Source organism: Haemaphysalis longicornis, unplaced genomic scaffold (genome assembly GCF_048455015.1).
Source record: "Haemaphysalis longicornis isolate Haplotype H1 unplaced genomic scaffold, Haemaphysalis longicornis Haplotype H1 scaffold_1, whole genome shotgun sequence".
NCBI classification, from domain to species: domain Eukaryota; kingdom Metazoa; phylum Arthropoda; class Arachnida; order Ixodida; family Ixodidae; genus Haemaphysalis; species Haemaphysalis longicornis.
Genome location: NW_027526203.1, coordinates 247,062,145 through 247,134,233, shown reverse-complemented (window position 1 = coordinate 247,134,233; position 72,089 = coordinate 247,062,145). Strand labels below are relative to the sequence as shown.

At 47.1% G+C, this 72,089-nt stretch overlaps 1 long non-coding RNA gene across 1 annotated transcript; it reads left to right on the top strand.

Moving 5' to 3' along the window:
* The first annotated feature begins 26,937 nt into the window (after window positions 1–26,937).
* LOC144169106 (uncharacterized) lies at window positions 26,938–38,359 on the top strand. The gene is made up of 3 exons (XR_013322363.1): window positions 26,938–27,329; window positions 27,741–27,883; window positions 37,116–38,359. It is a non-coding gene; the product is annotated as an uncharacterized LOC144169106 (long non-coding RNA).
* Window positions 38,360–72,089: the final 33,730 nt, after the last annotated feature.

The following is a 72,089-nucleotide window of genomic DNA, read 5'->3' as shown; positions in this document are numbered from 1 at the left end:
GACGACAGAAAAGGAGTGGTTGGTGGTAATATGGGCGATTACAAAGTTCAGACCCTACTTATACGGCCGGCCATTTCGCGTTGTTAGTGACCATCACTGCTTGTGCTGGCTGGCAAGTCTCAAGGACCCGTCGGGACGCCTTGCGCGGTGGAGCCTTACGCTTCACGAGTTCGATGTCACTATTGTGTATAAATCCGGGAAGCGGCACACCGACGCCGACTGCTTGTCGCGAGCTCCCCTTGAGTGTAATCCTGGCGACTCGGAAGAGGACAGTGCGTTCCTCGCAGCCTTGGAAGCTACAGATCTTGCCCAGCAACAGAGAGACGACTCGGAGCTCCAGTCACTCATTGAGTACATCGAGGGACGTAGCGCTCTTATCCTACGACTTTTTAGGCGCTCACTTTCATCTTTCGTTCTCCGGGATGGCGTGCTCTTTAAAAAAGGGTTTCAGTATACAGGATCCGAATACCTTCTGGTTGTACCAGCGCGGCGACGTTCTACACGCTTGCCACGACGAGCCCTCGTCGGGGCACTTAGGCTTCGCTCGCACAATGGCGCGCATCCGCCAGAAGTACTACTGGCCAAAGTTAGCCGCGACAATCAAACGCTAAGTTCGATGCGTGGCAGTTCGATGTGCGTGGCAGCTTGGTGCGGGACTTGAGCTGAGGGCTGTTTTGGGTCCGTGGTCGGGTCCCAGTCAGGCTGCGCGCGCAATCAAAGTTCTTTTGGAGTTTCTTCGGAGCACAGAACTGAACAGAGTTTTGTGATTGAAAATTTTGGCAGCATCAAATGACATCTTTTTGCTTTCACATTTTTTGTCTTTTTTTCTTTTTGTTTTTCTTTCCCATCTAGCGCAGCAAGCCAGCCCGACTGCTCGGCTAACATCGCTGGTTTTCATTAAAGTTGTTCTCTTTCTATATTTCTTACTTAATTTCGCCCCAGGATTATCCGACACTATATTTTAATTTAAAAACCTAATTGTAACGTTAATGTAACGACACGTTCCAATTTTCGAAGTGGAACTGGAACGCATTTCTTTCGCAATAAAGGAACTTGTAACGGGAACTCGTTTCAAAATTGGGAAGGAAGGTGGAACTATCTTTCGTTCCTATTTTAGAGGAACACTGCACTCAACCAGGGGTTCCAGAATTCCAGAAGCCTACCAGAATTACCAGTCAGGTTTGGTGTCCCGACCTGCATGCATGTGCTAAAAAACCACTCCCCAAATGGTTCCATTTAGCTCGTCTGGACACCCGCTGACGCTTCCATGGAGGGCAACGAATACGCCCACCAAGCCTGCTCTTTTGCCCCCGCGCTATGGAGCTGCACGGGGACAGTCACCCGTTTGTCTCGTTCAGGGACATAACGCGGCATTATCGCCTTCTGCGACAGACCCTACCTTCTCCTTACCCTGACCTTTGCATAGAACAACAAACTACCCTACGGCTCATACAATCCGGCTACTTCCCACAGCCTACGCGTCTTCACTCAATGCACCCGAATCGCTCCGACGCTGAATGTAAATTTTACCCGCCGCGGTGGCTCAGTGGCTAAGGCGTTGCGCTGCTGAGCACGAGGTCGCGGGTTCGATTCCCGGCCGCGGCGGCCGCTTTTCTGATGGAGGCGAAAAGCAAAAACGCCCGTGTGTACGAGATTTCGGCGCACGTTAAAGATCCCCAGGTGGTCCAAATTAATCCGGAGCCCTCCACTACGGCGCACCTCATCGCCTGCGTTGCGTCGGCGCGTTAAACCCTATAATCAATCAATGAATGAGTAAATTTTGCTCAGAAGTAGGAACACCCTGCCACATAATCGGGGTGCGCGACTTTAGCCCCGGGCACCCTTCTCTCTTTCCGTCAACTGCCGCACAAGAGCAATGGTAGATGCTGCTGTCCAGCCCCTCTCTGCCTACTCAGTTTCAGCTGGTGGAGAGAGCACAGGCGGCACGGACTGAGTATGGGCTACAGTGAAGAAGAAACCACTCCCCTGGGCCGCACTCAGGTCCTTCAGGAATGTGAATAGAAGTATAGTAAAGGAGATAGGCGACGCCTGGGTAGCCGGTTAGAGAGGTGTTTATTCACGGTCGAGACGTTGGTTGGTTGGTTGGTTGGATCGGGAACAAGAATGGCGCGTACCCACTCTGGGGGATTGGCCAAGTCTAATTGTGATTTCACTGTTGAAGAAGCTTAGTAATTAGTTTCAAACGAAGGAAAAATAGGGAACAGTGATGCTAACAATTTTGGATAAAAAAAGTTCAATACTACTGTACCAACAGGTATTTCAATAAACGATTAAAAACTGGTTGATGCGATTGATTAACAAGGCAAGTTACCTGTTTCGGCAATAAATGAGTGAAGAGCGCGAAAAACATCCCCGTTGCACCAACCAAGCCCCCCAACTGCCCCAAATGATAATAAATTGCACACGCAAGAGCCGAGAGCAGGGTTCCGCGAGACCAGACGCCGAGCGTTCTTCTGCTTCTTTGTCTTCCCGTGGCCTCCGCGATTTGCTGCCGGCGCCGCGCGTCTTCCTACACCGATGCTCCGCATACCCGCATAGGCGGATGGCGCTGTATTAGGTCGACTTGCTCTGAGGCGTCCGCTCATACTCTTCGCTAGAGTATTTACTCCTTCTCCTCCTCCTTCTCCTCCTTCACCTCTTCCGTCTCTGCGACGGATCTCATCGCCTTCGTCCGCGGAGGCAGAGACGGAGAAGTGAGATAGTCTAACACCGGGTTTGAGCTTCAATTTTATAAAAAAAAAGTTTCCACTCATGTGCTACCCCAATACAACTCAACCAACCACCGTTCATGCATCATGCATTAATTTAACCATACCAAGAATATCTCTTAGAAGTAATATGGGGTGTGATTAAGTGCATTTCACTTCTCTCTGGTGTCAAGTGCGACGTGAGTGAATTTGGGTGTCGTCGCATGGGTAATCGTTGTGGGTGCCGTTTACAGCTTTGCTTTCCAACCACATTCACGGGGTGGATTGGCGCTAATGTGAGCCGCGGTGGCTCTCTCCTTCGCACACAGTTTGCACACATCACTTTCATAAACACTGGGGCACACGTACGGGGGTAAGTAAGGACCCCATGGAGCTACTTATCAAAAACTTCGTTACTGCAATATCGTGTTTGCGTCTCTTCCTTGACTTTCGTTCCTTCGTGTTTTGGCGCGAATAACTACAACAGACAACTGCAACACTTCCAGCCCCACCGTCCGCATTGCAACGTGTTAATTGAAAGTTTATTTCCAGTGCCCATTTACCGTCAACCATATCTGATGTTTTTAGATGACAGTGTGTTGAAGCGCGTCAAGAAAATGTGCATCCAAGTGGCTGCAAAACTTTCTTTTTTAAATGCGAATGCATTTCTTAGTCGAGCCATGTCAGGCGCCATGCGGCGTCCACGCGCCCGCAGGTGTTATCTCTCCGCTCTCACCCCCTCTCCCCTAGCAACCGGAGCAGGTGGTGCGGGCGGATCAGCGGCGAGTGAGTGCAGAGGAGGAGTGCGCTCGGGCGTGTGAGGGCGCTCGCATCGCGGGAGCTCGCCGGAGCTCCCGCGTGTGTGGGAGAGTGTAGGCGAGGGTAGGCGCGGTGCTTCGGTGCTTCTCCTCTCGACGCTCGCCCCACTCTCCCGTTCGCTCGGTCGCAAGTATATATTTTTTTATTTATTTATTTACAAATACTGCAGGCCCTATTCGGGCCCAAGCAGGAGTGGGTACATACATAGTACAGATACATTAATTGCAACTACCGCTAACATATATTTCATTAGAAAAAAAAGTGCTTCGCAATTCGGAACACGACAGTAATACAGCAGTAATGAAATGTGCACACACATCAATGCAACACAATACACAAGAGTAATGTAACAGTAATAAACATGTACACACAGCGATGTAATACACAAAGAAATTACGTACTACACATAAAATGAAAAACGAATGCAGGAAGCAGCTGCCTTCATTGTGGCAAAAAAAAATTATTGGTCAAAGGAAAGGTTGTTTGCAAGCTGAATGAACGATTCTGTTGTATTAGCGTTAACTTCTTCTTCGGGTAATTTATTCCATAGTGAAATTGCATGCGGAAAAAGAGAATATTGATGTACGTTAATGTTACTAAATGGTTGCCTAACTGTTTTGCTGTGGTTTGTACGATCAGACCGCATGGGGGGCTCAGTTAAGTAACTTCAACGAGGTATTTTGTAGTGACCGTGGTACAACTGGTATAAAAACTTAATAAGAGACACAGTTCTGCGATGAGCTAGTTTTTTTAATTTTGCCCTGTCGCGAAGAACGGACACGCTGGAAAAACGCGAGTATGTGGAGTATATAAACCACAAGGCTAAATTTTGCACTCTTTCTATTTTCTTGATTAAGTATTTTTGGTGCGGGCTCCATATCAGATCCACATATTCTAATTTTGGTCTAACAAGAGCTTTGTACGCTGTTAACTTAACGGCCGATGATGTACGACGCAATTTTCGTTTCAAAAATGCCAGCTTTTTTAGCGCATTGCTGCAAACGTTTTCTATATGGGGTTCCCAACTTAAATTGCTTGCGAGTGTAACACCTAAATATTTCACTCGCTGGGTTTTACTTATATAAGCATTATTAATAGTATAAGAAAATTCCAAAGGTTCTTTTTTGTTGGTAAATGTAATATCCGCCGTCTTAGAAGTATTAAGCTTCAAGCCCCATGTTTCACACCATACACTAATTGAGTGCAACGCATCAGTGAGTCTTATTTGATCGGAGTGTTGAGTTACATTGGCATAAACAACACAATCGTCCGCAAACAGCCGGATCTTCACAGGCGATTGAACAGATAAGTAGATATCATTTATATAGACTAAGAACATTAAAGGACCGAGCACTGATCCTTGTGGCACTCCTGAGTGCACATCCAATGTATCGGAAACGCAGTCATTCACAGCCACGTATTGTTTTCGTGAGGACAAGTAACATGCTCTCCAACGGACAATATTGCGCTCAATGCCCATAGAGAACAGTTTGGTTATTAAGTCAGCATGCGGAACTACATCAAACGCCTTGGAAGAGTCCAAAAACACTGCGTCAATTTCACCCCTCATATTCAGTGCATTTACAAAATCATCCGTTATCTCAGCTAACTGTGTTGTGGTGGATAAACCAGCACTAAAGCCATGTTGATGCGCATGAAGTAAATGATTATTCTCTAGATGTGTCATAATTGCCTTAAATAAAATATGCTCGAGCAGTTTACAAGTTGTGGATGTCAAGGACACTGGCCTGTAATTATTTAATTCTAAAGGGGACCCAGACTTGTGAATCGGAACTATCCTTGCAGCGCGCCAGTCATCGGGTATCACACAGGTTTCTAATGATGTTTTATATATGACATATAATTACTTCGCCACCCAGGTTGCGTATGTGTTGAGAAAAACATTACATATTTTGTCCGGACCTGATGACTTTTTTGATGTCTAGATTACGCAAAAGACTAAGAATACCGTTTTTGCTTAAATTTACTTTGGGAATCGGGTTACGAAGCGTGTAAGGATTCAAGTGTGCGTGCGATGCGTTCATAGTAAAAACTGACTGAAAGAACGCGTTGAATTCATTGACAATGGTAAAAGGATCGTCAATGCTTACGCCAGATGTTCTGATCTCTGTGATGCCACTTTAGATAAATATTGCCAGAATTTCTTTGGTTGTTCCGACATGAAAGAAGTCAATGTACAAGAAAAAAACTGGTCTCTTGCAGCACGGACTTTATCTTTAAAATTGCGTACCATACTTTGAAGTTGTTTCATGTCGCCACGTTTTCGAGAGCGTTTTATCTTGCGTTTCAGGTGTATCAGATCACGATTCATCCACGGGTACTCCCTGTTGATGCGCTTTTTCTTTAAAGGCACGTAGGTGCTTTCACAATGAATGACCATGTCCTTAAACCTTGACCACAGCTCATTAACGTCATTTCTGTCATTAAAAGAAGGGAATTAAGATTCCATATAGCTAATAACTGCATCGTCATCCGCATGCGTGTAGTCTCTTACAAATGTCTCAGAAGGTTTAACATACCATCGCAAACCCGAAATAGGACACTCAAGAAGAAGTAACTGATGATCAGATATCCCATCCTTAACGCTGACGGAGCAATCTGGAAGCGAGCTACTAGCAAACACAAGGTCAAGTAGAGCAGAGCTAGAAATTCTTGTGGCATCGGAAACCAATTGGGTTAATGAAAACGTAAATGCAGTTAGTAGTAATGATTCACTATTTTTGATATCTTTGCCGTCATGAGAAAGGCTGCACCAGTTAATTCCGGGAAGGTTAAAATCGCCTGTTATAAAGATGTTTGAACGCGAATTTGTATTTTGCAACAGATAATCATATAATGAATCTAAGTATTCCGCGGGAGCATTTGGAGGCCGATAGACACCTCCTAATATTATAGTTTTCCCAAAAAACTTTAATTTGCACCAAATGCTTTCGTGATCATCGATGCCATTTAAGCGTGTAAATTTAATGTTATTCTTAATTGCGATTGCAACTCCGCCGCCCCTTGATCCCCTGTCCCTACGAATAAGCGTATACGAAGGGGGAATTATTTCTGAATTTTGCACATCGGAATGCAGCCAGGTTTCAGTGATCACTAGGACATGTGGTTGATAAGTCAGAATTATATCTTCAAGGTTCTGTATCTTATTCAGCACACTGCGTGCGTTTAACGAAACAAGTCGGAGCATCTTGACGGATTCTCGTCATTTCTTATCGCGTTTACGCGTGTTTGCACGTGTGGACCGCTGAGACGACAGTTCGGGTTGCGCCGGCGCAGTGGATTTCGACAACTCCACTCTGCAATTGCGCGTCGCGTCCCATACGTACACCCTGTCATCAACTTTGAGCTTATCGTAACGAAGCGAAACCTTAGAACCACTGCTCTTTTCTTCAGCCGCGGAACGCCATAATTTTGCACGAATATCCCGAACGTTTTTTGAAAAGTCCTCCGATATTGCTATTTTTGTGCCCTTTAGTTTGAAGCAGGAAGACATAACCTTTGTTTTGTCTACGTACTTGAAAAATCTTAAAATGATGGGACGATGTCGCTCTGCGTGTTTTAGGCCGATTCGGTGAATACGCTCTATTGGGTTTACTTCGACACCTAGAATCTTTTTAAAAATTTCTTCGTTAACTTTCCGCTCAAGTTCTTCTGAGACCTCGTCTCGGTCTTCTTTTACGCCATATACTACAATGTTGTTGCGACGACTTCTATTTTCGAGGTCATCTACCTTTGCGACTAACTCAAGAACTAGTTTGCTCGTGTTATTGCAAGCTTCGTCCACTTTCTCCAACCTTTGCTCACATTTCTCAATTCGACACAGTTCTTGCTCAATATTAGTAATCCTTGTTTGAATATCTCCGACTGCCGATTCAACCTCTTTCAAATTATTTGTCAGCAAAGCCAGAGTCTTGTTTGTCTTTGTTTGCTCTTTCAAAATTTTCTTAAGTATTTGACTGTTTAACTGCGTCTCAGACTCTGAATCAGAAGAAGAGGAGGGACCAGGATTCAGCTCTATGTCTCCAGATGTCAGTAGCAATAACCTGATCACATGCAAACAGTCACACAATAGACCGAGCAAACACTGTGGGCTTGGCAACACCGTCAATGTGACTGAGTCGTCTCTAATAGAGGAAGTTGAATATTTGTCACCAACCTGGACAAAAAGAATCGGGATCAGCATCCGTCTGCAAGCGGTGTCACCAAGCCCACTGAAACAGTCTCAAGGTAAATATAACTGGTAGCGAAGCTTCCATAGAAGCCCATACGTTCAGAAAATGGCGGCTCTTAAGCTGCTCATGGGACTTAGCGCCATCTGTGTGAGGAGGGAACACTTCCGGCGGAACAAAAAATAAACAGGATGTGACGCAATATCCGGTCCAAAAGTGACGTCATTTTGGTGGCATTAGCGGGAAAATTTGACTTCAAAATAGCCTTAGCTGGACTCTGATCGCTGAGGGCTCATGTCATTGCCATTTGACGCAAGTTGGCGAGCCCTTGGCGTGTGTGCTTCAAGTCAACGCCAGCTTATACTCGTGACTAAAGAAACGCACTTTAGCATACTGTCGTATGATTCGCCTCGGTTGTTTATAAAAGCATCTTGCATCTTCTCTGAACCTTTATTCTGTATTCATGCCTTCCATTGCTGTATAAAAGCAATCAGTTGTTTATTTTGATTGCAGCGGGTGGCAAACATACACCCCCCCGCCCCCTCCCCCCCCCCCCCCGACCGGAATTTTTTTCTGCCTTGGGATACAGAGCCCAAAATGACACTTGACCACTCTCCCCGGCCCCCCTTTTATATAAGAAACGTGCCCACTCCTTACCCCGATACCAATTTCTACCAACGCCACTGCTGGGTTTAATTGCGTAGCACATACGCAGGTTGCGTGCGTGCCTTAAGTATAGATCAAGGTTATATAATGCTTGCTCAGTTTGGGTACTTCTAAGAGAAGAAATAACGCATATTCATGCTATATAATCAAGACATTTGCATTTTATTCCAGGATAAACATAAAACAATAAGTACAAACGTATACAATAAGTATAAACGTATACGTATACGATAAACGTATACAATAAGTACAAAATGTTTGTAGGCACTACATGCATTATGATTTTCCTTACGCGCCGAAAACTGGACTTTACCCGTAAAACATAGCATTATGAGCAATGAAAGCGTCAACAGCAGAACTACTTCGAAACAAGAGAAAAGAACTAGGCACTGCATCTTGACGTAGAAAACCGGGCCGCAGGAATGCCGATTCACGAAAGTGCAGCGAGCACACTGCAGCTGTCCCGGCGTCTTATCAAGTAGAAAAGGGTTTCTACAGAAGTTCACTCAGCATTCACGCCTGCAATTTCCTGGTTGCATTATTAGGCAAGTGTCTCAACAGATAAGTAAAAAGAGGAAAAATGGATCAATGCAAACGAAAGCGACGGCAGTATGTAAAAGCACATAGCAGGAAAGATCTGGCAGCAGCGCAGCACGGAGCAGCACAACACAGTACTGCGATGGAAATAATGCTTGCGCATACAATTGCGGGAAGCAACGAGCACTACAAGCGTTGTAATGCAATAGAGAAGACGCTGAGATAGACAATTAAAACGACTCGTTTAAATTCGAGTGTTACTACGCCGAGAAGTCCTAGAGTAATTGACACAACTTGCTCCGAGCCAGCCTGAGGTGAAATCAAGAGATAACTGTGACATAACAAAGCTTTAGACCCATTTTTTTCGAAGCACCACCACGTCCCCTTACACAACCCCCGTGCACATATTAACAGTACAATAGTTTCGCGTTACCTGTGGAAATGAGAGGAAAATGGTGCAGTAAAACGCCAGGTGTACGGGAGCTGCTGTTGCAACTTGTACAGCACATCGTTTCTGTAGGTACCGACGAAAGCGCTCCGCTCCAACCGTTGGCAGCATCGTCCCGTAGTTCACCGTGCCTGCCGGGCATGGTACTACACGTGTTCACCGACGATACAACGCACCTCGCAACTCCACGCACAGCAAAAATTAAGTGCACACCAAATTAACAAGGAAAAACGAATGCAAATGCGCACCACCAAAACAGGCGAGGGGCGTTTCCTAGCAGACGAACTTTAGGAGCGCCTTTCCGATCACTACAAGGACTGCATCACAAATCAATGACATGTGCCATTCTTCAGAGGGCGCTACAAAAAAGGTTTTTGAGAATGAACGGCATTTTCATAAATGATTTATACACTGTGCCTAAATAAATGTGATTCAGAAAAAAAATATAGTTCGTAAAATATAATTGTTGTTTTATTGTTGAACAAAACTTGTTTTTTTTGTTACTAGTGTTTGTTCCCTCCTCACCTAGTCGCGCTTCAATCGCCACTCCCATAAGCCCCCATGCTGATGTCGCTGGCAATAGGTTCTGAACCGCTTTTTGCCCGAACCTTCGCTTCCATTTATATTTACCTTGACAGTCTTGCCAGGGCGTCCAGTATTTATGCCCGAATTGGTCGCTATCCGGTGATGTCACCGAGCTGATACGCTGATACGCTTGATGCACGTGGGGCCCAGTTTCTTGAAGCAGCCGTGGTGGTGGCGTGATGATCAAGTCAGCCGGCTCATGCTCACCAGAAACCCTTTCGAACGTTGGGTCAGTTGATCCCACGACGAAATGCGCCCGCCAGGCGATCTGGACAAAAAGAATCGGGATCAGCATCCGTCTGCAAGCGGTGTCACCAAGCCCACATAAATGGAATGCAAATATAAATATAAATGGGAGCTAAAAGCGGCCATAATGGAAGCGGCCATATATAAATGGAATGTCTGCCGGCAACGGTACCTCGAGCAAGAAGTGTAATACAATCCAGTTTGAGCATTACACCTCTCGCTGGAGGTGACGTCACTGAAGTGGCTTCAACGTCATCTTCAACCGGAGGAGAAGAAGAAGCGGAAGACAAGGCTGCGAAGCGAAGAGCGCGTGATGCCGAACGCAAGCGCTTGAAGCGAGCTGCCGACGCCGAACTCCGTGCTCGGGAAGCCGCTGCGAAACGCTAACGCCAAGCCGAAGACCCCGAAATACGTGTTCGACATGTGCATTCGCATTTCCTCACGATTCCCTTCGGCGAGGTGGGGTGAATTTTTTTAAGTTGCACACATCAACGTTGCCTGTTAAAACATGGCTCAATAGTAAAGGTGTATATGTGCCTTGGTCTGTTAACTTTCGCTTGCGCAACCAGCCGGAGACAATTGATCACTGCTTTGTTTTATGTCGGGATGCTGTGTTTTTTTGGGATGTTCTGCAGCGGACTCTTAAAAAGGACATAGACATCACCCGCTACAGCTTACGATTTCTGCCAGGGATCAAGAACTGTTCCGTGCCATATGACCTTTTCGTGCTGATAGGATTGTTTAGCCTATGGAAGTGTCGCATGATTGACCGCCATGCCGAGGAACCTCGTGGAACTAAGTCAATTTTTCGCGAACATTGTGCGCTTGTGTACAGTGTCTATGCGGCGCAATCGAAGCCGCCGGACTGGTTGCACCTTCTTGAAGCGTGTGTGTGCCTGCCTGACATTTAAAATGTATTAGTGAATGTACAGTTATTGTAGTTAGGATGGGACTTCAAGCTATTCGGGCTAGTTTCCCACGCAATAAAGAAAAAAAAAGTATTGTGGTTGCGCGGTGGTACCGCACTCGGCTCATATTCCAAAGACCCAGGTTCGATTCCCAATCGCTCTGAAATGTTTTTTATTTACTTTTTCAGCCGCGTCCGTTTTCTGTGCAGGATGATAACTTAACCAACAACAACGCCGGTTGATCGCACAATGGGGCACTTCAGGCTTTCGCCTTTAAAAATCGCTAGTTAGAATGAGAGCTACAGAGCATTTGTGGGGAAGTTGGCTTTGCCGTAAAGCGTATTCTGCGTGCTTTCATCTGTGGGCGCCGTAGACGATTGAGTTATTTGTGCTGGAGAGGGGTGTTGGTATACAGTTTCACTCAAAGACTAAAACGATTCTTTCAGAAATTCTTGGAGGTAATTTCATGTCTTCGAGGTAATGTCTTCGAGGTAATTTAAGACTTTGTTCTAATTTATACCTACTGAGGCGAATATAGATTTGGGGGAAAATAACGCTTTTAACGGTGTACTCAGTGGGTGTTATACCCATTGTTATGTGTACTGACACACCCGGGCATGGCCGCGAACTACGGCTAGTTTATCATAAACTGCTGTGAGCGCATAGCAGTATCTGAGAATCTTGTGCTCGTACCTTTTCTTGTTACTGCCTGTTTGTTTCTTTTAAGGGATCATGAAAATCGCCACCGGTTGTTTCGTTCAGCACCCAAAAAGCAGCGGCGATGAAGATAAAAAAAACTTATTAGCCATCCCACTCTGTGAAGGTAGATGACCAGCGAAGCTTTGCGCGCAATCTGTTGTCTTCCCAATTTTCTTTCATTTATATTAGTAGTATTTATTTACGTATTTATACTCCTTTCCAATTTGTTTTTTTTATTTTCATTTATTCTATACTATGCCTTATTTATTTACACTCATCTTTTATTCCTTTTCATTATTTCATGCTTGTATTTTCCTTATTTTGATATATTTTATTCATTTATTTATTGATTGTATTAGGTTTCTTTTTGTTTTAGCTTTCATTTTATTATATATTATTTATTCTTTATTACTTACTAATTTACTTTTGTTCGTTGATTTATGATTTTATTACTTAAGCTTCGCCTTTAAGAGTGGTCGCCTTTAAGAACGCGTCGCAGTCAATGGCCACGCTACATTTCTTTGTATTTCATTTCGTATGCGCGCCAGCTCGCTCTCATTTTCGTTGAAGTATTACGGCGTCCAGCGTCACGGCGCACGCGCAAGGCGAACCGCTGCCTCGTGCGTCCAGAAAGGAGAGACATCGCGATAATCATTTTCCGATGGCATGCGCCATACGACGAACGCGCCGGAGTATTTTGCTTGTCACACGGAAGAACAATTGGTTGGCAGAGGTATACAACTTCGTTATAATATAAAGTTGGCCGCGGCTTGCCAGGGATAGCTATTAACAGATGTATAGCGCAAAAAAAGACGAAGGACAAAGAATGCACTAGGACGAAGCGCTAACTTTGTGGGGGCCAAGCCCCTCATATCGGGGCGAGGAGGTGCTAGCGATGTCCTCCTCCTTGGTGGGGCGAGGGCGATTCTCGCGCGCTTCCCTCCTCTCCCTACGAGGCGACGGGGGATGCGCGCAGGAGACTCCCCGGGAGACCGCCCTTGGGATGCGCAGATTGATTGATTGTAGGGTTTAACGCGCCGACGCAACGCTGGCGATGAGGCGCGCCGTAGTGGAGGGCTCCGGATTAATTTTGACCACCTGGGGATCTTTATCGTGCGCCGAAATCTCGTACACACGGGCGTTTTTGCTTTTCGCCTCCATCAGAAAAGCGGCCGCCGCGGCCGGGAATCGAACCCGCGACCTGGGATGCGCAGCGATCGCACGGTACGTAAATGCCCTTCGGCCACTTCTGGCCGTTTCTTGCATTGGCCGTTGTTTCCCACTTCCGTGGGTCACGGCACCCACCGTGTCGATTAGCGCATGCCTCGATTTGCGTCAGTGCGTTTATCTAGGATGCCCGGCGAGTCTCTGCGGGCATATTCCACTTCTTGGTGGGTTGCCCCCGCGTCCGCGATGTGACGGCTTGCGCCGTCTAAGGTCAGCGGACGAGCGCCGATGCCGCCCGGTCGAGTCCAGTGGCTTGGAAATGGGTAGCGGCCACAGAGAGCCCCCTTCCCCTACGTTAGCGAGCGTTGCGGCCGGCCAACGCCGACGGACGCTAACTGCTGCCCGACTACGGGCTGGGCACACGCTGACGGCTGTATGCCCCAGGGGCTAGGTGCGTAGTGCAGTGTAGCGTTTGTATCGTGGTTTCCCGCGTAATAAACCCCTGTACTATGAAAGGTATCGCTTCCCGGTGAAGTGATTGACAACGTACACACGCGGCGAGAGTCGTGGCTCGCTCTCGAACCCGTTGTGGGCAGAGTCTCTCGGCAGGGCAGTTCGGTGCTGCGCGAGAGCAGTGAGAATAACGACGGCGCGTTATTCTATTATTTTACTATTCTGATCTATTGTTCCTTAATGACAAGGATTAAGTAAGGATGGTAGGATGATGCCCACAACTTGCAACTACTGGTTTATTGAAAGAAGCACACATTTATAACAACAGCGAACATGATAACAGACAACCTACGTGAACATATCAGAAACAAGAAAAAATAAATTTGATACCCCACTACACAATCTTATCGCCCCCTTCCCGAGTCACGGGCTTCCAAATAAGCAATCTCTTTTGCCGATAAAGCAATTGATGCTCGACTAATGCATCGGTCTCTGGCTTTGTGGATTTTTAGCGCTTCCACTATTTCCCTGGTGGTTTGATTCTTGCTTTTGAACAAAATCTTGCACTCCGAAAACAAAGGCACGCATCCACAATCGCGACAGTGCTGCCCAATGTGGCCCTGTTTCTGCCGCACGTTATACACCATTTTCCATAAGCATCCGGGAAAGGGGGAAAATACTCTCAAACCAGTTCTCTCGGCGGCCGACCAGCGTTGCCTGAGCGCGCTGGGCTGCTAACATCGCTCGGCGCGTTGTGCTCCGCTGCGTAGGTCAGGAGTATTTCGCACCGTGTGCTTAGTTTTTGCGGAACTTTCAACTGTTTTAGCCAATGCTGCGATGCCGTTCAAGGCGCAAACGTCGCTTGGTCAGCACTGAGCGGTGGTGGGTTATAGAACAACCAGAGAAAGCGAGAAACAGTCGCTGACAGCACGCATGCGCACGACACTGCATGGAGAAAATGCAGTGCAGTTGCGGCGTGTTTTTGCGGCACCGCTTCCCAACGCACACCGAGTTGACATATCGGTGGATTCCGTTGATAAATCGCAACGACTTTGTACCAACGACCAACTCCAGGGTTTGTTGGGTGCACTTGGTCGGCAAGCAGACGGAGCAAAATCCATTTATCACACGCAAAGCTGCGACAGGGAACGGAACCCCCTGAAATGTTAGAAGCAACTTTATCCTTTACAATACAGCATTGATTGGTTGGTTGATTGATTGATTCATTCATTATGGTGTTTAACGCCCCGACGCTTCATGGGTGATTAGGCGCGCCGTAGTAGGGCTGCGGGTTAATTTGGACCACTTGGGGATCTTTCACGAGCGCCGATACAATACAACACTACAATAACTTCTGGTTCCTTGTAGTCAATTTAAAATACCATATATTGTTTGGTCATTACAGCCGATTGGCATTAAACAATTCCCTTTTCATCTAATCTAACCTTAAAAATCACTGCGTTTTGTTTACTTTTTTTCAGGCCAACGCATTACACTGCCAAACGATATGAAAGGATAACTTTCTCCATCGCACACTGCTGGTCGATAGCAGGATAAGCAGGCAGCCAAATGTGGAAACGCAGTTCGAGATACGCGTGAACGCTGCATTTGGAAAATAGCTCAACCTGTTCACAACGCGGTCAAAGGAAAAGCTTCTAATCCTTTTGCGTTGCCACGGAATCTAAAGTATTACAATTACAAAACAGTTACTGCTGGTCGCGTAAAGCATTTTGGTGCAAGCAGCGGTTTCACAAAGGTGGGCTCCGAGCGACAGGCCACATGCGCTGCGCAGAGTTAGGTCAATCATGATCACGATCATGATCAACCAATATTAACTCGCTCGAACGTCAACCCTTTTGCTCAACCTTCGAATAGTAATTTGAATGGTTGTGCGGTCGTGTTATTTTCCCGCCCGGGTAATTTCGTTTCGTCAGTAACCATCATAAGTCTAGTTAAGAAAGATTGTATTGCATTGTAATGTCAACAGCGTAGCAATCGCCTCGTCGAAAGTCCATCGCGAGCACGGATCACCGTGACCCACATATGCTGTGCGCGCTCCGCATTCGACGTCCGCGCTTCCGTAAACATGATTATTCGGTGAACATAACAAGCACGGTGGCATTGAAAACACGTATTTACGCCCCGATATCGATTTCTATGTCAGTCGGTGCCATACCGGTACGTTTGCATCGCGGAACTGCGGAGCACCACCGGCACCATCACCACACTGCTACTGCTGCTCGCAACAGCCGGGGTCGGAATTTCCCGCTCTGGCAGCAAATTAGGACCTAAAATCCGTCCGCAGATGATGAAAACAAAACAGAACACACACACACACAAGCACTGCAACCGCTAACTTAACTCCAAACCACTTCGGTTCACTCGGTAATGCACGGATACCGAGCAGACGCACGCAAAGAACGGCGCACTTAACAGCCCAGCGCGGAGGTTTCGGCGGTCGCTTCATAGACGGCGCTAGCGTCTGGTCAGAAAAAGCAAATGGCGGCGCCCACCTCTAGCAAGGAAAATGGTGTATAGTTGTGCTCCCTCAACCTGCAGTTTAGGCAGCGACCGGTTTGGCTTATGTATTGCTTGCCACACCGAGTCGGAAAGGAGTACACCACGCCTTCTGTGCATGGTACAGTTCGAACTGGTTTTCGTGCTTTATCGAGCACCCTTTGGGTTTTTAACCAACTGGATTCGTCTGTTTGCAGAGCCGCGATAGCTTATTTGGCGCGGTAAACAAAACGTCGACCTTGGCGCGCTTCCTAATCTTTCTAATGTTATGGGATATCCTATGCAAATATGGTATTGCCACTCTCTTATTACGTGGTTCTTCAGCGTTTTGTGCGTGTCCTTGGTTTTTAGCGTCATGTTTAAGTTTTGCGGCGAACCCTTCACCCACTGATATAAGTAAAGGTTTTGGATACCCCGAGGCTGAGAGACGTTCCACTTGCTTAGTAAAACTTTATTTTATCGTGTGAGCGCATGATTTTTCTAGAGCGTTGCTGACGCACAGCCGCACAATAACTCTCTGAACAAGCTTCGAATGCGCAGAGTTCAATGGTAAAAGGGCCTTCTTGGCACGCTGTTCGTACAGCCAGCAAACATGGTCTTTGTAAAAACGGATCCTCAGGTCTAGAAATTTTATACTGTTTTCCTCGGGAAACTCGTGTGTTAAAGTAAGAGGACTAAGATATTGACTAAAAACTGATAAAATGGCATTAAAAAATCTTTCAACTTGCCGGTCGGCTGCGTCAATCAGTACTAAAAAATCGTCGACATATCTGAAAACATTAACAAATCAAGGATCATCCAAGTCTTTGGACATAGCGTTGCCACATGATGCACACACTAAACTTTTCTACACCCCCTTTTTGGCCGAAAAGGGTGTAAAAACCTTGTCCCATGGCTAACACCCTTAAAAGGTGTTTCCGCAAAAAAGGGTGTACGGACGAAAAAAGGGTGTAAGAACAAAAAAAGGGTGTTGAGCTCAACACCTTAAAAAAAAATCGCGCCAATCCACCCCGTGAATGTGGTTGGAAAGCAAAGCTGTAAACGGCACCCATAACGATTACTCATGCGACGTCACTTAAAATCCCTCACATCGCTCTACAAATAGTAAAACCAGAGAGAAGTGAAAGGCACTTAACCACACCATTTATTACTTCAAAGAGATATTCTTGGTAAAGTTAAATCAATGCATGATGCATGAACGGTGTTTGGTTGAGTTGTATTGGTGTAGCAAGAGTGCAAACTTTTTTTTATAAAATCAAAGTAAGCTCCAACCTGGTGTTAGATGATCTGACTTCTCCGTCTCTGCGCCGCGGACGGAGGCGACGAGACTTGCGGCTGAGAAGGAGGAGGAAGAAATACTTCTGTTCAGATTTCTGAACGGCCCAGAGTGCAGCCTTGGGGAGTGATTCCTTCTTCTGTGGGGCCCATATGCAGTCCGCGCGGCCTGTGTTCTGTCCACCCGCTGAAGCTGGGTAGGTAGAGAGGGCCTGGACAGCAGCATCCCCCATTGCTCTTGTTGGGTAGTTGATGGAAAGAGAGGAGGGTGCTCAGGGCTAAAGTCGCACACCCCGATTACGGGGCGGAGTATTCCTACTGCTGAGAAAAATTTACATTCAGCGTCGTAGCGATTCGGATGCATTACGTGAAGACGCGTAGGCTGTGGGAAGGAGCCCGGATTGTATGAGCCGTAGGGTAGTTTGTTGTTCTCTGGAAAGGTCAGGGTAAGGCGAAGGTACGGTCTGTCTCAGAAGGCGATAATGCTGGATTATCTCCCTGGACGTGACAAGCGGGTGACTGTCCTCGTGCAGCTCCATAGCACGGGAGGTAAAAGCGCAGGCTTGTTTGGTGGGCGTATTCCAGATGAGCTGAGGCGGTGTCCAGATGAGCTGAATGGAACCGTTTGGGGAGTGGTTTTTTAGCACGCACAGTGCAGGTCAGGACACCCAACCCGACTGGTAATTCCAGTAGGCTTGCTGGGAATCGGTGACTACCCTCCGAACTCCTGGTTGAGTGAGAGCCAAGGTGATGGCTGCCTCTTCTGCTGCCGTCATTTGTTGGGTCCTAAGCGAGGTACACGCAAGGAGGTTGGTTCTGGAGGTAGCCACGATGATGGCGTGTTGCTGCCCTCGATGTTAGAAGTCTGTGTAGATAACTGCATGAGCCCCACCGAGGGTGGTGTTTAGCGCTTGAGCCCGTACTTTTCGTTGACCCTCGTCATGTGAGGGGTTCCTATTTCTAAGCAAAGGGAGCATCTTTAGTTTTAGTCGCCAAGAGTCTGGGAGTACGTCAAGCGGATTGACATTCTGGGCTGCCCAGCCAATCTGGTAAAGCATGTGGTTACCCAGTGTAGTTCTGAGTCGGACCTTCTGGTTAGAAAGATGACCTTCTATCAGCTCTTCCACCGTGTTGTGAAGCCCGTGCTAAGCAGCCTCAGTGTGGACGCACTCATGAGAAGACCAATAGCCTGCTCAACCGCCTTTCTAATCATTATATAAAGCATCTCTATTTCTTCCTCGTCGAGAACAAGATGGGGGTTTGTCGTAAGTAACTCTCGAGAGGACAAAAGCTTCAATAATAGAAAGGTAGCGGATTCTTTTAGGCCTCGCTTCTTGGTGGAAACTCGCCTGATCATGTGTATGATTAGATTAATGCTGTTTTTGAGGCGCTGCAAGGAGACGTCACTCTTGGTGTTGGCCTGGAAATGTAGGCCCAGGATCTTGATGCTGGGGTTTGGAGTGATGGCCTGGTCATCAAAGAGTATTTTAATGTATTCCTTGATTTGGCGTGAGGGCGGACGACAAGGAGCTGTGATTTTTTACGTGAACACTGGAGGCCACAGGCTTTAGCACAGTGGCCTACTAAAAGTGAGATTCCATGGATTGGTGTGAGCTTCCTTTAATTTTTTTAACTCTTAGCACATGAGCAAGGTGCGCACAGGGCCGCTAGACGGGCGTGAGTGGTCGTGTGACGCTTTCACGTGGCATTCAGCGAGAAGGCAGGGGGTAAACCGTAGATGTGCTTGGTGAGTACACCATTTGACTTCCCGTGTTCGCGTGGGCTCGTAGCTGAATCGGTAAGACAGCGGGCTCTCGCTTTGTTAGTCTATTAGTTCCAGGTTCGATTCCCGGCGGTGCCACTAAATTCTTTTATTTCTTCGCTGGAGTTTTCTGGTGACACCAACGGTCGCGAAAGAACCCTTGAGGGGTAGAGGTAGAAAGCTTTGCTTTAAAAAGGTGTTGAGCATCCTGACACCGTTTTTTAAAGGTGATGGCATGCGCAGTACCATGGTGCTGCGCGTGTCATCACCAGGGCCTTGGAGGCTTGCGACCTATCACCATGGTGTCCTAATGGAATTCATGGCGACAGGTGTATGTCTGGAGGCTCTGTAAGTAAATGAAATGCAACAATTTATGACTAATGGCACAATTTTATGTTATATATACAGTGATCCCTCGTGGCGTCAAACTCGGATATCTTGAAATATCGGGTAACTTGACATGACACATAAAAAAACGTAGTAGTCTGAACCAAAAATTTCTCTCGCACTTCCCCGAGGGTGAGAGTGTGTAAGTGCGAATGCACGGTTGTTGATTGCGCGATTACGGTGGATATCGTGATCTTGGAGTGAAGAGGAGGCGCCCAACACCCGCAGTCACTGAGCGGAGAGAGGAGGAGGAAAGTAGCGCGTGCCCATCTCCCCCCGTTGCTAGGGAAGACGAGGAGCGCGCGCACCCGCAGCTGTTGCTATGCGGACGACGGCGGCGGACGATTCAGGCTCGCTTAAGAAGTGCATTCGCACTTAAAAGAAGAACTAATAGAACTTCACAATTTCATGCACGTGACGATCACAACATTGGTGCACTAGAGGGACCACTGAAAACCGTTATCAGTGTGCTCACTACACATTAGCATTCAAGTGATACAACTAGACAGAACTGGACCCCCCCCTACAATTGCAATCATGTTTTCTGGTGGTAGCTTCCAAAAACAATATCCCATGTGATGTGCACCCTGTCGCGAAGCCCCTGTTCCGTTTGTTCTTTTTTTCAATTTTTAGCATCCCTCTTCGGCCACCGAGGCCCAGCTTTTCTAAGAAACGCAGGCCGGGTGTGTGTTGGCCCGTCGGCCGACCCGGGAGACGCGGCTCTCGAGAAGGACCCTCCGCGAATCTTGTATTACCTCACGCACTGGCGTCTCCGACCCCCGTTGCGCGCCTACGCGGGCCGCTGTGTTCTTACGACGACCTTCCTGTTTCTTCTCCTGTTTACTTTAGTGTGTTTTGTCTAACTACTTGCTCTACGCCCGTAATTCTCCAAGCGCGCGTTTTCGAGTCGAAACCTTGTGTCTGTGTTTTTGGTACTTTTCACTTTGGCGGGGACATGTCTGATTGGAGCTAAGAAGCGTCTTCCTGATTGGCTGCGGGTGTGCCTTAGCCTTTTTCTACCCGGTCCGCACACGCTAGGATGCGCTTTTTCCCCCAATGCGTCCCCCCAAAGCAAATATAACGCGGCCCCTCTGGCGATTGAGGGCGAGAGGGCGACCTGCACCAGCTCACGTCAGACACTCTGCCGCCCGTCGTCGTGCCCTCCCGCCGGGAGCCCTTCACCCGCCAGCTATGTCCCGCTAAGTACCCTTAATCTTTTGACTGTCTTTTTCATCTATGTACTAAGTGTAATTGTGTCAAGTTCGTATGTGCTAAATATCATCAATGTTTACCCGTAAATTAAATCAGTTAAAGTTTGAACGTCTGAAACCTTCATCTGAGTGCTTCATCCTTCAACCGTAGCGGTGCTGGACAAAAGTTGCCGTTACAACCCGTAGAGAACTTGTATTGGTATTTGTCGTCGCAACTTTTTTAAAAGGCAGACAACCACATTTATAAGTTCTATTGACCATAAATTGCACAATTTCTTTTGTGTCAAAAATCTTGAGACTCAAGCCGAGTGAAACCACGTTTTCCGGACAAACTTTTACAATGGGCAGTAAATGTTGCAACACAAAAAAAGAAACAAGAATGTTTGCAAAATTCTGTGCATGAATCTTGAGACTAAAACTAATTCACAACCATAAACTATGATTGAGGTGTCTATTAATAAACATTTTGGCAACTTCCCTTAAAACTTTACAGCCAAGCACATACCAAATATCAAGATAGAAGCAATTATGAACTTCCTTCCCTCCGAATGCAATGAGGTGGACACAGCAGTCTGAACTATAAAGAACATTTATCTTTGACCCATCCTATAGCCGGTATTCATTGAAAAGTTTAGCTGTCAATTTCTTCGTTTGGCAACACTGAAATAGCCACGAACATGGCTGATCGCGCCACGGACATGGCGCGGCTCGTGCCACTGCGGCCGCACGCCGAAGAAAAATATAACACCGACGTGCGTCGCCTGCTCCGTTTCAACCGATTCTCAACAGTGGTGTCATCAAAGTTGTTATTAAAAGCACTCGCATTGGAGTCAAGGCATTACTTTGCGTTCGGCGGGCTAGAGCTTGGAATGTCCAAGCCATATCATGCGCTTAGCACGGACAAGTACCGCCATCTTGCTGAGCTCGACGTAACCACACACTAAACATTTTTACTCCCAACAGGGTGCGTTCAGCTTGTGGCCGCAGGAACACCCTCATAACACAATATTTTACACCCTTAGGGTGCTTGGATTCTGTCGCCGCAGGAGCACCCTTTTCTGCCCAAAATATCATAGGGTGCTTACTTAGCACCCCAATCTGTAGGAGCTTTTCCTGCAAAAGCACCCACCTAAAGGGGTACAAAAAGGGTGCACCATCCTCGGTTCACAAATGGCGCTGCAGGTGTGCAGCCACATATGGTACAGTATGACACACGATTATGGTATGAAACATTCGTGCTTTCCAAGCTCCGTTCTACGAGACATTCCATTGAAGCTCAATGTCAGCTGATAATTTACTTGAACTTTTTGTACCACCGATTTTTAAAACATCTATTTATAAAGTCTAATATTACAGCCAAATCGCAGTACAGAAGTTGTATCATTAGAGGTTGTTGATTATTCAAAACGGTGTTAAAAATTCAATTTTATGTTCATTTTGCTGAACTGCAGCGCACATCCTTCGAGCTTCACTGCACAGCATAAACGTGTTATGCAGTGAAAGCAAGTAGGCGTGCAACACATCAACTGCAGAAAAGTTCTTTGAACCTTAAAACCCTCGGCTTCTCAGCATTGCATCAAACTTCCAATCACGGTAGCTACCCGCAATGTTTAGTGCCTTATTCTTGAGCTGAGCAGAAAAGCTCAATATTAAGGCAGACCAAATGCAATATGTATACTTCCCTCCATACTGTGGCTTTATTCTACCCATAAAAGTTGGGTCCCCACTGCCACTTATTTTATTTTACATTATTCTTTTTGCTTCATAAAAAATGACCCCACATAGCAATACCAAGAACTGTAAACATCACACAACAATGCATATGAGTTCCCTGGTGAAGCCCATGGTTGAAATGTGATGACATTGTTTCTATAGCAGTATTTTATCATGAGTCTAGCTTGTGCATGGTGCCTTGCATTATGTCCCTGCTGGTAGATTTGGGGTCATTTTTCAATGTTGCAAATGAAAAGCCAACAGCCAGTGCCCATTAGTTTCGTCTAGGATTACGCGGTGCTTCATGGGAAGCATCAAACCCGTCTATAGCCCTTTTTAGAGTTGACTAGAAGTAAAATCAGCAAAATATTATCGATAAAACGTTCAGCATCTTTTTATTAGCAGCTTTAGTGTTGCTACTTTCCATATTTAGGTTTTTTCTGCTTTTCTTAATGACATTTTTGTTTCGCTGAGAAGGTGCATAACCAATGAAAGCTTTTCTGTAAACCTTTGGTAGCTATGCAATTGTTAGAAAATATTCTACTAAATAAGGCAGCTTAAACTGAGAATACTTGCATTTAGAAACATTAAAATCAATTTAAATCGATCTTACATTTCTGGCTGTTTTTACACAAAGCTGCACATGGGATATTAAGTGCACCGCAGAGGAGGGCTCTGGATTAGCTTTGGCAACTTTGGGATATTTATTGTGGACTTAAATCTCCACACATGGGCATTTTCACTTTCTGCCTCCACCAGGAAAATGGCCACCAATTTAGAGAGCTATTCTTACTAGTATTTGACGTACATTTTAAAATAATCTCAAGTATTATAGCCACAAAAGTATTCTCTACAACAGCACCCAGCCGGTGCTGTTATAGAGAGATTGTGCACTACACCAGACACTGTACTACACTGTCGAGAGCTTTGACATCTACAATGACCTCTACAAAGCAAGCTAATACTGGTAAAATGTTTCATACCATAAGTACTGCGTGTTCAAAGCTCACGTGTGAAGTACAGATACTGGTGCTTCAGCAAGAACCGAGGATGAGCATCCTTCCTGGTTCTGAAAAAAAATAAACATAGAAAAATGCTTTAATCAGGATTAAGAAACAGGGTTGAAAGAAAGTGAGCAAGCAATTCGTTCGAAATATGTAAAGCAATGCAAATAAATATTTATTTCAACTTCATGTCTACAAAAGACAATCTCATTAAGGCTGGTAATGGGGTCTTGGGTAAAAAAAGAGCAGAGAGCACTTATATCAATGCTACAGGGAACCTTCAAGCCAAAAATTGATTGAGCAGTTAAACTAATCACTGTTCAACAAATTCATGAAAATTGAAGATGAAAAACCAGCGGTACACACAGGACACAGTTAAAAGAGAACAACGGGACAAGCTTATCCCGTCGTTCTATTCCGTACCCTTTGTTTTCTGCTGGTTTTTCATCCATTCAAACATGTACCACTAGCACAGTCCGACGCCTTGGTATCATAAAAATACGAATTGTCACTCCTTACAGACAGTTGGAAAAAAAGAAAGTATAAAGAAGGTGACAAAATTAAAATGACAGCAGATTGGTTAACTTTTAATTTTAAGTGATAATATAAAAAATAATGGCATGAATGAAAGTGAGCAGCAACGAAAGAACCATGATGCTAGGCCGACATTCCACTTTGAAGCAAGATATCCGCTTTCAATGCTACATAGGCCAAACATGCAATGAGGCAACCCTTTAGGCCCACAGAAGCATACCATAATCTTTAAAAAAAGCTACAATTTAGTTGAGAAAAACTGACCACAACAAATTGGAATTGACAACTAGATACAGTTGTCACACCCAAGCAAGCCGGCGAAAGATGAACAGATATCTAGCTTTCCTACCCCTATTTGTGCCCTCGCCTCTGATCCGCTGCAGCAAATAAAAAAAAGTGTTTATGTTGTTACGAACAAGTGGACAATTCCCAATGTCCCTCCATCGACGACGACGAGGAGGTGCCTGACGCGCAGCCGGTGCGAGCTCGGCGATACCCGCCATGTAAATAGTTCAGAATACATAGTCCGCATTACATTGTTCATGTCCTGCGCCACGTAACAATATGTAGAACTATTGCTCTTGGTCAAACAGACAGTTCTAATGAAGGAGCCAAGTAGGTTCCGAAACGTTGGGAACGCCTCGGATAAAGTCCTTGGTTAGAGTATTATATTTGTTTCCATCAAACACAAAAAAATGCATGGTAAAGCGCTGACATTAACTTTGTCTACTGCGGGTGACATCACTACAGGAACCAAAAATACAATACAGTGCATTAAAGGGGCCATTCGGACAACATAGAAGTTCGTTTCGTTCGAAATATGTCCTGTTTTATAGTGCCCCCACCACTTGACCGGCAGCAAATGATGCTGCATTCACTGAGAAATTAATTTAGGTTTAAAGTCTGATTCTCCCACCATATCGTGTGTTTTTGGGATGTCAGCAATGAAGCCATAAGTGCGTGTAATCAAACAAACTACTGCGTCACTCGGGTCTGCAGCCTTGCTAGCCATCAGTCCTCCCAGGTGGAGCAACCATACTCATCCACGAACCGTCGTTTGCCGTTGCCTTGTTTTTGACCGCGTCTGCACCTGGCTTGTTTTCGTTACTGTAGAAAGTAATGGTTTTGTGAAACATAGGGTATCCTCGACAAACAGGGTCACGTAAGACCACATCGCCTATGCCAATCGGCCAGTGCCGTGCAAGCCAACTCCAAAGCGGCGGAGTGCTGTCCAGCTAAAACAAGCATAGTGCACGCCGTACCAACAGCAGTGCGTATTGGTACTTGTATGTTTACGCGTATTTTCGTAACTTTCATTGTTTACTGCACCATTTTTACTGCTGTAAAATGAATATGCATTACATTTAAGCGCAAATAGCTCGTTCGGCATGCTTATAAGGCCTGCCCCATTTGCGTTTGCTTTTGCCAGCCTCAGCCAATCGCACAGCTGGGGACATATGACATAGGTACTGCTGTGGGAAATGAGCTAGTGGGTCGCATGACCATTCCCTTTTTCCTAATTATATAGCTTATTCGAGTGAAGTGTGCGTTAAAAATGGTGTCAGTATGATTCTAACGAGGCAATCTGTCGAATGAACCAAACTTGTGTGTTGTCTGCATGGCCCCTCTAAGCAAAGGCAAGGCAGCCATTTTTTTTATTTAGGCTGCCTTCATGCACACAGTAGTGCTCTATTACTGCCAGAAACTTATTACGGGACTCCTCACATAGTTACAGTTGCAATAAAAATCAGAAATAGAACAAAAAATTATTGGACACTCCACAATGTCCAAAAAACGAAGCAATAATGTGCGAGTGAGCTACCTAAAGCACTGCCACAGAAGATCATATTCATCAAGGTAACTAATAAAAACCATGGCTAGTGCATAGCCACTACGCAGCTCATTTGTTAAGAGCTTATGTGCGTCCCCACAAGTTGGCTGTGTAAATCCACTGACACCTAACAGAGTCCAAGGTTCGACGAAAACTCGTCAGGGGAGGGTGATTCATTGATGAAATACAAGCAGGCACTCGCCTGGTCAAAAACAAAAAAACAAATAAAGACGCCTTGGGGCCCCTACGGGCCCCTTGTTCACAATGAAGAGGGGGTGAAAGGTCGCGACTATCTATAGGTTTGGTGGCGCAGAGTACGCATGTATATCTCGGGGAGATTAACCCGCAACCGGTTAATCGTGTTTTTAGTTGGTTGAATATGCACTGATTTTCAAAGTAGTCGTGTCGACAGGCGCTTCTCTGATGCGATTATGCTTGCGGAATCCCAATCGATGACGTGGTCAGTAGCCAGGTGATGATCCGCCAAGGCATTTCAGCTTGCATTGCCTTTTTTGACATCGTTCTGGTGCTATTGAATTCTTTTAAAAATTTCCAGTTTCACCTATGTAGGATTAGGAACGAAAAAGAGACGCCGACCAGTCCAAACAAAACGTACTGACGTTTCAGCTTCCAGCACGGAAGCCTTGTTCACAATAAATGCATCACCAGAAGTGGGTCGTTTAAGTGGGCTTGAATAATCGCTGCAAAGAGCGTGCGTAGATCGGGTTTAGATTTCCGTCGTTACGATTGACTGTGTTAGATGTGGTCTGAATGATTAGTGATTCCAGATGTAGCCGTGATGCTGTCACTTTTTCTGTAGCGACGAATCTTGCATTGTCCCAATCAATATTGCGGTCATTCACGACGGCGTGTTCGGCTAAAGCATTGTTGCGGACGCTCTTATTCTTTACGTCACGTGCGTGCTGCTGCAGACGATTCTTATAATTTCCCGATTCCCCGATATACACGCCGCTGCAGTCTGCACAAGGTATCTCGTATACCACACCGGGGAAGCGCTCCTTGGGCAAGCGGTCCTTGACTCTTAAGGCACATTCCCACTGGCGATGCGCCTCGTCGCGCGACGAAAAGCGACGTCGCAAAGCGACGAGCCGGCCGTCGCTTTTCGGCGTTTTGCGACGGCGGAGCCGATCGCTCTCGTCGCGCGACGGCCCCGCAAAACCGGTACGCCAATCATGGCCGCGGAGTAGGCTGACGTAGCCGGAAACGAAACGTTTCTTTACATCCGGTATGCAAACGCTGCGGGCGGGGCATCCGACTAAAACCCGCCCGCGACCGCCGCCAAATCGGCCTAAACGCACCAAACTATGCTGGCAACGCTGTCGTTTTTGCCTCAAAACGTCTCCAACTTTGGTCTGAAAAATCGAGGGCCTTTGGCCGTGCTGACAACATTGTTTTGCGCATTTCTTGCTTGTCCGTCCGCGCGGGCCGTGCTTCTCCCTGCTTCTCCAGCACCGTTTCGAATTAGCGGCCGGACGGCCTGTGCGCCTTCGTGGTTTGGAATCGCAGCTTTTACTCCAACTGAAGTTCCTAGGGTCCTACCGAGCCTCACGTCAGTCTGCGCATCAGCTTCGACGGCGCAAAGTCGGAGACTTCGCTAGCTCGGTTTCGTGGCCGTCAACGTCGGTGGTAGCAACAAGCTCGTGAGGAGGTAAGTGTTTAGACTTGTCACATTGTCACATCGCCCTTTTCATACGGAGAAGAAAACACACAAGGTGATGTTGCCTTTAGTGTTCGTGGTAGAAGTGTAGGCTAATTTCAAAGTGGATAAGCTACGTGCCATTTCTTGCGAAAGCACACCGGAAACACACGCTAGTGTCGTGATGTTTTTCTTTTTTAACTTACAGACTCATATGCGTAACTGTTGGCTAGAATCTGCTGTGGTGTCACTATGCTTACCACTAGTGGCAGTTATTACATGGAGGCTTACTACGTTAACAGCCGTAGTAAGCAGAACAGGGGTTTTAGATTGCACGCACAAATGTAAAGCAAGCAATGTTTCGGAGACAGTTATTTCGTATCATGTGTCATCGAGACGCCGCTCACTGCGCTTTCGTTACAGGGGCTGATAAATTTCCACCTCAGTCCCAGCATGTGTTCGAGTGGCTGATCGGTGACCTGCTGCGTTTCTAAGAGCCAGACCTACCTCAAGAGACTGCTTGTCCATGCCTTGGCATACAGGGTGCCACTGTTCTCATTGCGGATGTAAGTGTTTCGCCGAATCTGTGCTCCCGATCCTGTTTTTCGTAGACAGTGCAGTGCAAGTATATTTCTGTTGAGGAGCCGCATATATATGTGGCGTGCGTGCGTGTGTGTGTGTGTGTGTCGATACAATTTGCACCTGTCCTCACAATTTCTGTTCTAATTTTTTTTAAAAACAGAATGGAGAATTTTCAGCGTTTGTATGCAGGAGTTGGAAGATGGAATTTATTTCACGGAATGCATGTCATGACTTATTCTGTTGGAGGGAAAGCGCAATAGAGATACTTGATGCTTTCAATGAACAAATACTGTGTAGCATGTGGTGGGCCCACTTAACACACTCACGTTTGATTCCCGACAGTTGGTGCTGAGTGTACGTAATGCAGCTGCTTCTCTTTTTCAATTGCTATAATCGCACTACAAGGGTTGCTGAGCATGGTCGTTTTATAGGTTATTGAATTGCTAAAGATTGCAATTTACTAACGTAATTGCACTTCAGCAGAAATTTTCTCAAGCAATGCAAGTGTGGTTTCGAACTTCCAGGAGTCTCGTAGGTAATCAAAGAATAGGTAGCAATCGCTACTTTTCGCTAACACGGGGCACTTCTTGGCCGGTCTCACATCACTAGACGAGAATTTTTCTCGCATTGCTCATGCTATAGCCATCGTCCTGAGCCCATTTGTGTACACTGTAGAACAAGAACTAAGGCCTGCCTGCTGCATTTCCAATTGCTGCTATCTTGCTTTGTCCATATCCATTTGTTGCCCCTGGGTTTTCTTCTCTCACACCCCTCCACTGAATGGTGTCTTCTTCAAGCCTCTTGTTCCTTGGTGGCATTGTCATAGGTGTGAGCAAGCTTTCATGCGACAAAAGGTGCTTTCAAACGAGTAGGTCATGCCAAATTCTTTGATGAAAAATTAATCCTGAAAGCAATGTTTGACTTCGATCTTTACATACAGGTGCCGTCATAAGTGGAGCACGGGAGCTGCGGCCGAATTGTATCGGAGCGCCGTGTAGCTGCACCGGCGGTAAATGAAAGCACGAGAACACGCATGCGCGCCTGCCGACGGCGATAGCCCATCTGTACTTCTCAAACCACTTTTTTTAACCTGGCTTCAAGCATTGTTCGCAGCATACTGGTCTCGGCGATGGCGCTGATAGCGTACACACGTAAAAATATTTGAACGGAAAACTCACTACAAATTCCCGTGACAGCGCGCCACTTCTCCGGCAGCTGGAAGTGTGCCAGAGACGCTGCCAGAATCGTCTCTGTTATCGTTGCCGAGAGCGGCACTGTGCTGCGAGCAATGCTCGAAGCCAAATTTAAAAAGGGGTTTGAGAGGTATAGATGGGTCATCGCCGTCGGCAGGCGCACATGCGTGTTTTCGCCCTTTCATTTACCGCCGGTGCAGCTACACGGCGCTCCGATACAGTTCGGCCACAGCTCCTGTGCTCCAATTACTTATGACGGTACCTGTACACAGTCACAGACTGATTTTTTAGATTGTCCAATCATTCAGACACGTCAGTGGTGCTGCCGTCCACCCTATTGTGCCAGTGTATAACGACGTCTGAAACTTAATATGCTGAAGCCATTCACCATCTGATTTTTCTGACTTTTTGTTTGCCGTGACGAGAGGTTAAAATGGCAACAACCGCAAGATCCCTATTGCTGTTCGCTTTATCCTACAGCCTTCAACTAGAATTTTCATGTACCACCCTCTGCTAACCACTTTTTTTTTTACTTCATATTTTGGCCATGCAGCATATGAAGAAAATATAAGACGGTAGAAGAGAGAGAAGGGGTACAAAATCACAGGTAGTCAGGAAGTTGATGCCCACAACGGAGAAACTTGTGATGCTTCCATGTGAAGGAGGAGAAAGAGCAGGCTCAGAAGTAGTTGTCCAGTGCCAACCTCTTCTGAGCCTGCTCTTTCTCTTCCTTCACATGGAAACATCACAAGTTACTTCGTTGGGGGCATTTACTGTGCGTTAGATATCTGCTTTTGGCATTTCTTTTTTTGCTCTGACCCTGGTTTCTACACACGATTATTACCAGTGAGATTTTGTTCTCTGTGTACATTGGTTTTTTCAACTGCTCTCACATTCCCTAGAAAGTTTGAACAATTGGTCAGCTTGTTCATTCATTTAATACTGCATAATATATTAACAAGAGATATGCAAACAGGAAATTTCGAACTGTGCATAAAATACAAATAGCAAAAACTGACTGGATTGAATGAATCAAATATATTCGAACACAGATATCTTTTTCATTGTTTATAGAGTTTTTAAAACAAAGTGACAAAAAAGATAACTTAGGCAGTCGTCAGGACCTGAGGCATTAGAATATTTATGTATCGCTAGGAAAATGGTACAAAAAATGGCAAGTAAATGGCAACCACATGCAGCGACGGCAAAACGTAACTCAATGGGTACAGCTAACTGGTAGTGTGGATGATGGTGACAAGCGAAAATGTTTATAACCAGGTTGCTAAGGGAGTCGACAGCAGAAGACGACGGGCTGACGCTGCCGCTTGCTTTTTGCTGTACAGAAGCAGCCCACAAGTGAGCGACGAACGACGACGACGGAGCGCATTGGCGGCAGTTTGATCATTTTTTTCACTTGTTGCTGTCACTCGTGCTATCTGTTTGGTGTACCCATTGAGTTACAGTTTTCACGTCGCTTTTCGCTGTTGCTGCGTGTGGTTGCCCCTTAAAAGATTAAGACAGTATGGCAAGGCAGCGGAATGAAATTTGGCACACCCTGCCGTGGAAAATGCGGTTTCTTCAACATGTTGTGACCAGAGAAATTATACAGTTGCCTACCATTAGTACAAAGTCCGCAACAAAAAAACAGAAGGCACAATAGCGCATTGCCATTGGTCCGCAACAATCTTCTCTTCTTGGTTTTGTTTTGTTGCCTATTCGAATGTGACACAGCTTGCCGTGATAGTTCAGACTTGTGGTGAAAATCGAAGCCTGAAGCTTTCACCACGCAAACTTTTGCACGGAGCTGTGCGCAACAAAGGAGGTTGAGGGCCTCAAAAGAGAGATGCTTACACTGGCACAAGTCTCAAGTGACCGGCTGCTTTATCAGCTATGCGCTGCCTTGGTTGTGATGGTGCCAACATTGCAGGACACGGCGGTGTTTTGACGCTTTAAAATTTCTAATTTTATCAAGATGTGATGTTCACCTTGATGCTCTTTATTCGAAATAACTTTCAATTAATTGAAAAATTGGGTTTCAGCTTTAAATTACCAAGCAATTTCTTCTACTGAATTGAATGTAACATTGGTGGGACCAGAGCATTGCTTCCAATTACCCGAAAATTCCAATTAGGTGATGATCAAGAGTCGACTGCATTTGAATGGCTTGCTCCAGGCATCGAAAAGAGGTTAGGTACGTTAGTGGTTGGTATGACCTTTACTTTAATGCAAGCATTTCCAGCAAGTAATAAACCTTGATTTCTCACTCATACCACCATATTGATGGGAAACTTCTTTCCAGTTTATGCCCAGGTAGCATTGCACCTCAGCCAACATTGGCTGCCAGAGTTCCACTCTTGTGCAAGGCTTTTGTGGTAGGCTTTCTTGCATGGCTTCGGCGTCGTGCCAAAAAAGCTAACACTAAAGAAAATGCCATGCAGTGAAGCTTGGAAGTTTGCATGTCATGTGGCAGAGCCAACATTTATTTCTGTATTAATGAGCTGCAAACCTTATCTGCTCCATGAGGATAAATATTTAGTGTTATAAGCAGTGAAGAGCCACTATATTCCCTGGGTACACATGGAGCATGGCTTACAAGGAGAAATAACATACAAAACGAAAGCAAGTCCTTGGTGGCTCCACAACACTGCAGGGCTCCATAGCCTCCCAGCTGAAGCCATCAGATTGCGTGGTTTTCATCGGAGCTGTCTGGGGACCTCATGACTCGTGCCTCGACAGTGCACCAGGCGAACCTATCAGTTTACGTGATGTTTGTCGAAGGTATTGGAGTTACTAGCACCGTGTCTCGGTATGGAATGTGGTTCGACATCGGGTGTACTGCTAGATTCTGCGCCAGCTAATACAACATATAAATAGACATCTCATTTTTAAAATGTTTATACCCATGGTGGACTTACTTCTTTCATCCATTTTTTAACTGTAAAACTGATGCTTCACTTAATTATTCTACTACTTTTTAATGGCTGCGCTCTTCTCGTTTTCGGTTTCAAAATCGCCAGTTTTGCTGACCGCTTGCGGCGTCCACACGCGTATTTCAGCCGCTGTATATTGCATCTTGCTTTCTTTTTCAGCAGACTATACGGAAATGGTGTTTTCAAGAGGTCGAAATTTTGAATGCAGTTGGCTTTAAGTGCCCGCTTGACCCCTGTGGTTTCGTGTGGCCATCGACTTTGTTGTAACCGAACGAAGAAGAGGGCACTGGAGATAAATGAAATAGAGCAAGCAGGAAGGCGGAGGAGGAAAGTAAAATGAAAGTGTGAAAGGGAGGGCAGTACGCAGAGGCCACGCGAGACATGCTCAGTGGCACCGAGGCGCTGTGAGAAAATGCCAGAGTAGCGTCCGCCGTCGTGTGTTCACTGATGACACGATCACTTCCTGAGACACAGCAGCTACACGCTGTCACCGAGAAGACTGCAGTTTGCACTGCGCTCAAATTTTGCATTAGGGAGTATCGTTTTCTTGAGCCGTCTTTTTTTCTTTGATGATTATTCCTAGCGCAGTGTTCAGAAAAGTTTGCAGTATCCTAGTTTTGTATCATGTTTACTTTTAGCACACCCAATGCAGATATGCTGCTACCAATAATCTCAAAATCACACACCGTAAACAGCTCACTGCAATTGAAGAACAAAACACACTTGGTCTGCCGACAGTATTCAGCACATTTATTTTGCATTCCGAGTTTTCGAATGATACTTCAGCTTTATGTGCACAGAGGGCAAAGGTATCATCAGGCTGGACTCCAATGTACCAGTGTATTTTTCCAACAATGCTCCAACCATACACAAGAAATCGCTGTTTCTGAACCAAAAGAAAAAAAAAACAAGCTATTCTTGGTTGCCCGCCGGTTTTTTTTTTTTTGTCAGATTCATAGCTTGTTCTATTTCACCCGTTTGGAGAATGCAGAAATTTGTGGAAGCTTACCTCAGGTGTCACATACACCTGATGGAACATAGCTTGCACCACATGAAAAAGACAGTGAAAACGTGTCTGTTACCAATGGCTGCTCACACAGAAAGGAACGTATAAATGCGGGGCTTTCTTGAAAGAAAACTAGCAGCAAGCCACACAGTCAGCAGCAGCGGCATGACGGAAAAAAAGCGCGCTTACCAACCGAAAGACAGCGTACCTAAATAACAATATGTTGTCACCAATAGTTAACAAGAGATTAGGTCGAACACTGTAGACAAATCTGCTTGTATGCATTTAAAATTTGCCGCCAATCTACATGCTGAAGCAACTGCTACAAGCACATTCTACAATTGCTACAAGTGCACCATGATTTGCTACAGCGGATTTCGCGTTTGTGTGGAGTAATATCATGCTATTTTGGCTTTCTCTATTACCATTTCATATTTTTTGAAGCTTAACGAGTACTCAGATCGCAATAATTGTAAGTGGCCGCTAAATTTAGCGAAATGTCAATGCTGGTCTGGTAAATTTGTTGTAAACAAACATTCAAGATGGCGGCGCCCATGTATGCTTACGGCAATTGCGTTATCGAACTCAAATACCGCTTATTCATTAGTTACGGTCTATATTACGCTGTTTTTGAGCTTAAGTGACGCACCCGAAGCCGGAAAAGCTTCGGAGCCTAGTGGTTCTGTACAGTTAACCTGTGTAAAGTACTAATATTAGCCAGTGGAAGAGGCCGAACTGCTTACCGGCATTGTCGCACGTCCCGTGGCTGTAACTTGGTTGCTTCATTGGGGCTCTTCGATTTACAGTCTCAGACTCACCGTGGGTAGTCCGCGGGTAGTCCGCGGGTAGTCCGAGGATTCCCCGAAGTCATAGGGATACATGGGAAAATCTAATGCCGGACTGCTTCTCGGGGAGTCCGCGGCGAGTCCGAGACTGGAAATCAAAGAGCCCTACTGTTTGCGGTTGCGCCGTTGTTTTGATAGTACTCCTTGGATGTTCAGGCATGATTTGCAGCCAGTGTAACTTGCTTTGTGGCATCGATTTCGTTAAAAACTACGTAGAATGACCGTTACGATGTGCCGATATTCCGATCAAGAACTTGCAGTGACGATGCTATGACGATTGGATGTCTTGCGAGTAACGATTGTGCGAATCAGTCAGTGATCGAATAATTCTCTAAACATTTAAATTTGATTAAATCTGATTTTTATGGGGTTAAAATTTACGAGTAAATTTGTTTTAACGTATGATCCTATTGGACCGCGGTAAGGCGAGGGCGACACTCGCAAAAATTGCTCACGGCATCGGTGGCGCAGCTGGTTGTGGTGCGGGCGTTCAATAGGCGTGTGTAGCGAAAATAAGAAGTTCATTAAACACTGAAAGCGTGCGTAATAGCCGAACATAATAGACAGGACGATATTGCAATAGACGTTTGCATGTTTTGGAACATGCAGTGAGCACCTTGCTTACACATTGGTTGACTTCCACGACCAAACGAATACGGTGCTTTTTGCTTAAGCTATCACGTATTACTTCACATGGAGTAACCTGGAATGCTATACTCATACTCTGCAGGGTTTCGTTACGTTCCAATGTCCATGCAATTCATCCAGTACCAGCACCCCACTGACGCTCAGCTGAATGCTGAGAGTGCCGCATTTTATCAGAAAATGTGATGTGTACCTGACTATATCAAAATTTTCCTGTATCCACAGTACAAACGTCAGGAGTTCCTCCACCACAATTTAATCTGGCTAGTCTTACCTTCGGGTGTGTTGTAGTTGCCAAGGCCAAAATGCATTGGCTAGGAAGCTATACACAAGTTTATGTATCTTGCCTATGCCACTAGTGCATTTGTAATCAACATAAGCTGGCACACATATATACATGCACCAGCATATATGCTTACAGAATGCAATGCATGCCGGATGAGAAAAATTTGTTTACCTAATGTGAATCGATGTGGTAGCGCTCGAACAGTCACTAAGCACTGCTGAGGGCATGTGTAGCATGCTAAGCACTGCTTAGTGACTGTTACTTATCTTGTTTTGTGCAACTAGTTGAGCCACTATTCTGGGTTCAACACTGCATGATTACCTTGGCATTGTTTACTCTGCGAAGTTCTGAAAGCGTGATAATGAGCACTAATATCAGCTGATTTACATGGCCTCTCTCCCTGAAACTATTGGAAGGTGATAAAGGCGATACGCTGCTCTACCACCAGACGATAAGGCCATGTAAGCTGGATCCTGACTATATATACCCTAGCCTCCTTCTCTTACTGCCGTCTCTGTGCAGTTACTGCACTCTCCGTTGGTTCTTGCAGAAACTGCTGTACCTAGCATACCCGATGCCCCTGGGCATTGCCTAGAAAAGCTCGTTTGCTCACTTAACATTCTTTCGCTCTGTGAACTTTTGTTATGCCCTGGATGCTGTCTAACAGAAGGGAAAATGTTTGGGCGTGTTGGTTCATACTCTCACGAGAAACATAGCGCAGTAAAAACAATAAGTCGAGGACGGGACAAGTGCAAGGTTTCAACAAATGCTTTATTGCAGGGTCAGCACATTTAAAGACATCTGGCTCATAAGAGGAGAAAAGAAAAAAATAAATAAACAAAAGATGAGACGAAACCCGCCACATGCCGCCTACACCATGAAATCAAGCTCTGGCTTTGATAAAGCCATAGACAGTTTACGGACACACTGATCACCAGAACATGCTATCTCACTTGCTTCCACAAGTTTCTCGTCAGCCCAGAGCAGTGGTAATGCAAAACAATTGTCTGGTCGTACATGGGATAACAAAGGTTTCCCTATACACACATTTTACAATGGGCAGCCAGGTGGCTGTTAGTGGGATCAATGTCTTGTTCACAGCCCCGAACAGGCTTTTGGGCTTGTGCAGGTTACCCTGCCTAACGCGTGTGCAAAAACCGGTCTGCTCTAAGCTGGTACGCTGTGGGCATCATGCTGTCTACAAAATTTCACTCTCATGTGGCAGCGACTATACTGGCCAAACAAGCAGATATTGGAATGTCCATTTAAGAGTACAAGAATAAAGTAAGCAGCGTTGCCACTGACGGCCAGCGGGCTGACCATTGTAAAAAGTGCGTATCGGGATACCTGTGTTATCCCCTGCACGACGAGATGATTGCTTTGCATTACCACCAGTCTGGACTGACGAAAGAACTAGTGGAAGCAACTGAGATGGCATGTTCCGGTGATCAACGCATCAATACACCATCTATGGCCTAACGAAAGCTAGAGATTTATTTCTTGGCGTAGACGGCGCGTGGTGGTTTTTGTCTCATCTTTCGTTGTTCGTTTTGATGTTTTCCTTTCTTTCTCTCCTATTATGAGCCAGATTTTTTTATAAGTGCAGGTCCTGCAATAAAGCATTTGTCGAAAGTTAGCTCTTGCCCTGGCCTCACCTTGTCCTTTGTTTCTACTGCACTGTGTTTTCTGTGTGGTCTAACATTGTTACTCTTTTTTTCTGTCTTGCACGTCACTTTTTGTTCCATGCCCATTGACTCCACACTTTGATAAAATGACAGATTGCGATTCGATAAGGTAGGGCACCTACCAAGCTTGGGCTAAAATTTATCCGTACTACTTGCATCACTACACACCGTCAAAGCCGCCACTGACTCGGGGCAGGAGCCGCACCCCGCTAAGGAGAGGGTGGGGAACAATGGGCGGGATCGCAACTTTGCTTACAAGAAGATGTGGACTTCACTAATGTAAGAAAGTCATGAAGTAGTGCAGCTTCTTATGTTCAACAGTTACGAACTAGTAGAATGCCACTGTTTCTGTTCCACATCATCATTCCTTCCCTCAGTTTTGTCATCCTTGTCATGCTGGCCATGCCATCCAGCAAGATGAAGAGAACACACCTCCCTTCCAAAGGGGCAATTTTATGTCACCCATGCCTCATTGACATGAAGCCTCCATTAAGGAGTGCATGTGTGTTTGCTTATGCATACGTGAAATCGCAGTGTGCCCTGCAATCCTTTAAAAGGAGAAATTGATTTTTCCCCCTGCAATCCCTTGTCTAACTCTCACTGCACATTTTTTTTTCTTTTGCCAGCAGGGAGCCACAAGCCAGGTAGCAACAAACTTGGTGCAGATTGGTACCACTGGTGTTGTGTCCCTGGAGCGAGCCAAGAACTTCTGTTCGTGGTCAGCGGGGTAGAGTGTCTCATCTGTTTGAGCGGTGGACTGGAGCCATGGCACTTGCAGAGCAACAAGAAGAAAGCGATTGTTGTGGAGCAATTCAGGGACATTTTGTTGCTCATGCCCTGCCAAAGGGCACAAAGAAAAGTTTTACGAAGAGTTACTGACATTGCTAAACTTTTTTCTTAGCGTGTACATATGACAGTACTTAGTGGTGCCTTGCATCATTCAGCACTGAATTTTATCATTTTAGCTCTGAAAGAATTTCTAGCTCTGTTATAAGGAATTTCAAGTTTACATTGCTGTCAGCATGTATATTTAATGAAGCTTGCTTTCTTTTCTGTACAGCAGTTAAAATTTGTAGATTAATGCACGGAAGCCATACTTGAGCTGTAATTCATACCGTAGTTGCAGACTATCAGCTAATTAAACCAGTTGGTGCATTAATGTTGTCTAAGACTTTGCGCACGAAGGCAATTTTGTTTGCCTTCATAAGAAAAATGGCTGCTCTAGAAATGCACACCTCGTGCAACTGTTTTAATGACAGCGGCGGAGTGAGGAATGAGTTTTAAAAAAAATTGAGAGGGGGTTTATGATAAACAGTTTTGCTCCGACCGACTTTATATACAGTGACCTCCCATGCTCGCCGATGCCAAATGTTTTTTTTTCTCCTTGTTTGGCCTTTTTTAGTTCTTTCCTATGCCAGTGCACCAGCTTGTGCTGCTTGTGATCCCCATTGAAGCATTGTGAACTATTTGTCCGGCCTGTTGTCAATGGTATTTCGCCTCCTCCTCAGTTTGTTGCACTTATTATAGGCTCATTGACACTGCGCCAAGTACACCTGTGGGCTCGACAGTGTGCTTCAGGGAATCGCTTTCTAAATGCGAAAATATTACTTGCTACCACAACAGCTGACAATTTCCTAATGCATTCCTAACATTCCACGTCACAGAATGGTGCACATATCCATGGCATTCCATGGATGGTTGTTCCATGGCATGGACCAGAAAGAAATAAACAAGAAGCACTTGGTGTGCACTGTTGCATATACTGCTGCAGAAAAAGAAACATTTGGCGCTTGGTCAATTCCGATTTCTTTGCAACACGCTCCGTAAGACGTGCAACACAAAAATAAATGTGCATTCAAATAAATTGCTCCCGCAGTCTTTTTTGGCCCTCTGCTTCAGTCGAGGCAGTGCCGCAGCAGCGTGGATAGTGATTCTGTAATTAGTGGCTGCACTGAGTGCACTGTTGGGATTGTAGGCTATAGGCGGCATTGGCGGAACGCTCGACAACAAACCGAGCCATAAAAGACGCTGTCGCGCTCTCATCCTGTTTAATATGATGAGATCCTGCGCAATTTTCTTGTGTTGCACTTTGAGTCAACCCGATGGTTTACTGTTGCATACAGCTGAGCAAGGCCAGCAGCGGCATGGCAAAAGCATTTTCTTTTTGTTTGGTTCTTATCGCTTTGGTATACGGGCGTGGCTCAAAATTTATCACGAAGATAACTGTGTACGGTTCTCATCGCCGGCCCTGACCAGGGCCAACTCTCGTATACCCAACTTTGCCATTTGTAGGGCTGGCGAGCCACCTTGAGGACGGTGCTACATGAGTGGCACAGTTTATGTGAAAGAGCCGCAGCCCCTGAAGAAGTTTGGATCAACTAGTGCTCCTGCAGCTGGAAAATTGTTATGCTCCCGTGCAAGAACGACGGCATTTCCGTGCTTTAAATGGCCAATTTGGAAATGCTTTGCACAAACTCAAGCGTTTCCTGTCAAATTTCGCATGTGCACAAATGACCGTCACGCCAAAAGAAAGCTTCTCCATGTAGAGCCAAGGTCGGTAAAGGTTACGAATGTTTGAATTAATGGGAATGCTCAAAAATTAATAATGGTAGTCGAGCCAGACAGTGTGGTACCCGTGTGGTTTAGTTGTATACGTTGACTTTTCCATTGGTGAGAGTCAGGTCTGGATGAGCCATTGTATTCTAGGTGCTGACCGGTGATATAAATACTAACTAGAACGGTCGGTTGTTATTGGTACAGCCACTGCATTTCATGCCAACAGTCACTCTGTGAGCAAAGTGAAGCTGGTGAGGTTGGAGATTATTTAGCACCACCTGATGGAGTGCGCCATCCCTACCCAGCAATTTTCAGCACGCTGGCCCTCATTGTCGCCGGCTGCCATGGGAAGGTCGCTATCTATGAAGCCAGCCGGTTTTAGCCGCAGCGCAGTAAAAAAAACAGCGCAGAACGAAAGATCCTTTCATTCATCCTCTTCACCTGACCATACACATAATCCGCATGGATTATATGTGTATTGTTGTTGGAAGTGCAGTTGCAGCATGCCAGGATATAATTTTGAATGGGTACGTGTTTACCTCTCATGGCCATTGCTATTCTTTCTGGTGCCTATAGTTTTGTTTTGTACACCTCATTGTAACCACACAAATGGCATGTACAGTGCATTTGTGTAAATAAAATTTATTTACAAGTGCGATTCCTTTTCTTGTGTTGCACCTTTTCAATATAGTTTGTATCTACTTGTCCAAGTGTCAGTCCTACGAGTAGCCTTCACCGCCAGGTCCTGCCTAACAGATTAAAATGAAAATATGGCAGCAAAGCAAGCCATCAAACCTACTTTATTTTTCACTAAGTGCATACAGAAAATTTTCACTGAAGAACTGTCTGTTGGTCTGTGTACACTAGCTGGCCGGAAAGGCCTCCATGGAAGTATTACAAATTGAAGGAGCTCCCATTCGTAACATGACTGGGACAACAACTCGACCGAAATGTTTACAGAGGTGGCACGACTTTGCACTGCTACAAAGAGCGTTGCCTACCTGTCTGCTATTTTTGTCTGAAAAGGCAATATCTGGTGTACACCATGGTTTGCTCACTGTTGAAAACAATACCCCTAATTCTGAAAGGCTGCAATAAAATAACACTGGCCTGTCAAAGCAGCAGTAAATTTTTGAGTCTTAATATTACAAAATCTGAAAGTAAAGGTCCTATATTGGTCCATGTAATTGAGCAACCCCGACAGCTGAAACTTACCCTTTTTGTGTGTGTGTGGGGGGGAGAGGCTTTGTTCAACTTGTGTGCCGAAGCTGCACATGCACCTTGAAGTACACCATATTGGGGGCTATGGATCAATTTTGACCACTTGGGGACCTTGAAATGTGCAGCAGAATCTCTACACACAGGTTTTCTTTTTCGCCTCTACCATAAAAATGGCTGCCATGGCTGGGATTGAACCCACATCTTCGATCATGACAGTGAAACATCCTAGCCGCTGGGCCGTTACAGTGGGTAGTACATAATGGTTTCAATTTAAACTGGATCTATTTCTTGTTAGCAGAAACGTAATTTAAAACAGATCAAAAAGTGCTTTTGGTAATTTTTGCTTGCATCAATAACCTGCTAAGGTTTCCTACAGAACGCACAGCTCCTTAAGTTGCATCCAGCTATAGAACACATGGCAGATCCTGAAGACGTTTTTCAGAAGATCGCAAAACAGAGACCCACGATTAAGGCAAATGTGTTATCCAAACTTATATGGACCGAGCTTTCAAAATGTAAGTAGGGAGAAAATGCGATACCCTGGAACACATGAACGCAATAGCCTAGAAACTTCTAACAGCACCTCTAAAGTGAGTGACCTAGCATAAATTACGCTGTGTTTTTCCTATTTTGATTATGCCTCAGGCAGGGCCACATTTAGTCAGCAAAGCCAGCTTGCAAATGTGACGTCCGGCTGGATATCACAGGTGCCACGCATGTATACCTCAGTTAACGCTATTTTGCTACTATAGAGAGCAAATGGCAGATTTATGCTGTACGCTTCTTCTATCCGAAGTGCAATTTTACCGTTCTAGGTATTCAAAATTTACGAACAGAGCTATAAAAGCTTGCTCTGCCATACAACATGCAATCCTTCAAGCTTCACCACAACGAACGCCTGTTTGGGTCGGCTTTTCTGCACGACGACTAAGCCTTGCAAGAAAGCCTAATGCAAGCAACACCTTGAGCAAAGCCAGAGTGGTAACTCTGGTGTACAGTAACTGAAGTGGAATGTTACCTGTGCAAAGTTAATAAGCCGGAAAGAAGTGTCCGGCCAATGGGATGGCATGAACAAGAAATTAAGTTATTACTTGTTGGCTATGCCTCGGTAGCATGCTGGTCCTAGTAGGCATGCATAGCAAGGGCCTTATTTCAATGACTGGAGGGGCTGCAGCCCGTCAAATACACTTCTATTCAGAGCACGTTGAAGAACCCACATGTCTCCAAGAAAATGTGTGCCAAACTTTTTTCACTAATCCACTGTCTCTTATTCATCTTTTTTTTTGTACCATTTCTAAATCAGTGCACAAACTCTACATGTCAGGTTGTGATTAACCAATTTATCTTTTCTCTCTCTTTGAGCTCTGCTTTCAAAGCTGTAAACACGCTAAAGGCAATGATATTCAGTCGAACATATTTTATTCCATCTGCAGTCACTTTTTCTATTCGTGTGTGATTTGCGGTACAAAATTTGATATTTGTACACCCCTGCAAAAAGGTGTATCGCAGGAGTAGTAAATCTAATTTCTTTGGAGGAAGTGAAAGTTTTTTTTCCCCCAATCTGAAGCAGCACGCACAGCATGCTTTTTCTGTAAATTACATACCCTCCATTATAGAAAAAAAGAATTTGGCAGTCGTTTGACTTGTGTGAGTAGTAGCGCTTGAGCGGGGGAAGCACAGTTTGAATATCGTTCTGATTTTTTTTTGTTCAGACTGACGAGTGTGACACTGAGCAGTGATATCAGTTGAAATACTTTGCCTGTCCACCCGTGAGACTATTTAGCTTGCAGAGCCAATATGCACGGCACGAATACGAGGCAATAAAGCCGCAAAGGCCGGAACCCGGATATATATATATATTGTAAGAAAACTGAGCTTGAGCTCCCCGCTTCTCACAGTCGGCGGCTGTCCTCTTTGCTGTCTTAGTAAATTGACCACTGGTTGTGCTCAGCTCTCTCTTCCCAAACCTTCACGCCTCTACTCCGGTTAAGACGAACTCCATGAATAGGATGAACAACACTTTTGCTTGCTTGTAACATCCACAACGCAAAAACCTCAGCTTACAATTTCCGGTAATACATATTTTTACGGTTTCCTCGAGTTTGTCTAATACCCCTGTCACACGGGCACTTTCAATCGCGATTGAGTCGATCCATGCTACACGGCAGTTTCAATCGCGATCGAGCTCGATCCTGGTTTCTCAAGCACGATCGAGGCTTCCAAGCGCGATCGAACGAAAGCGGCGATACTCTCGTCCCCGCTCAGTAATGACACAGAAGGTGAAAACTTCAACTAACGCTACAAACTGCGTCAAATAACTTGACCCAAATAAGCGTGAGGTAACATTTACATAGTTACGTATACCTACGACCGCGAGAAGTTACCAGACGCCGGCCGCAAGTACAATGTTAGCTCCATCTAGAGTACACGAGTGCAACCGGTGCAACTGTTCGATCGCGATTGAAACGGGCCGTGTAGCAGCGGCAGTGCGTCGAGCGCGCTTGAAAACTCGATCGCGATTGAAAGTGCCCGCGTGACAGGGGTATTAATGAGCGTCTACTGTATATATGCTCTACCCTGCTCTCCTTACTATGGTTCTCTGTGTATCCTGTGCAGCTACAGCCCTTACTAAGTGGGCCCAGATGGAACCCGCTTGTCTTTAGCGTGTGTGAATGAGACGCAGCATAAGTTGCTCTTCCTTTAGTTTTTTTTCTTTAAATGGCCAATTTGGAAATGCTTAGCACAAACTCAAGCGTTTCCGTTGGAGGGGTTCGGCTTTTGAGGCACCAGACACGTGCATGAATATCTCGTGGTCAGCCTCCCTAGTGCGTGTGCACTAATAATACCCTGCCCTTGCCAAACCTCGATTGGGCATGTGCCATTCTTCAGCACACTAGCAAACAGTTTGTCGTAAGAAGCATGCTAAGCTCCTTGTTAAGTGTGTGATGAGACACCCTTGACTCGACAAGTTTACATAAGCCAAATGACCTAATGTATTAGGAACCATTTGGAAACGCGCACTTTCGGTAGAAAATTACCCAGGCTGTTTCATTGCAAAGGTTGTAATTGTGTACCCAAATTGATAATCAAAAATAGCGGAAGGAAGCTGTGGTGTAATGGCACATTAAGTTTGTATCAAATGAAGAAGAACAATATGTGTGAGTGAGACCCCTCTTTATCAATCTACTCCAAGGAATGTGCCTTCTTAGATAAGTTCTTTTTGTGTGTGCTCTGGTCGAATGCTTGTGGCCTTTTGTTATTGCTTCTCTCATACATGATGGACATACCCTAAATAAATCAGTTGCAAGTAGCGTCCATCCTGTTAGTTCAATCCTGGGCGATTTGGTATAAAACAGCACCTCATCCTAACGCCAAATACAAGCATAAAACAGCGCAGCACTTTTCTGCTGTGTATGTCTTTGTACCTACCTTGCTGAAATTAATAAGCGATGCAGGCATCATAGTGGGTAGCACAAGCCACATGCAGTAACTAGAGCTTCTATGTACAGTTAAAATGCATTGTCCGTTTCCTTGTTCACCCTTCGCACTAACTTAAGATTACATGCTTTTTAGATTCTTCTAAACGGAACACAAATGCTGGCACACGTCAAATTATGCAACGACTAAAGATCCCACAGCCTAGAATACACTACAAATTCAAACAGACTTGACAAGCTGATACACTACAAACATACCGAAGCGGAGCTTGCAGGCTCTAGTAGAATGAGGTTATTCATAGAAGTCCTGAGTAATTAGTCACTATTGCTAGGCATATTCCATCACAACTACGAGATAAAAGTGGCGGCCGGAAGCACGCCGGCTAATACACGAAGAAGCACAGGCACCAATGTCGAAAGCTTGCAGGGAGCGTAAAGCTCGCCTTCCACTCTCAGATTCCTTGGCACAAACGGGTGGCGGTGCTGCACCAAATGCACCAAGGTGAGCCAACTTCACACAAGGATCGCACGGAGAACACTCAGCAGCAGTTTGATGAAAGCAACCAGCAAGATGGGCACATTTCCGGCGCTGCACAGTGGAGATGGGCTTCTTCTGTAGATCGGCTGATGCGCGATACCCGCTTCTAGGTTCTGTAGTGCTGGGCCGTGCTGGGCAGCATCACAGCAGACCGCAGCGACTAACCCACGACCGGTGCCGGTCGTGGCTAAAACCCGCCCGCAACACGGTCGTTGTTCCGGGCGCGTTGCAAGTGTTGCCAGCATAGCCATGAGGGGCAGCGTCCAGCGTCGGTCGCGGTCGGAACAAATCAGTGTTGCCAGCTCGCGTTTCTCGAGTATGCTGGCAACAACGTCCGGTCGGCGGGCGGGTTTTAGTCGCTTCGGCGGGCGGGCGGGCGGGCGGGCGAGGACGAGCCGCCGCCGCCACCGCCGCTGGCTGGCTCGGCCAGGCGCTTGGCCCGCTATCGCTGTACCCGCCGGGTCGGGCCGGCAAGCAACTTCCCGTGTGCATCGGTTCTTTGGTCAGTGGCTTCAGCGTACACGTGCACTAATCAACGAATAGCGGGGAACTCATCAGTGTGGAGAAGCGTGTATGGATTGTAAAAGCAAGTAATCATCGTATAGAGCTAGGTGGACAGCGAGACGGTAGGTTGACTTGCAGCCTCATCGTTCTATCGGCGACTGGTAAACACGTGTAGAGTTCGGTGGCGTCAGAACTTTGCGCCTGTGAAAAGAAGCGACATTTGTGGGCCGTGATGCGGGTGTTGTGGCGTGAAAGCAAGCGTGTGCATTTCTTCGTGCAATAACATGTTGAAAAGAGCCTTCTTGAGTTTGTTATTTTCTGCTCCTCCCGCAACCCGCAAATGTTTTCGGCATTGCTCCAGGTTAGTAGCATGTGTTTTAGTTTGATTTCCACCTGCTTTTGTCGCGTAACATCATTTTCTTTGACTGCGAATGGTTGACGCACCAACGAGGTCGTACAAGTCGGGAAGCAGCTGCGCTGAACGCAGTCGCATCATCGCTCATCGCAAGTGCGAACACCACCTCAAGGCCTCATCGCGCGACGCGCGCCGTCGCGCGACAAGACAAATCGCCAGTGGGAATGTGCCTTTACGAGCTCATGGCGCATCTTTTTGGCTGGAACGTGGGCCACCTCCACGTCATATTCCCGTAGGACATCTGCCAAACACTCCCTTGTTCCTGGAAGGTAGGGCACAGGAGCTCGCTTCATCGGGGCAGGAGGCACGTCCAGTTGTCCCCGTCGGGTCAGTTGGCGTTCCATTGCGTTTATAAAGTGCCTCGGGTAACCGCAGCTAGCCAGGTCATCCCGTACCTTTGCCGTGTCCACCGCCGCATCCTCGGGCTTCGAGCACAATCTTTTCGCACACTGCAGTAACGTGCTAACAACAGCGCTCTTGTGGGAAGCGGGGTGCACGGAGTTGAAGTTCAGGTAGCGGCCTGTGTGCGATTCCTTGCGGTACAATCTGAAACGTAGCCTCTGGCCCTGCCGAGACACGAGGACGTCCAGGAAGGGAAGTTTGCCATCGGCCTCCTCTTCTGACGTGAACTGAATAGCACGTTCCATACTGTTGAGGTGGGCCAGCAAGCTGTTCGCTGCGTCTTTCTGAATGACAAAGAAACAATCGTCGACATAACGCAAGAACACTTTTGGTTGAGGGGCAAAGGAGGCTAGCGCGCGTGCTTCCAGCGCTTCCATGGTGAGGTTCGCCGCCGTGACCGAAATAGCGGCACCAATTGGAGTCTCCTGCCTTTGCTTGTAAAAATGACCCATAAAGACGAAGTACGTATTGTTTAGGCAAAAATCTAGAAGCCTGCGTAGTTCTGGCACATCCATCGCTGATCTCTCGGGCAACGTCTCATCAGCCTCGAGAGCAGCGGTGCATACATTGACAGCCAGGTCAATCGGAATGCTCGTGAAAAGGGACTTCACATCGAAAAACACCATCAAGTCGTCTTTCTCGATCACGGTGTTGTGAGTCTTCTCGACAAAATCGAAAGAATTACGAACGTGACTGGTCCCTTTACCGACGAGCGGAGCCAGAACTTGGTGCAGGAACTTCGACAGGTGGCCCATGTTCCAACCAAAAAGATGCACCATGAGCTCGTGAGAGTCAAAGACTGCTTGCCCAAGGAGCGCTTCCCCGGTGTGGTATACGAGATACCTTGTGCAGACGACAGCGGCGCGTATATCCGGGAATCGGGAAATTATAAGAATCGTCTGCAACAGCACGCACTTGACGTAAAGAATAAGAGCGTTCGCAACAATGCTTTAGCCGAACACGCCGTCGTGAATGACCACAAGATTGATTGGGACAATGCAAGAATCGTCGCTACAGAAAAAAAATTGCTCCAATCCACCCCGTGAATGTGGTTGGAAAGCAAAGCTGTAAACGGCACCCATAACGATTACCCATGTGACGTCACTTAAATTCACTCACATCGCTCTACAATTATTCAAACCAGAGAGAAGTGAAATGCACTTAACCACACCATTTATTACTGCAAAGAGATATTCTTGGTAAGGTTAAATTATTGCATGATGCATGAACGGTGTTTGGTTGAGTTGTATTGGTGCAGCACATGCGTGGAAACGTTTTTTTTATAAAATTAAAGTAAGCTCCAACCCGGTATTAGACGATCTGACTTCTCCGTCTCTGCGCCGCGAACGGAGGCAACGAGATTTCTGGCAGAGAAGGAGGAGGAGGAGGAAGAAATACTTCTGTTCAGATTTCTGAACGGCCCAGAGTGCAGCCCTGGAGTGACTCCTTCTGTGGGGCCCATATGCAGTCCGCGCGGCCTGTGTTCTGTCCACCCGCTTAAGCTGGGTAGGTAGAGAGGGGCTGGACAGCAGCATCTCGCATTGCTCTTGTTGGGTAGTTGACGGAAAGAGAGGAGGGTGCTCAGGGCTAAAGTCGCACACCCCGATTACGGGGCGGAGTGTTCCCACTTCTGAGCAAAATTTACATTCAGCGTCGTAGCGATTCGGAAGCATTAGGTGAAGACGCGTGGGGTGTGGGAGGGAGCCCGGATTGTATGAGCCGTAGGGTAGTTTGTTGTGTTCTGGAACGGTCAGGGTAAGGCGAAGGTACGGTCTGTCTCAGAAGGCGATAATGCTGGGTTATCTCCCTGAACGTGACAAGCGGGTGGCTGTCCTCGTGCAGCTCCATAGCACGGGAGGTAAAAGCGCAGGCTTGTAGGGTGGGCGTGTTTGTTGCCCTCCATTGAAGCGTGAGGGGGTGTCCGGATGAGCTGAATGGAACCGTTTGGGGAGTGGTTTTTTAGCACGCCCAGTGCAGGTCAGCACACCCGACCCGTCTGGTAATTCCAGTAGGCTTGCTGGGAATCGGTGACTACCCCCTCCGAACCCCTGATTGAGTGAGAGTCAAGGTGATGGCTGCCTCTTCTGCTGCCGTCATTTCTTGGGTCCTAAGCGAGGTACACGCAAGGAGGTTGGTTCTGGAGGTAGCCACGATGATGGCGTGTTGCTGCCCTCGATGTTAGAAGTCTGTGTAGATAACTGCATGAGCCCCACCGAGGGTGGTGTTTAGCGCTTGAGCCCGTACTTTTCGTTGACCCTCGTCATGTGAGGGGTTCCTATTTCTAAGCAAAGGGAGCATCTTTAGTTTTAGTCGCCAAGAGTCTGGGAGTACGTCAAGCGGAGTGACATTCTGGGCTGCCCAGCCAATCTGGTAAAGCATATGGTTACCCAGTGTAGTTCTGAGTCGGACCTTCTGGTTAGAAAGATGACCTTCTATCAGCTCTTCCACCGTGTTGTGAAGCCCGTGCTAAGCAGCCTCAGTGTGGACGCACTCATGAGAAGACCAATAGCCTGCTCAACCGCCTTTCTAATCATTATATAAAGCATCTCTATTTCTTCCTCGTCGAGAACAAGATGGGGGTTTGTCGTAAGTAACTCTCGAGAGGACAAAAGCTTCAATAATATAAAGGTAGCGGATTCTTTTAGGCCTCGCTTCTTGGTGGAAACTCGCCTGATCATGTGTATGATTAGATTAATGCTGTTTTTGAGGCGCTGCAAGGAGACGTCACTCTTGGTGTTGGCCTGGAAATGTAGGCCCAGGATCTTGATGCTGGGGTTTGGAGTGATGGCCTGGTCATCAAAGAGTATTTTAATGTATTCCTTGATTTGGCGTGAGGGCGGACGACAAGGAGCTGTGATTTTTTACGTGAACACTGGAGGCCACAGGCTTTAGCACATTGGCCTACTAAAAGTGAGATTCCATGGATTGGTGTGAGCTTCCTTTAATTTTTTTAACTCTTAGCACATGAGCAAGGTGCGCACAGGGCCGCTAGACGGGCGTGAGTGGTCGTGTGACGCTTTCACGTGGCATTCAGCGAGAAGGCAGGGGGTAAACCGTAGATGTGCTTGGTGAGTACACCATTTGACTTCCCGTGTTCGCGTGGGCTCGTAGCTGAATCGGTAAGACAGCGGGCTCTCGCTTTGTTAGTCTATTAGTTCCAGGTTCGATTCCCGGCGGTGCCACTAAATTCTTTTATTTCTTCGCTGGAGTTTTCTGGTGACACCAACGGTCGCGAAAGAACCCTTGAGGGGTAGAGGTAGAAAGCTTTGCTTTAAAAGTGACAGCATCACGGCTACATCTGGAAATACTAATCATTCAGACCACATCTAACACAGTCAATCGTAACGACGGAAATCTAAACCCGATCTACGCACGCTCTTTGCAGCGATTATTCAAGCCCACTTAAACGGCCCACTTCTGGTGATGCATTTATTGTGAACAAGGCTTCCGTGCTGGAAGCCGAAAGTCAGTACGTTTTGTTTGGACTGGTCGGCGTCTCTTTTTCGTTCCTAATGTACCCTCCCGGCCAGACGGGATCCCGTCATGCTCTCGATTTCACCTATGTAGGATGCGTCGCAATCCTTGCATGGAATTTTGTAGGCAACTCCGGGAATCTTGATTTTCCCAAAGGGTCCTTCACGCGTACCAGCTTCTGATTAAGCCTGTTCGTTGGCACGTGTGCAATTTTAACGCCATATGTGTCAAACACCCTTGCAAGAGCTTCACTGATGCCTTACGTCTTGGGGACGGCAGCGCGGTTTTGCCTGTATTCTTCAGGAACCCTTTCGGGGAGGCAACTGAAGCCCGCAATTGTTGCTTCCTCACAAGCTTTGAAGGGTAGCCGTTGCTGCGAAGGTCCTTCCTTACCACGGCTAGCTCTTGCTAGCACAGACCAGGCTCAGAGCAGATTCGTGATGCGCGCGAGAAGAGTGCAGCGGTGACGGAGCGTTTTTGGCCTATAGGGTGCGCAGAGTCGAACCCCAGGTATCTACCCGCGTGGGTCGGCTTTCGATACACACTGGTTGTAAATCCTTTGGCCGACCGTCTCACAAGTACGTCGAGGAAGGCGATCTGTCCATTATTTTCTTGTTCCATGGTGAACTGGATGCTGGGAACGCAAGAGTTTAGATGCTCAATTAAAGCCATTACGTATCGGCGGTGGATCACACAAAACAAGTAGTCTACGTAGCAGACAAAAATCTTGGGGCCGTCTTGTACGACCATAGCGCAGAATTTTCTAGAGCCTCTAAGGCAATATTCGCACAGACTGCTGAAACGGAAGCTCCCATCGCTGTTCCAAACCGCTGCTTGTAACATTGTAATATCGATTGGGATTCCGCAAGCATAATCTCATCAGAGAAGCGCCTGTAGACACGACTACTTTTAGAATCAGCGGATATTCAACCAACTAAAAACACGATTAACCGGTCGCGGGGTAATGTCCCCGAGATATACATGCGCACTCTGCGCCACCGAACCCATAAATAATCGCGACCTTTCACCCCCCTTTCATTTGATCAAGGACCAGTAGTGGCCCCAAAACGTCTTTATTTGTTTATTTTTTTTACCAGGCGAGTGCCTGCTTGTATTTCATCAACACCGAACTAACCCGCCTGAATCACCACTTTATAGACATTAAGCAATTCTTTGAATTGGCTTATTGTAGCAAGCTGTCTTGTTTATTTCCTTATTTTTTTTTTGCATTTCCTGTCTCATTTTAAATTGGGAGACCAGATAGCTTTTACTACGGGTCATGCACTGGTGACAACAAATATTTGATTTCCCTTTAAACAATTTTCAGTTCTGTTTTATTGCTCACCAGCCAATGTCCTGAAATATCAGAGGCTCTTAAAACATATGCTGGCATTTCTTTCCTGCACTGTAGTACAACTAATCATGACTTTTATCATATTTTGTTCACAAATTGTAATATTTAGAAAGTATTCGGCTGAATGAAAATGTTATTTCAGAAGCATGCGCAATCAACAAGGCCTCAATGACTCTCACCCCGTGGTTCACTTGTTTCTGTCACAAATAATTTGATCGCAGCCACATTCCACCCAAGACGAAGGTAACATACCCTCTGGGATGATGAATATTTAAAATGCCTTACGAGTAAGTGCTCAGCACATGAAATTGTGGCATTAAAACACAAGATCCCTCTGCGGCATCCTTCACTTGGGGCAGCGCTTGATCACAAACTTCGAGAAGCTGAAAAATGCTCCATGCGCCGCTCCAGCCAGCAGAAACAATGCAGGACGCAAGTTGGTAGGTGGACCGTTGGCATCCTGCGATTGTGAAGATTTTTATTTAGTAGATGCTCTTCTTTTTGTACCACTGTTCATTTGTCCTTTAAAGGGACACTGAAGTGATTTGTAAACAATGCGGGATTACGAGCGCAAATTGTATAGGTCCGGAGTCCCTAGGCCCTGTTTCGACCACTCTGAGCGCGTTTACGCGAATTTATTTAGTAGAAAAATCAATTCGAAAATGCTGTCCTCCTCTCTGCACTCTCGCCCATTTTCTTTGGCGTTTTCGTGTGACGTCAGCAGGAGAGGAGCTGGCATTTGGCTGCGCTACTGCACGGATTGCCGACCTTCCGCGACCGAGTCAGTGGGCCCAACGTTTAGTCCGCCGGCCGCCGACGGGTCATGGCAATTCGCTCGATCAGTTGAAACTAAGACACAACACGTTTGTGAATGGAAGAATAAGCCTTTCTTTACTTCGTTAGTTTGTACTCTGTATCTAGCTCCAAGTCAAGGTCGCTTCACACAAGCGCTGCACAAGCGCACATGCGACGCTTCGCTGACTGGTACGCCAGTAGGAAAATATAAGGCCTCTTGAAGGGGTAGAAGAGTCAGCGAAGTCAATATAGGTACTAAGGAAATAAAATCAACTGATATTTTTACCGTACAGCGTAAACTAGGGTGCGGGAAGCACTTTTTTGCGCTGGGCGAACAAGCACAGCGGTCAGCAGCACGACTACGCATCTGCGAACTGTTTTCCGTATGAGAGGTGCAATTGCTTGACGTGAGCTATTGTGGAAACTCGGGGGACGCTTACTGCACGAGCGCAATACAACAAATAGTCACCTAAGCTGCTTGAAATACTAAAACTAAATAAAGTGTAAACTGGTTATACATTATATATCTTATATTTCCATTGACGGCAGCGCTCTCGCCTGTGGCCAGTCTCCCGTCGGACACTGAAGGGAGCGGTCATGTCAGGAGCGAGCTCCTCGCGTTCGGCAGGCACACCCGCGTCAAACCGGTCCTTCCCCGGCACATCGGCGACCGTCCTCGGCTCGTCGGAGTACAGGATGCTTCTCCCCACCCTGCCCACGGGAAAGGTGACGGAGAATTCGCTGTTTCTGCACTGTGATCCGGCAGCCCGTCCGTACGGAATCCAAGACATCGCAGCGAGCTGTGATCGAGCTTAAAAGCATTGCCAGCCTTGGAGGCTTTCAGTTCAATCACGTATGGATGCTCACTTTCAAGACGGGAGAAGACATGGCTCCCCTGGCATCCAAGTCCGAAATCACAGTTAAAGGGAGGAAGTGCGTCGTGATCGACCCGAACTGCAGGAGAAAGACATCAAGGTGCACTGGGTTCCACACCACGTCCCGGACGCCCTCATCGCCCAACAACTTGGCCGCTTGGGGAAAGTGAAGCGGGTCGTCCGAGAGGAATGGAGGATCCCGGGCCTAGAGGAGGCCGAAACGAACACCAGAGTCGTGCAGCTGGCACCCCACGACGCCGAGGCGCTCAACGAGGCGCCCCACCAAGCGAAGATCGACGGCGTGCCGATTCTGATCGCCGTACCGGGACGGCACCCTCTTTGCTTACGCTGCAGGCAACTAGGCCACATACGCAGGCAATGCAGAGCCACGTGGTGCCGGAAATGTCGTTCTTTCGGCCACATCGAGGCGGACTGCGTACAAACCTACGCGTCTAAAACCAAGCAACGGTCTGCCTTGCAAACGATGGACGACTTTATGGACGCGGAGGATATTGAGGCGGCGAAATCGACAGCGGCTGCGCCCGGGGCCATTGCTGCAGCTTAGAGCAAGGCAGGCAGTGACCCCAAGAAACCGGTTACGGAGAGCGCGACCGAGACTTCCCCCCCACCTACCGCCAAGCTAGAGTGAACTAGAATACTTCTAGTTTCTAGTTCACTCTACGCCAAGCCCACCGCGGACGAGCAGCAGAGCGGAGAGGAGAAACCGGCCGACCCGGAAGAAGAGGAGGTGCCCGCCCAACGTTACTATTCGCCCCGAGCGCGAACACAGTCGGCCCCTGGCGGCGGCGGGACGAACCGCTCCTAGTGTGGATGGCGCTCTCGCGTCGTCTGCTTTTTCACGTTGCGTGCGGCGCAAGACGCGTGCTGCACACGACAAAACAACCAATATGTGTGCTCGTTTGGCAGTAAGCAATGACATAGTTACCTCTGCTTGCGCATTTCCTCTAGAAACGCAATAATCAGCGGCCGTTGCGGGTTAATGAGCTGGTTTATTTCCACGAAATATCTTCGCCCTGGTCACCGCTTCAGTGTGAAACGTGTTATAAACATTGCTTCCGCACATTGCACTTTTCTTGTTGTTGAGTGCAGTCGTCTGCCGTTTCGGGAACATCGAAGGGTGCTTTTTGAAGGTGGCGTGGTGTTTATTTAAGGGATAAAAGTTTAGTACGCGAAACGGGTAAGAAGCGACAAGACCTGTGCATACGCGTGCAAATTCCACACCCTTGTAAAATTGCGCTGTGTCCTTATAGAAAGAAGAAACAAACAAAGACCAGCGCTGCTGGTCTCTCGATCATAGTCTCGATCGCGGGACCTGTGTCGCCATCTTGCGGAGGCGCGTGACAACTTATGGCGGGTCTCTCGATCATAGTCTCGATCGCGGAACCTGTGTCGCCATCTTGCGGAGGCGCGTGACAACTTATGGCGCTTTCGAAACAAACCATAAATGAGTGAAGGATATAAGGCGCTATCGGTGCATCGAAATCCGTGTTGGTTGCGTGGCTCAATCGGTAGTGCGCCCGGCACTTGCCGTTCCGCCCGCGGCGTCATGGGTTCGAATCCGGGCGCCGGAAACTGTTGTTTCTTTTATAGTGTAGTGGCCTGGCTGCGGACTAGGCCGAACGCCGCGTGACATTGTGAGTTACTAAAATGCTATGCATTTAAAACATTTACACTGCACACGACCCGTCTGCTATCGCCCATTCATTACCGGACACGTATTTTACACCCGCAAGCACCTGTGTGATCGTGTCCTTCCGGTACCTTTTCTAAAATAAATACCATTTTTGGACAGTCGTTGTTTATATTGAGGCGGAGGAATAAACATTTATTCAACTGTATCTAATTGCTAATTTTACGTATTATTTAAGATATGTTTCTATGGATGCGCAAGAGTATTTAGGGGGGATTTTTTGCTAAAATTAAGCAGCTGTGAGTTTTCGTCTGTGGCATTTCGTGCGTCATTTTCAAATATATCATTTTCAAATCCGACATGAATCACCTTGTCCAGAAACGTGTCTCATAGCGTCCTCGATAAACACGCACCGGTGTTGCCCCCAAAACCGGCGCGGTGCACAGTGCCCCACGACGGTGCGTACCGGCACGGAGCGTTGATCGAGGACAAACGGGGCGGTTCTACCCAGGCGCCATCTCTTAATCTAAGAAATCAACTCATAAAAACGTTCACAAGTAACAATACAGCATTGTAATGAGACACAGCGCTATTTGAAAGTGGTATTTATTGAAGGCCAATGATTATATGTACGCACAACTTAAATCCGTCACATGCGGAACAACGTACCGCCACCGCTTCCACTAAACAGCTACATACAAGCTGCTTCTAATCTTCGTTTGAGCCATAATGCGAGTGCCTGTTTTGTTCCGCCCTTCCGTTACAGCAAAACAAGTAGGTCTTCATCGTCTAGGCACTCCGGTATAACAGTTCATGATAATTCGATCGAACGAAACGAATGTCAAACCCCAACTTTCTGGCAATGCATGCAGCCGTCTTTGAAGTACACAAATTTCGCGTCCTCATTTACAATCACTGGCCGTTGTTACCGCCCGTTAGGAGACTGTCGCATCGTTGCCCGATGAATTCACAAGCACGCCATCCTTGTCAGCAACAATACACAACTCCGTCCGCCTTGACACGAGTGCGGCGATGCGCCGTCGCTGCAGCAGACGGCGGAGGAAGCTCCTTCGCCGGCATCGTCCGCGATGCATCTCGGGACTGCACGCCGGCGCACCGTCGACTCTCTCGGTGCGCGGCGGTGCAACCAAAAATTGCCCCGCGACGGTGCACCCCGGTTTATCGAGGACGGAAGGTGCACACCGGTGCGGTTTATCGAGGATGAAAAGGCGCACCGGTGTGCCCCGGTGTGCACCGGTGCGGTTAATCGAGGATGCTATCACTCAGCATTACCAAATTCCTAATATGGTCACGTCTTAACCTCTTAAGGTGGACCTAAATGTAAAGAAAGAGGAGAAAACGCGTAATGTAATGCACGTTGTTGCCCACATGTGTGAGGGGTGTGTGCCATGACTCGCTGTTTTTTTTTTTAATTTTTTTCCACAATGCTTGCTTTCAATGCAATTTTGAAAAAGGAGAGCCACAATTCCTGTACAATCCCGTTCCAAAGAGGTTAATCAGTTTTGAAAATACCTACTGCTTTTTCACCGCTAAGAACACGAGCCAAGTGTAGTTTCGATTGTAAGTAATACTGATAACCACAGTTTGGCGTTTCGCGTTACATGCGTTCTCTTCTCGCTGCTCTTGCAACGTTGGCAGAACCCCCCCCCCCCCCCCCTTCCCGAAAAAAAACTAAATGCACAGAATTTCATTTTTTAACCAATCGTCAAGGCGATATTCAGTTTACAAAACATGGTAGTTTCCGGGAACCCGTTGCGCTGATTCGCAACGAGAAATAAAAAGGCAATGTTTTACTACATCTGCAACAGCGCAACTTCATTTATTGCCATCTTTAGGGTTCGTAAGCGACCTTATACGCAAGAATGCAAACACATCTCGCTGTTCCAGGCACCTGTTAGATTTTAAAAGGAACGCAAATGGTCAACAGAGCAGCCGTAACAGAAAATTTGTGCTTACTGTGAGGTCCCAGTAGCTTGGTTTGCACACTGTAAACCTGCTTGTCATTTTGCGAAAACCTTGCTAAACATTAGATGTTTATTGTACTGCGTGCGTTGACAATTCAATTCGCAAGTGCACTTGCGACGAAAGTCGTAAATAAGTGATCCGAAACCGATATTCATCAAACCTTCCTTCAGAGTCGTTAAAATTTCATTCAGAAGACCCGTTAGAGCGGTTACATTTATATCTCTGCGCTGATCAAAATTCAGTAATTTTATGTTGCCTTTTGAACACACAAAAAACATCGTAAGCTCTTAGAAAGAATTTCGGGGCAGTTAAGTAGTGTTACCATTTCAGGGCATCCCAGAAATGCAAGAATGCGTCATGCTACCAGTGAAAGCGATTGAGATTACCGTTGTAAACTGAATTTCAGAGATCGAGGCTTCCTGATCATGATTTTTTTCTATTTATGTTTTTATTGAAGGCTCAAAGCCATAGTCTGGAAAGATCGAGCTTGCTACGAGCCACAGCGTACAAGTTCATTGTCACAATTACGGCCATTCTGAGATTCCCGATGAGTCGTCGCTTTTTTTGGCGTAGTAATGAAAAGTGACTGCCGCTTCCATGCTATACATTGAACGTTGAGGAACCGAACTACAGCATACCACTCTTGTTTGCACCTTTCGTGCGCACATACGGCGGGAAAAAGGCACGAAGCGCGCCCACAGTGTGCATTCTTACGGGCCGCTCAGCGGAGCATCCACACTAGCAGCGCGACGCTGTCGCCACCTACATGTCGAGCTCGCGGCGAATACACCATTTTCCATAAGCAGCCGGGAAAGGAGGAAAATACTCTAAAACCAGTTCTCTCGGCGGCCGACCAGTGTTGCTTGTGCTCGCTGGGCTGTTACATCGCTCGGCACGGTGTGCTCCACTGCGTAGTTCAGGAGTATTTCGCACCGTGCGCTGAGTTTTTGCGGAACTTTCAACTGTTTTAGCCATAGATGCGATGCCGTTCAAGCCGCAAACGTCGCTTGGTCAGCCCTGCGCGGTGGTGGGTTATTGAACAACCAGAGAAAGCGAGAAACAGTCGCTGACAGCACGCATGTGCCCAACATTGTCTGGAGAAAATGCAGTGCGGTTGCGGCGTGTTTTTGCTGCATCGCTTCCCAACGCACACCGAGTTGAGATATCGGTGGATGCCGTTGATAAATCGCAACGACTTTGTACCAACGACCAACTCCAGGGTTTGTTGGGTGCCTTTGGACGGCAAGCAGACGTTGCAAAATCCATTTATCACACGCAAAGCTGCGACAGGGAACGGAACCCCCTGAAATGTTAGAAACAACTTTATCCTTTACAATACAGCATTGATTGGTTGGTTGATTGATTGATTCATTCATTATGGTGTTTAACGCCCCGACGCTTCATGGGTGATGAGGCGCGCCGTAGTGGAGGGCTCCGGGTTAATTTTGACCACCTGGGGATCTTCCACGAGCGCCGATACAATACAACCTTAAATAACTTCTGGTTCCTTGCAGTCAATTTAAAATACCATATATTGTTTGGTCATTACAGCCGATTTGCATTAAACAATCCCCTTTTCATCTAATCTAACCTTTAAAATCACGGCGTTTTATTTACTTTTTTTCAGGCCAACGCACTGCTAAACGATATGAAAGAATAACTTTCTCCATCGCACACTGCTGGTCGATAGCAGGATAAGCAGGCAGCCCAATTCTGGAAACGCAGCTCGAGATACGCGTGAACGCTGCCTTTGGAAAATAGCTCAGCCTGTTCACAACGCGGTCAAAGGAAAAGCTTCTAATCCTTTTGCGTTGTCACGGAATCTAAAGTATTACAATTACAAAACAGTTACTGCTGGTCGCGTAAAGCATTTGTGGTGCAAGCAGTGGTTTCACAAAGGTGGGCTTCGAGCGACAGCCCACATGCGCTGCGCAGAGTTAGGTCAATCATGATCACAATCATGATCAATTAACTCGCCTGAACGTCGACCCTTCTTCTCAGCCTTCGAATGGTAATTGGACTGGTTGTGCGGTCGCGTTATTTTTCCGCCCAGGTAATTTCGTTTCGTCTGTAATCGTCATAAGTCTAGTTAAGAAAGATGATTATATTGCATTGCAATGTCAACAGCAGAGCAATTGCCTCGTCGAAAGTCCATCGCGAGCAAGGATCACCGTGACCCACATATGCTGTGCGCGCTCCGCATTCGACGTGCGCGCTTCCGTAAACATGAATAATCGGTGAACATAACAAACACGGTGGCATTGAAAACACGTATTTACTCCCCGAAATCGATTTCTATGTCAGTCGGTGCCATACCGGTACATTTGCATCGCGGAACTGCGGAGCACCACCGGCACCCCCAACACACTGCTACTGCTGCTCGCAACAGTCGGGGTCGGCATTTTCCGCTCTGGCAGCAAATTAGGACCTAAAATCCGTCCGCAGATGATGAAAACAAAATAGAACACACACACACAAGCACTGCAACCGCTAACGTAACGCCAAACCACTACGGTTCACACGGTAATGCACGGATACCGAGCGGACGCACGGAAAGAACGAAGCACTTAAAGGGACACTGAAGTGAATTTGTCAAGCTCCCGTTTTTGCTTGCACTGCGTAGACTGGCTCAAATTAGCACACTTTTCATCGTTTATCCGGTTGACAAATCGGTATTTATTTTACAAAGCGCGAAAGAAGAAAGACTACCATGCGCGGTATGCGGCGGCCGCACCAACGAAAGCTGTGACGTTAGGAGGAGCCGCACCGTGATTGGACGATGCCCAAGGTGAGCAACCAAACAAGTTTCGGTTTCGGTTTCGGTTCTGTAAAACACAACCGGTGGCGTTGTTGGATGGGCATTCTCAATAACTCAGTAATCATCGTACCGCGCTTCTGCCATGTTGTCACCTGTAAAAATGCATAAAGATAAGCCTCCCAGGACGGCTTGGAATCGTAGCATTCACTAGCCGAGGCCTACGCAGTGCATGGACGCCCTCCGCGTACCCGCAGACGCCCAAATGTCATGCGCTTTTCCCCCATATTTGGAGCTTGCCTCACTCATGCCTGTACCGTAAAAAGCGTGTTCGCACCAGGCCAAGGGTCTGTTCATTCTGGCCTGTGCCCACTGCCCTCAAGCAGTCGGTGCTGATGGCAACAGCACGCCAACGAGAACTCGCTAGCGCGCCAGTGCCAGCCTGCGCGCGTTCTGTGAACTAGATCGTGGAGCCATGAACGTTGCGGCCAAAAAAAAGGTGAACTCAATGTAGAAAACATCGGCAGAAAACGAAAAAGTTAACTTAGAAAAAAAAAAGCACGTACCCGCGGGGACTCGAACTCGTGACTTGCAAAACACTTGCGGCAACATACCCAGCGCCTCAGAGCACTCGGCCACGGAACGGGTTCTTCCTACCTTGGTAATATAAGGTATATATTGTACACCAAGTTTACACTTTTATTTAGTTTTGGCATTTCAAGCAGCTTAGGTGACTATTTGTTGTATTGCGCTCGTGCAGTAAGCGTCCCCCGAGTTTCCACAATAGCTCAGGTCTAGCAATTGCATTTCGTAGACGGAAAAGCGTTCGCAGATGCGTAGTCGTGCTGCTGACCGCTGTGGTTGTTCGCCAAGCGCAAAAAAGTGCTTCCCGCACCCTATTTTTACGCTGTACGGTAAAAATATCAGTTGATTTTATTTTCTTAGTACCTATATTGACTTCGCTGACTCTTCTCCCGCCTTCAAGAGGCCTTATATTTTCCTACTGGCGTACCAGTCAGCGAAGCGTCGCATGTGCGCTTGTGTGAAGCGACCTTGACTTGGAGCTAGATACAGTGTACAAACTAACCAAGTAAAGAAAGGCCCATTCTTCCATTTACAAACGTGTCCTGGCTTCGTTTCAACTGAGCGAACGAATTGCGACGACCCGTCGGCGGCCGGCGGACGAAACGCTGGGCCGACTGACTCTGTCTGAAGGTCGGGGAGCCGTGCAGTGCGCAACCAATTGCGAGCTCGGCTCCTCTCGACGTCACACGAAAACGCCGCAGAAAATGGGCGAGCGTAAAGAGAGGAGGACAGCATTTTCGAATTAATTTTTCTACTAAATAAAATCGCGTAAACGCGCCCAGAGTGGTCGTAACGTGGTCTGGGGACTCCGGACTACAATTTGCGCAAGTAATCCCGCAATGTTTACATATCACTTCAGTGTCCCTTTAACAGCCCAGCGCGGAGGTTTCGGCGGTCGCTTCATAGACGGCGCTAGCGTCTGGTCAGAAAAAGCAAATGGCAGCGCCCACCTCTAGCAAGGAAAATGGTGTATAGAGTGAACTAGAATATTCTAGTTCACTCTAGTTACTAGATAGGTTCAGTTGTCAAACTCCGCCGCGTTTCGCGGGACTGCCACCTCACGCGGGAGGCAGTGGCGCTGCAGTCGCAGGCGGATCCGTCGCGGCAGCCGAGGTAAGGTGGCTAGCCACCTTAGCCGAGGTGCCGAGGCCTGGCTACCGTCCGGTCGCATCAACGTTGGGTCGCATCGTCTGGTTGCGGTGTCGGCAGTATCCGCTCTTTCCAGCCCCGACAGGTGGCGCTGCCGAAAACAGTAATGGAGGACGAGACGGTGATCGGGAACCCGTAGCAACGTGCGCGCCAGCATCAGTGGCGGCCTAAAAGCGCCGTAGTTCGACTAGAAACAATTACTTTCTTGAAAAATGAACACATGCATACGTTGTTGAATGCGAGACAACATTCGATTCATTTCAGGGTGTCTGATGCAGCGTAAAAGGAGCCGCGTGAGACGCAATCGCTTTGCACGACTCAGGCCACACGGAAGTGGTTTCAGAATAATCGCCCCTCATTCGGCAAACAAGCTGCTATAGGATGTGGAAAGCTAAGTTTTCGGATGTCATTGCAGTGTACGTCACCGCAGTGTACGATATTTCAGCCGTTTGAATTTCTTTCCCTGTGTCCTGCAGAAGACCATGCATGCGCGCGCGATATGTGCGCATTGGGGAGTTTTGCATAGGTGTAGTAAATTCTCGTTTTTACTTTGGGCAGTAAAACCTCGAAGGCGAGGCTCCCATTACGTCCCATCAAGTAGTAAACAAGCGAATATGTTAGCATTACATGAAGAAAAATAATGTAAGTCAACATAGTTACGCACGCATGTAGCATACACTGGCGTGCGATATTGAAGCGTACATGAAAATACGGACATTACTTTACAGGTGCGTTTCTGGCTTGTGATAATTTAAGATAAATCTCCTGGCTGAAATTACGTTACGCTTATTTGACTTCCGGTAAGATTTTCAAGTGCGTCCATGCTTATTACCAAAACAAAACGGGGGTTACCAAACACATTTAGGAACTCGCATTTGAACTACCAGACCTCAAGTTATTGCTAAAACATCTTGCTTCACCATATTTATATACTATTCAGTCATTATTCAATACATGCACCACCATACTTGCTGCTCGCCTTCGCGTACAAAAAGTTTTCATTTGTTTCTTTATTGAAATTAAAAGCAAGCGGATTGAACAGCCCTTGTTTGAGAGAAGTGGAATTGAGTCAACAACACATAAGACGAAATCTGGTGACACAATATGCGGCAATGAATGTAAATAGTATCCGAAAACGACGATCACAAGAGTACAAAATGCCTACAGAAGCGCCGCCCTCACAGCAAAGCACTAGCTATTAATTGTAGTAGCCGTAATTTAAGCACCACATACGCGTGGGTTAAAGTCCCTTCATGGGCATCGGCTAAGACGATCAAGGTACTTTAGCATGGGTGGGTCCAAAAGACTTGCGCGTTTTTTTTCGCCGCAAACACCGACGAGGTCCACAACTTTTTCATTTACCCGTAGCTTCTAATCTTCAAGAAAGTTGAGAGAATATGAACGCTCGTTTAGCATATATATTTTTCGTTTATTTACACGGCACTGTCCATTAATGTACTTCACATTAATGTTTTCACTTCGCTTCTGCGAGGCCGCGCGGGTGCCGCCAGCCGCCTCCGCCGGAGCGAGCGGTGCGCCGATCACCGTCTCCCGGCTTAGGACAAATTCCGCGCGGCGTCACTAGCGTCGCTGCAAAGAGCGAATCGTCTCGTCGAAAGTGCGGTGTGGTTCGTGAGCGATTGCTGTTTGGTGGTGTCGGGTGGTGTAGTTTATTATGGGAAAGTGCGTGCCATACCCATCTTTGTGAGAAACATGCCGACGTGCTGCGTGCCCGGCTGCACGAGTGGCTATCGAAATGACGCAAACCGCTCACAGCGGCATTTCTTTTGTGCACCGAGCGACGAAGGACTGCGCTCCACGTGGGATAGAGCGATTCCACGGGCGGACAAAAGCCTAACCAGCAAGTCAAGAATATGCGATTTGCATTTTCATGACCAAGACATCGAGAAGATGTACATTCACGTTATTGAGGGGAAAAGTGTAGAAATCCCTCGTGGAAAGTGGAGCTTGAGAAAAAATGCTGTGCCGAAGGTATTTCCAAATCTCCCCGTTTATTTCTCGAAGCCACTGGAGAAGAGATGGAGGGAGAGTTCAACTTTTTTCAACTTTTTCAATACTGAGTTCAACTTTTTTTGGGCCGCAACGTTCACTGCTCCACGAACTAGTCCGCAGAACTCGTGCAGCCTGGCACTGGCACGCTAGCGAGTTCTCGTTGGCGTGCTGTTGCCATAAGCACCGACTGCTTGCGGGCAGTGGGCACAGGCCAGAATCAACAGACCCTTGGCCTGGTGCGAACACGCTTTTTACGATACAGGCATGAGTGAGGCAAGCTCCAAATATGGGGGAAAAGCGCATGCATTTGTGCGTCTGCGGGGACGCGGAGGGCGTTCATGCACTGCGTAGGCCTCGGCTAGTGAATGCTACGATTCCAAGCCGTCCTGGGAGGCTTATCTTATGCATTTTACAGCCGACAACATGGCAGAAGCGCGGTACTACGATTACTTGGATATTGAGAATGCCCATCTAACGACGCCATCGGATGTCAAACATGTTTTACAGAACCGAAACCGAAACTTGTTTGATTGCTAGCCTTGGGCATCGTCCAATCACCGTGCCCCCTCCTCCCAACGTCACAGCTTAGTTGGTGCGGCCGCCGCAAACCGCGCATGGTAGTTTTTCTTCTTTCGCGCTTTGTAAAATATTTACCGATTTGTCAACCGGATAAACGATGAAAAGTGTGCTAAGTTGGGCCAGTCTACGCAGTGCAAGCAAAAACGGGAGCTTGACAAATTCACTTCAGTGTCCCTTTAACAAGCAGCTGAACTCCTGCAGGTTCTACGAATCATACAAGCATAATAAAATGCAGCAATGCAGAACAATTGGCAGGGTTATCTCAATTTTTCTTTTCTAGGAATGATAACAATCTAGGTAATCTATACACAACTACAATCAAACCTTTCAAATTTTACCGACTTCACTCCTAACAAGCACACATACACGTTAGACATGTGAGCAAGCTGCTAAATCTAAGCCCACAAACTTAATCAGGCATCAGAAATCGGCAGGGAACGACGTGGCACCTTTAAATGGCACTTTTTTCGTTCAAAACACGTTAATGGGCGCGAGAAAGACCCATAACTATGATTTGGTACCGTCATCTGGTATGGTTTTCAGGCAATGCTTACATCTCACTTCAGTACCTTCAGGTGGTGGAGATCTTTGAAAACTCATTGAGGGCAAGGCCCCCCCCCCCCCCCCCCCCCCCCCACCCCATAATGTTTTATGCCAAGGCTGGGGTGCGGTTTAAGCAGCCTGAAAAACCGCCTGAAGTCAGCTACAGGCGCGGAACGTGCAGTTTTAAGGACATTCTTGCTCATATAAAGCTGAAAACAAGGGCTATGTCAACGTCTGATCCCTGCGCCCGCTCCAGATGCTGTACCTGTCAATATATACAGCCCGGCTGAATTTCGCGCCGAATACACCGACAAGCGCCGAGAACATGCCGCGAGCCGATCGAAACAGCCCCACTGTTTCACTGGCGGAACAGCACTGCCGGGGAATGGCAGAACAGCAGGAAAAGCCTCATATAGGCTTACATGTGGTCGGGAGCGTGTCATTCCTTGTCTTTACACTGGTACAAAGTATAATCACATGACAGAGCATATCGCTGTATTTTGTTCAGTCAACTATCAATCCTTGATATGTTTATTTTTCTACCGACATCGTATTTCATTGACTATTGCAGATCCATAATTTCTGCTGCATAAATAGCATTGCTCTGCCCTTTTTGTATTTCCTCCACATCAACAAAACTACACAATTCTCCTTATTGCGGAGTTTGTTTTTTTGGTACTATTCCACTGTTTCCTTGACCTCCCTCTTGGTTAGAATCAGCATTCTGTATTTGCTTAACCGGAATTTTACTTAAGCCATGTCTGTTTCGATTTAACATATAGAAATATAATGAAATTTAAGAAACGTGCAACAAGCTCAACATTCAACAGCAGTGCAATAAGGTGTTCCGCTTAGCGCAAGTTTACTACTCACGTTACTAGCACAAAAAATAACAAAAGGCGATTACTTAAGGACGAAGACGCACGTTTGCTAGCTTCAACGCCATAATATACGAATGCGCCGCATGTACAATCCACTGCGATTCGAAGGTTGTCGCGGGAAAGCTACTCTTTCAAACGAAGCAGAAAGAACACCAGCTTTAGCAAATATTTCATGCAAGTTTCGTTATCGTCGGTATAGATAAAGGGCAACCAAGTCCAAGTCTGTGCTTGATAACAACGAATGTACAGCTTGAAACCCAAAGGGTGGCAAGTCAGTCGTGCAGGCCATTGTTGTATCACGGAACAGCCAACAAGGGAGCAAAGAGTGCGAAATCTCGATTTTCATGGTTCCGAAACGAAACCGTGGGCTGGTGGCACGCTTGGCCGCTCGATGCTGGCGCGATAACCTTCAAATCGTGCTCAACTGTACTTCATAGCTGACAAGAAAACTTAATAGTCCCTTTTCTAAAGGAACATCTAAAACACGAGAATCTTGATAGTAAACACCCAGTGTTGGCCTCCACTTCCGCCCGACGAACTTCGGGGACCGCGCACCACTCACGCGCGCACTCATGATCACGCTCACGAGCTCCGGTCGGCCTAACCACCTGCTCTTCGGACGAATGAATCGCCCGTGGTCTGCCCATAGACCAGCGAACGGGAATTTAGGTGATCATCATTATCATCAACACCTAAGCTCCTTAAGGTGGGCTTCACAGTTAGCGTTGAGCATACACAAATCGCATGTTAAAGTCAGTTATTTTAAGCTTCGTTAGCAAAACAACACGTAAGATGCCTTGCCTGCATATTTCCCCGTCCCATCTTTTGGTCGACCACGCCCCCCCCCCCCCCTCCGAAAAAAATTCCTGGCTACGCGCCTGGCACACGCCCATTCAGGAGTACGTTCAGCATGCACGTCGGTTGTTTAAAAAAAGGGTGTAATGTATTGCTCAGAAGACTCAATGCTTGCACGCATCTTGTAGCAGCAACGGCCTTGGCAGATGTGTTTGAGTGGTTTCCTCGCTCATAACATCCACAGTGCTTTCAGGGAAAGCCCCAGGCCTAGGAATTAGCATGTTCCAGTTAAGAATAATGCCGCTGATACTTTACATTTTCAAATCTTTTTCTTTGTGGAAGGATGTTTCTTTATTGGCAGCACTAGCGTGCGTAAATCGCAGCCTTCAGAACCCCAATCAGGCCTCTTTAGATGGTACAGGCAGTTACATAACTATTTGAAAAAGTGGACTGCAAGGACTGTCAATTCACATGATAAACATCCAAAAAATAGCTGAAAACAGAACTCGTAAGGTTTTATCGAAGACTAAACTACAAAGGTAATAACATTTTTGTGTCACCACCTAAGAAATATGGCTTCACCGTAAACATGACTAACACCAGGAAATTCGTATACATGGTGATTAACTGCTACGCCCACATTATGATTTTGGGTGAAACTTTGAGTTTTCCGAAATTAACAATAAAGGTTGCCATTTAGCAGATACATGTTAGGCTATGCATGAAACACCAATAATTGTTACGGGGGCGAGAACTTGTATATTCAAGTGATGGAACAATATTCAAGTATGATAGCCCACTGTGCTACCAAAACTGTGTTTGAAAATTTACGTTCTGGCGGCCAAACACTGTTGACAATGATTGTGGCTCTTGTCCGGTTGAATGGAGGGACGTGATGTGCTCAGACCGTCCAGAGGTCTAAAACAGGATGACACATGATTACCACACAGGCAAGAATGGAAATTATTGGGTGCACGAATGTTACAACTCGGGCAACACAACATTCAGCCAAAATCAATGCCCGCGTACAGCGGCACCGTACACATGGTGAGGTGGCTCGCCGCAAACGCAACGAAGCTTGCGAGGCGCGCACATTCGCTCGCAAACGATTCTCCCTCGCCATTCCCAAAACGGAACAAAGGACAGCGGTGATTAGCGAAGCCGTAAACGCTGCGCAGCACAGTTTAGAGGAGTAGCCGCCCGTGTTCTGATAAACAACGGGTAAGACGTGGTTCGCAGTGGTGAACTCTGAAGCTGTTCAATATAGTGCTGCGGAATGGGAAACGTTACTGAGTTACTGAGCGCCACTGCGTTACTGAGCGCCAGTGCTTTCAGCGCTCAATGCCAGCACCATAATGTTCTTTCGCACATCGCCTTCCTAGAGACGAGCCCTTTAGGTTCAACCTAGCCAGTTCAGTTAAACAATTCACACACGCGTGCTACTGTTAGCGAATCCTTAAAGCGGCGATGACAGCTACACACGACATCCAGTGACAAGAAAGGCGGCAAATGTGACGAGACAGCTTACCTGGCAGGAAACAACGCAGAAGAGCGAGCGACGTTCAGGGGCAAGCGCCAAACGAAATTAGCCGTCTTCAGGTGGCAAAGTTGTTCTCAAATACTTCTTCGCGAAGTCGAACACGACCGCCATAACCGAAAACGACGAGGGACCCAATTAACCCTAATAACTGCGCTTGTTTAACGGCACGACGGCACACCACAGATCATAATCGAGACGGGTCACGGGACGATTCCAGGAGGTAACTGTTACGGCCGCGCCGCCGCACGCCGTACTCAGGGTGTCGGCCATTGGCAGGGGGTTGCGTAAACTAATTAAAACGACAACAATAAATAATTGCTTCTTTTACTGAATATAACAGTAACTTATTATTTTTTGTGTGTAATATAATAAAGAAGCTCAGATTTTTAAAGTTTACAAACACAAAACGAGAACTGAGTTTTTTGGCGATCCATTTGAACGTTAAAAAAAGCAGCAGATAGTAAGATAACACTGCGCAATGAAATTTGGCAGTGTTATAGTGTAAATAATCGTATTATTATTTGGCGTCTGTTTATTTAGCGCCCGATTTCATGTCCCCTCCCTCCTCAACTTTTGTTTTCTTTTGATATCTGCCTTGTTCTCCAACGTTGTTTCTGCAGGAGAAACTAGGTTGACTGTTTATTGCAGTTGTACACAATATTTACGGTCGCTAACAATAAGAATGGAATAAAATTGTGATTGCTAGTACGTTATAACTCCACTGAGCGACGAGAATGGTGGGGCAGGAGAGGAACAGGGAACGACGGAATGATGATACAGATGTCACAGTTCAAGGTTGTGCTGTGCTCCGTGCAAGGCTGTAGAAAACAAAAAGCGGGAGGGGGAGTGTTATTCTGTCGATGTCGTAATAAGCAAGGGCTGATATTTTTTCGTGTTTTAACGTCGGTGCTGCCGCTGCTTTTTATTGAATTTGGCAGCTTTTTTTTTGCTTTTGAACATTTTTGACGAGGTTGGGTGGATGGTGCAATGGGATGTCTTTTTGAAATTATATTGCATGCATGGCCTCAATCAATGATGAGCTGAACACCTTTTCCACACCTTTTCAACACCCTTCCAAAAAAAAGGGTGTTGAGGTTGGTCAACACCCTTTTTTTTTCACGCGAAAAGGGTGTAAAGCTATGAAAAAGGGGGTTGAGATTCAAGAAAAAGAGTGTAAGGGCCTCCCAACACCATTTTTTCAATTATCTTACACCCGTTTTGGCCAAAAGGGTGTAAAAAAGTTTAGTGTGTTTTTCTTTGCAGGTAGGTGCCATGGTCCCATTCCGCGTAGGTTCTATTAAGATAGACATCTAACAGTTCTAAAAAACCAGCTACACTGATGCCAGAGGCATTTTGGAAGGCAACATCGCCATACCTGTCAATGGCATCTTCAACACAACGAAGAATGCCAGCATGAGGCAACCAGTAAAATAGGTCCTCAATATCGACTGAAAAAACAGATAAACGTTTCTTCTCATTACATTTTAAAGTATCAATCACTTCTTCAGAATTTTTAATCATGTACGGATCTTCGCAACTTAGTTTGTTGAGCCGCTCCTGTAAAAAGAGCGCAACTGACTTCTGCCAAGCACCCGTCTCTGATACTGTTACTCTGAGGGGCGTTCCCACTTTGTGTGTTTTGGCTGCAAAAAGTAAATCCAGGCTGCATTTTTTTGAGTCGCTTATGCTATGAGTAAGGCTTGCTAAATTCAATTGCTCGCACAGGTTCTTAGCCCTACGTTTAACCATTCGCAACGAAACCTTGTCGTTACGAGCGAACAGCGCATCTACGGCCTCGGAAGCCTTTCGCTTAAAAACATCGTTGGGCAATACGGGCAAAGACACTCCTTCCTTGTGCGCAGGCAAAACACACAGGCCCAGCTGCACAAGCTGCACAAGCGTCTGTTATCATGTACGCTGTTGTTATAAATGTGTGCTTCTTTCAATGAACCAGTAGTTGCAAGTTAGCGCTTCGTCCTCGTGCATTCTTTGTCCTTCGTCTTTTTTGCGCTATACATCTGTTAATAATGATCGACCAACTAGCCCAACAACGTACTTTACTAGACTTTATTGCTACTTATATGGGCCCTTTCTCGTGTTCTTCGCTTAACTCGCCCCTTCTCGTTCTGCTGGCTTGCAACGCTCAAAGTCAGGCACGTACGCTTGCCTTCTGCATCAGGAAGAAATTCCTCCCCCCCACGTTTTAGCCCTCTTCGGTGGCTTCCAGCCATCCGTAGGGCACGGTACAAGGATTTGCAGGATCTTGCGGACCGAATGGCTAAGACAAGATCGTCTATATAGGGACTGTCTGTTCGTCCGTGTGAGCCAGCGTGAGAAGGCTGCAACAGCCAGGGTCAAGTGGCGTGAATATTGCCGGCTGATCAACTGGACGACCGAGTCGCAGTGGCAAACCACCGTGGGCTTCCTCCGGTCAGCACAGCCAGACAGGACCCCGCGGTCTGGGAACCAAGTTCACGTCATCGACAACGCTGCACTCCCCGACCACGCCCGCCGGGTGCTACAGCTCGGTCCAAACTATGCCATGGAACCGAAGAAAAGCGCCGCGGAGCTTCTGGGAATGGTGAAGGACGTTTCGAGGTTGGCTTCTGAGGACGAAGGTGACATGTGTGTATCACAAGGAGTGGATGTCCTAGCACACTCCGAGTGCCCCCGGAAAGGAGTGTCTCTGCCCGTATTGTCCAACGATGTTTTTAAGCGAAAGGCTTCCGAGGCCGTAGATGCGCTGTTCGCTCGTAACGACAAGGTTTCGTTGCGAGTGGTTAAACGTAGGGCTAAGAACCCGTGCGAGCAATTGAATTTAACAAGCCTTACTCATAGCATAAGCGACTCAAAAAAATGCAGCCTGGATTTACTTTTTGCAGCCAAAACACACAAAATGGGAACGCCCCTCGGAGTAACAGTATCAGAGACGGGTGCTTGGCAGAAGTCAGTAGCGCTCTTTTTACAGGAGAGGCTCAACGAACGAAGTTGCGAAGATCCGTACATGATTAGAAATTCTGAAGAAGTGATTGATACTTTAAAATGTGATGAGAAGAAAAGTTTATCTGCTTTTAAAGTAAAGCTTTTTACCTCTGCCCCCCAAGGGTTCTTTCGCGATCGTTGGAGTTATCTTCTTGGATGTTCTTTTCCCCGGGGCTTCTCCTCCAAGCCGCTGCAGCGCTGAGGATCTCACCCCGGGTATCTCCAACCGACAAACTCAGCCTCCGATCAAAACTGTACATTTATTTACAGCCCGGCGGGCGGCTAAAAAACAGTGCTCAGGCGGAGCTCGAAGACGACGGCCCGAGCTCTCCTGTGCCCGGACCGCGTCTCCTGTCTTCATCTTCCCTTCCTCCTGACGCTGACGGCCGGGGAAGAAGGAAAAGCCAGTTGTCTCCGTCGGTGGCCATCGCATGTGGTGGTGGTTAAGAGATCCGGTGCGCGCAGGCGTTCGATATGCGCGGCGTCTCAAGGCGCCGCGCGACACGTGCATTTCATTTGTGCGCTGCTCGCCCCAGGGCCCCTGCCAGTTCGTGCGTCGAAGCGCCCGACACCTCCACCACCACTGTGAAACATAACTTCAGGAATGTTTCACACACGAAACACACACCACACACACTTTTGGCACGTGCACCATCGTTCCTTCAGTTTGACGACACAACAATCAGCACGGCCAGTGCCCCTTGACCCTGGCTGCAGGTCACCATGACAAAATAGGCACAATCCTCATCTAGCTCAATCAGAGCGAGCGGCCTTTAGCAGGTGGTACGCACCGGCCGTCGTCGTCTGAAAACCCCCTTGCCATGCGGCTCACCCCGTCGCACTACAGTAACAGGGGCCCCTCTCCTCCCCGCTTCCTCGCTCGAGAAGGAACCGCTTCTGCCTCGCCGGCCTGCGTTGCAGCCACGCTGCACTGCGGTGAAGCTGGCTGACACTTCCTCCCTTCTTTGTCCGAACACCCCAGTTCAGCCAATCCTGAGCTCGGAGCGCCGTGCTGCCCAACGCACCGTTGGTTAGCGTAAGCAGCAGAGGGCTGCTTAGCGGTCACATTACCGCTGACACTGACTGTCGGTTCAGCTACGCCTGCAGTCCTACCTGAAACTGCCTGCGGCTGCATTACATGAGCAGCCGTACACTGATTTACACTTTCCTCCTTCAATTCGTTGGAGCTCCCCATGGCGATCACATTTTCGCGACATGACATTTGTGGATCTCCAGAAACAAAAGATGCAGTGTGCGCGACACCAAATGCATCGGATTCCTCGCGCGATTCCCGGGCTGCTGCATCCTGCAAAGCTCTTGGCCGCTCGGCCACGCTCCCGGAATATTCTGCGTCTCCGCACGCTGCGACAACGGGCTCACGCTCGCCTGAAGCCAGCCCCGGCCCCTTCAGAACGGCTGATTTAAGAACTTCATTGTCCTTCCGCTCCTTTCTGTGGGAACCCTCGTGTTCGGCCGCTACCGAACCACCGTTCACGCACGAAGCGCCGTTGTCTACCACACACCATTTTGTGACGCAAGGAGTAGCGAGGGGCTCATCGGCAACATGAACACTAACATGCGACGCAGCGGAGCCTTTCTCTCTTGCCATCAGCTTCATCACGGGCATGCGCACACTCTCATTCACCTCTGACTGCCTGTCATTTCCAAATGCAGCCTCGCGCGTAACACCTTCCTTCACCTCCATCTTCATTTCGGTGAAGCTTTCTACGCGGGATGCTTCACTATCCTGCTCCCCGGTTACAGGAAATCTAAGCGCCCACGAAGGAACGCGCGCTACTATCATCTCTTCGCCTGTCCCGAATGACTCAGATCATGCCCGATCCCGCGAAACAGGAGGACTACGCGCGCCCAGTGAATGGGTTCCACCCCTCACATCTTTCGGCGTACCGGAACACCCCAGTTCACTGTCTCCCTCAGTGCTAAACATTACTCGTTGAGCAATCGGTGAGGCAGGAACATTGTTAGCTCTCTTGAAACATTCACTCTTCAAACGTTCCGCTGCTAACTCTGCCTCAGCGATCCTCAATTTCGCTAGCAATAGCGCCTTCTGCTTAGCGAATGACATGGCTGACCTAATCCTGACGCTCGCGGTCTCGTCAGCCCTCACACTCAGATCCATCTCACCATGCCTAGCTAACCGGCCTCCATCATCTCAGAGTAAGGGCTGCTCATAAAGCACCCCCTACATGTCATGGTGAGCCACGCACCCAGGATCAAGAGAGGCACTGACCTGCATAGCTTGGTGCCTGTAGAGATGCCGCATCGGTGCAGACGGGGTATCCATTTATGCACCGCTCCTTCCGCCGAGGTGTCCACCAACAAATCCCGCTGACTTGTCGCCTGCCGACAGCTCGCTGCTCCGGCCGCTCCTCGTTCAGTGGGCTGCTGATGCCTGCACTGACCGCTGGTCAAGTTGCTACTCCGCCGCCCAGCATGCCGCAGAGATTCCCTCGGTCGCCGTTGAGAAGTTCGTTGAGCGCCGATCGAGCCGCTTCTCCGCCAGGCTGGCGAGCTCGCTGCTCCTGCCGATCTCGCTCAGCAGGCTGCCG